The sequence below is a fragment of the Moschus berezovskii genome, chromosome 7 (genome assembly GCF_049115385.1).
Source record: "Moschus berezovskii isolate FMDL1 chromosome 7, NW_MosBer_1.0, whole genome shotgun sequence".
NCBI classification, from domain to species: domain Eukaryota; kingdom Metazoa; phylum Chordata; class Mammalia; order Artiodactyla; family Moschidae; genus Moschus; species Moschus berezovskii.
In genome coordinates this window covers 4510287-4573175 of record NC_142466.1, presented here as the reverse complement: position 1 = coordinate 4573175, position 62889 = coordinate 4510287, and the positions used below count along the sequence as shown (strand labels likewise).

General features: G+C 38.7%; 2 protein-coding genes and 3 pseudogenes across 2 annotated transcripts; all 5 read left to right on the top strand.

The window, feature by feature from the left end:
* The first annotated feature begins 2189 nt into the window (after positions 1 to 2189).
* On the top strand, positions 2190 to 3041 carry LOC129557458 (olfactory receptor 4C3D-like; annotated as a pseudogene).
* Positions 3042 to 18434: 15393 nt separating this feature from the next.
* On the top strand, positions 18435 to 19358 carry LOC129557455 (olfactory receptor 4C3D-like; annotated as a pseudogene).
* A 19407-nt stretch (positions 19359 to 38765) lies between these two features.
* LOC129557409 (olfactory receptor 4C12-like) lies at positions 38766 to 41072 on the top strand (annotated as a pseudogene).
* Positions 41073 to 47842: 6770 nt separating this feature from the next.
* Positions 47843 to 48766, top strand: LOC129557454 (olfactory receptor 4C3D-like). The gene has a single exon (XM_055427979.2). It carries the CDS (start codon positions 47843 to 47845, stop codon positions 48764 to 48766), a length of 924 nt encoding a protein of 307 aa, XP_055283954.2.
* A 12359-nt stretch (positions 48767 to 61125) lies between these two features.
* LOC148777243 (olfactory receptor 4C13-like) lies at positions 61126 to 61662 on the top strand. Its single transcript, XM_088838341.1, has one exon. It carries the CDS (start codon positions 61126 to 61128, stop codon positions 61660 to 61662), a length of 537 nt encoding a protein of 178 aa, XP_088694467.1.
* Positions 61663 to 62889: the final 1227 nt, after the last annotated feature.

The following is a 62889-nucleotide window of genomic DNA, read 5'->3' as shown; positions in this document are numbered from 1 at the left end:
AATTCCATATATATGTGTTAGTATACACATATGTGTTAGTTTTTTTTTCTGGCTTACGTCATTCTGTATAATAGGCTCCAGTTTCATCCACCTCATTAGAACTGATTCAAATGTATTATTTTTAATGACTGAGTAATACTCCATTGTGTAAATGTACCACAGCTTTCTTATACATTCGTCTGCTGATGGACATCTAGGTTGCTTCCATGTCCTGGCTATTATAAACAGCTGTGATGAACATTGGGGTACATGTGTCTCTTTCAAATATGTGTGTATGCACAGAAGTGGGATTGCTGGGTCATATGGAAGTTCTATTTTCAGTTTTTTTAAAGGAAAGCCATATTTTGCCAGAACACATGTTATTGTATTTATGCTTAGTGTTCCATTTTTTGGGGGAAATTTATGTCCCCAAATTTCTCATTCTCTTCGTAATTCAGTCACCTTGTAACCATGAATTATGGAAGATGAATGCTATGGGAAAAGTGGAGAAGGCTTGAGAATGCATGCAGCAGACACATGAAAGAGTGAAAAGATTCCTTCATGGATGGGTGCCTTGCTGCTGTTTAGGAATGAACTTTCAGTTCTTAAGGGTATTTAACAAGGGCACTCTTCCTGACTTGTATACACAGATACACATTCATATGTAGGGTAAGTGTCCAATAAATATTTTTGAATGAGTAAAGTTGTAATAGGTAACTAACAACAATAGATTCTATATGTGCTTGTGTTAGTCTGTGTACATATGTATAAATGTATAGTTATCTATCTCTGTACATTACCTTAAAGACTTTTTCTGTTCTCCACATTAACTTTTGTTTTTAGAACTTTGAAAATAAAGATTTCCTCTACTTTAAAGATCTTTGTTTACTGAAAAACTGTGCCAGTTATTTTTTATCCAATTTTCTGGAAGCTGTATATTAATTGAATACATCTATGTTGAATTCAGTGTGAAACATAATTTTGAATAGTAAAAAATATCAATTAACAAACACTATAATTATCTTGAAAGTAAAAATACCCAGTAACATACTTTTTCCTAAAGGCATTTAAATATTTTCATAATTACCCAGTTAGATCCATGAGAAACTGTTAAACTTTCCAACTTCCCTTTCAAATGTTTATTTTGTCTCTTATAGAGTAGAGAGCAATAATAAACAGAGCAGAAGAAATAGAATACATGAACTCCTCCTAGGTTTATGGTCTGGGGAATCAGGCATATTGTTACTCATGCTGCTGCTGCTGAGTCACTTCAGTCGTGTCCGACTCTGTGTGACCCCTTAGACGGAAGCCCACCAGGCTCCCCCGTCCCTGGGATTCTCCAGGCAAGAACACTGGAGTGGGTTGCCATTTCCTTCTCCAATGTGTGAAAGTGAAAAGTGAAAGTGAAGTCGCTCAGTCGTGTCCGACCCCTAGCGACCCCATGGACTGCAGCCTACCAGGCTCCTCCATCCATGGGATTTTCTAGGCAAGAGTACTGGAGTGGCTTGCCAATTCACCAAGCTTTCACTCATCATCTAATAGATTTCAGACACTGCAGACATCATGTCAGGCATCATGGTTAGTGAGAAAACACAGTTGAACCGTTTATGTATTTTGGTTGCTACCAGGTGGAGTGTGTCACCAGTGAATTCTGCGTATTTCCTGAAACCCTCTGCTTATGATAAACGTTATTGACCATGTATTTCTTTCCAGTTAGAGCTGAGGGTTCAAATGTAAATTCTCACAAAAAAAGGAGTAACTCTTACCTGTGTGTGGCACGTGTCACCTTACAAGATACAAGATGCACACCTAAGAATTAAATACAACCTGTAACCTGACAGAGGAGGGCTTAGAAACACGGGGCACTGAGATACTAAGCAGAGGCACATGGAGCTGGAACCAGAATGAGAATCCAGGTCTCATGGAGATATCCCAGTGTTTTCACAGTAAAGTACAGATCATGTGTTGCCGTATAGGTAATTTACAGGTTACAAGTTCAAGGTTTCTGAAGAGATGAAAAGCATCATGGAGAAAATAAGACAGGCATGAAACAAGTACTGGGTCAAAGTGCCAAGGACATTCTCCAGAGTTACAGTGACTGCTCTGTTTTTGTTCTAAGAAATTCAGACTATCATGCTATCATGATTAATAGGTACAATTTCCGATTCCTTTGTAGGTAATTTAGGACCCAAGAACATATTGCTTCTTAAATGGAGCTCCTCACATCTCCCAACAGCATGACTTAATTTCTTCTCTTGGGACTCACACAGAATCCACAACTGCAGAAAATACTCTTTGTTGTCCTTTTGCTCATGTTCCTATTCACTGTGCTCGCCAACCTGTACATCGTCCTCACCATCTCCCTCAGCCCCACACTTTCTGCTCCCATGTACTTCTTTCTCACTCACTTGTCCTTCATAGATGCCTGCTGCCTGACTCAGGTCTTTGTGGAGCACTCCCTGGGAGCATCAGAGGTCTTCGTCCTCACTGTCATGGCCTGTGATTGCCACGTAGCCATCTGCAAGCCTCTGCACCACATGCCCATCATGCAACAGGGGCTCTGCCAGCTCCTGGTGGTGGCCTGGACCAGAGGGACCCTGCACGCGGCTGTGCAGATTCTCATTATCGTCAGCTTGACCTTCTGTGGTCCCAGTGTCATTGACAACTTCATGTGTGATTTCTTCTCATTATTAAAACTTGCCTGCAGCGACACCTACAGGCTTGGAATGGTGGTGGCAGCCAACAGTGGGGCCCTGTGCTGGCTCATCTTTTTCCTGCTCCTCGTCTCCTACACTGTCATCCTGAGCTCCCTGAAGTCCCGCGGCTCTGAAGGACGGCGCAAGGCCCTCTCTACCTGTGGCGCCCGCTTTGCAGTAGTGGCGCTCTTTTTTGTCCCTTGTATATTCACCCACCTGCGTCCTGTGGCCACCTATCCTGTGGACAAGTGGGTGACTGTGTTCTATCCAATCCTATGTCCCATGTTAAATCCTATCATTTATGCAGTGAGAAATGCAGAGGTGAAAGTTGCCATGAGGAATTTGCTAAAGAGGAGAGTCACTTAGGATGTACATGATGCCAAGAAATTGATGATTTACATTCATAGATAGTATTGCTGCTATAGTAAATTTTGTTAGAATGTAAGAAATTTTTCAGATCATTGACATAAACAGAAAAGCTCAGAACCATTATTATTTAGCTAATTATTTAGCATTGACATATTTTAGACATTTTGATAACTTTTAATATACTTTCTAGAGAATTCAATGTTCATGTTCATAGCTTTCGATTAGGCAAAGGAAAGAATAACTATAAACCTCTGGTTTGATCATTGTAAAGTATTTTTTCTCCAGAGTCTTACATTTTATTTACTTAAATTTTCATATATGTTACTTGCATGACATTCCCCCCCCACCACCTTAGGACACCAATCTCAAATTCTTTTTTTTCCCCAGCTTGTGATAAAGCCAAAAGAGATTGAAATTCTTAGGCAGTCTCACAGGGAAGGGAGATTTGAGTGAAGGAATCATAGCTGAAACAGTGTTTTTGTACTATGAATTTACCAAAAGCCAAAAGAGAGGCACCCACAAAAGGAAGAAAGAATAATTCACAATGTAATCATTTCTTTGATGTGAAAAATAAACCAGAAATGTTGAAGTTAGTCTTTATTTGCTCTTTTGTTAAAATATCCTTAATTGCTTGTGATATGTTTAGGTGTATAGATAAGAAAATTATCTGCAGTCTTAACAATTCAGTTTATCTTTCCAGGAGATGGTGTTAGTATGCGGTAGCATTGTCTCACATGTAGGAATATATTTTAGCATGGCAAGCTTTTTCTTTTTGTAAGTTCAAGTATGCTAGTCCTCTTGCATTAAAGCCCAACTTTAGTATGTCAACATAATTTTTTTTAAAGCAAAACCCCTCTTCAGAGTTCTTTCCCATTAGTGAAAACAAGTATCAATATTGGTCTTTATAAAAGTGAAGTGGCTAATGTAAACTTTCAGGAAAGTTGTTGATACAGGACATAGGTCATCTTACATTATTACATCACTAGTAATTAGAGTTTCTGAAGTACAGCACTCCAACTCATGGTTTCTTCTCACAAATGTCAATTTGTCAAGCTCAGTGGTCAATTGGAGCTATTTCTTCTGTAATTTGACCACATAGCAATATGGCACTGGGGTGACTGTCTTTACTAAGCTGTGCAAGGCTATTTCAGGAGGCAAAAATACACAATGGAAAAAAAACAAAAAGTGCCTCTTCAACCACATTCCCTTACACCATGTACAAAAATGCACCCTAAATGGATATAAAGATGTAAATGTAAGACCAAACGTTATAAATCCCTAGTGGAAAACACGGGTAGAACACTCTTTAACATAAATAACAGAATATGCTTTTGAACTTTTTGATCTTTTAGATTAAGAAAATAAAAGAGTAAAAAGATCTTTGTGGTCTCAAATGAAACCCTGGCTGTTTTCAAATTCCTCTTGTTCTCTGTAGAACTTGAATCCCATTTATTGTCCCATTTGTGGGAACTTGCACACAGTCTTTTCAGTCTTTCTTGTGTGATTATTAGAATTAATCCATATCTTTAGTGAAAAGAGCATCTAACATGTTGTGTTTAGCTCCTGGCTTCCTCTCTTTTCGAATATTGACACTACACAACATTTACCCCTTGTTAGTTCTCTAATATTCGAAAAGAGAGGAAGCCAGGAGCTAAACACAAGGAGTCCAAACTGAAAAAGAAGCAAAACTCTCACTATTTGCAGATGACATGATACCATACATAAAAATCCTTAAAGATGCTACTGGAGCTCACCAATGAATTTGGTAAAATTGCAGGATACAAAATTAATACATATGAATTACATGCATTCCTTTATACTAACAACAAAAGATCAGAAAGAGATATTAAGGAAACAATCCCATTTACCATTGCAACAAAATGAAAACAGTGCCTAGGAAAAACCTACCTAAGGAAGTAAAATACATGTGCTCAGAAGTCTATAGGATACTGATGAAAGAAATAAAAGATTACACAAACAGATGGAGATATATACCATGATCTTAGATTAGAGGAGTCAGTACTTTGAAAATGACTATACTACTCAAAACAACCTACAGATGCAATGCGATCCCTATCAAATTATCATTGAATTGTTGCTCACAGAATTAGAACAAAAGATTCTACAGTATGTATGGAAACATGAGAGACAGGAACAGCCAAAGAAATTCTGAGAAAGAAAAAAAGAGACAGAAGAATCAGGCTCCTTGACTTCAGACTACACTATAAAGCTACAGTAATCACAATATTATGATATTGGCACAAAACATAAATATAGATCAATAGAACAGGAAAGAAAGCCCAGAGGCAAACCTTTGTCACCTAATCTATGACAAAGGAGGCAAGGAAAAAAATAAAGAATAAAGAATGGAAAGAAGACAGTCTCTTCAATAAAAGGTGTTGGGAAAGCTGGGAAACTTTATTAGAACACTCCTTAACAACAGACACAAAAATAAGCTCAAAAGGGGTTAAAGGTCTATATTTAAGGCTGGACAGTATAAAACTCTTGGAGAAAAACATAGGCAGAACACTCTTTGGCATAAATTGCAAGATATTTTTTGACCCACCTCCTAAACTAACGAAAATAATAACCAAAATAAACAAATGAGATCTAATTAAACTTGAAAGCTTTTGCACAGCAAAATAAAAAGAAAACTTTCAGAATGGGACAAAATATTTGCAAACAAAACAACCAACAAGATATTATCTCCAAAATATACAAATAGTTCATGTAGCTCAATATTTAAAAAAAAGAATCAAAAATGGTAGAAACTATGAATAAATATTTCTCCAAGAATACATCCAGATGGTCAAAAAGCCATGAAAAGGCACTTATTAGAGAAATATAAATCAAAACTATAATGCAGTATCACTTCAGATGGGTCAGAATGGCTCCCATCAAAGAAATCTACAAACAATAAATGTTTGAGGGTGTGGAGAAAGAGAAACCTCTTATGCTGTTGATGGGAATGTAAATTGCTGCACCCATTATGAAGAACAGTATGAAGTTTCCTGAAAACAAAAAACTGAAAACAGAACTACCATCAGTTCAGTTCAGTTCATTTCAGTCACTCGGTTGTGTCTGACGCTTTGTGACCCCATGAATCACAGCACACCAGGCCTCCCTGCCCATCACCAACTCTCGGAGTTCACCCAAACTCATGTCCATCAAGTCGGTGATGCCCTCCAGCCATCTCATCCTCTGCCATCCCCTTCTCCTACTGCCCCCAATCCCTTCCAGCATCAGGGTATTTTCCAATGAGTCAACTTTTCGCATGAGGTGGCCAAAGTATTGGAGTTTCAGCTTTAGCATCAGTCGTTCCAATGAACACCCAGGACTGAACTCCTTTAGGATGGACTGCCATAGGAACCAACAATTCTACTCCTGGGCATATACCCTGAGAAAATCATCAAACAAAAAGATCTATGTACCCCAATGTTCATTGCAGCACTATTTAAAATAGCCAGGATGTGTTAGCAACCTGAATGCCCATCAACACTGGAATGAATAAAGAAGATGTGGTACATATACATTCAATATATTCAATGAAATATAAAAGAATGAAATAATGTTATTTACAACAACAGGGATGGCCTAGAAATTGCCATACTGAGAAGTAAGTCAGACAGAGAAAGAGAAATATCATATTGGTATCACTTATATGTGGCATCTTAAAAGGGGGTATAAATGAACTTATCCACAAAGTATAAACAGTGTCACAGAGGTAGAAAACAAACTTATGGTTACCAAGGGATAAAGTAGTGGGGATGAACTGGACGATTGTGATTAACATATACACACTGTTGTATATAAAATAGAACAGCTAATAAGGACCTAGGGTATAACACAAGGAATACTACTCAATACTCCCTAATATCCTATATGGGGAAAAAAATCTAAAAGAGAATGTATATATGTATAACTAATTCACTTTACTGTACACCTGAAACTAGACAGCATTGTAAATCAACTCTATTCAGATTAAAAAAAAAAAGATACGGGCAGGATTGATTTTGTGTTATTAACTAACCAACAAAATAAAATACCTGTAGTATTCTAAATCTTCCTAAGAGAGGAGATTCTCAGAGGGAGAAGTTGACATTGTTTAAATTCCCAAGTGTATTTCAAATCCATATTCTAATGCCTTTACAAATTAGGATGAGAAAAAATCTTCTGAAAGCCTATGTGACAGATGGATGCTAAAGAAGACTCTTGCTAGCTATTTGGTGAGTTTTTACATGGGAGGTAATGTGGGGTTAAGAAAAGATCAAAACTTGAGGTCAGACAGCCTTGAAATGTATCTTCAGGTCTGCTTCTCATAAACTGTATGTCCTGGGGTACAAGACTGAAGTTACTTGAATTGGGATTTCTCTTTGAAAACTGCTTTAGAAGATTATTTATAAGGGACATACACATTAAAAAACAAATGGAATCATACTCTACCGACCAAGGAAGGAACTTCTTGGCTGAACCATTTGCTGCTGCTTCTGCTGCTGCTGCTAAGTCGCTTCAGTCGTGTCCGACTCTGTGTGACCCCATAGACGTCAGCCCACTAGGATCTGCCATCCCTGGGATTCTCCAGGCAAGAACACTGGAGTGGGTTACCATTTCCTTCTCCAATGCATTAAAGTGAAAAGTGAAAGTGAAGTCGCTCAGCCGTGTCTGACTCTTAGCGATCCCATGGACTGCAGCCTACCAGGCTCCTCCGTCCATGGGATTTTCCAGGTAAGAGTACTGGAGTCGGGTGCCATTGAACCATCTACCTAATTTATAAAACCTTGATGTAAATTAAGTTTGACTCTTCAAAATGAGGTCTGTTATCAAAACACAAAATATAAATGTGTGTATATGTCATAGATATGTTTATAGTCTCCCCTTTGACAGAAAGATTCAGGCTTCTACTATGAGGATCTCATGTTTTACTGAAGAAGTCAATGGACATCATGATGTAACAATATTTAGCAAACATCTTATGGTAAGGAAAACACGATGGAAATTAAGACAACTAGCTTCAGAATCAGGAGACATGAGTTTTATATCACACTGTGCCAGCATCTTCTATAACTTAAAAAGTTTTCCCTATTTCTACAAGTAGTTCACTTAAGTAAATTGCAATGTGTTTCCAAGTTGGTTGATTCTGCCCAAGTCAATGTGTTTATTGCCATAAAAATTGTTATATTTGCTTCCAGTTCAATTTGTGGGCTTCCCTGGTGGCTCAGCAGTTAAGAATTCACCTGCAATGCAGGAGGTAAAGTTTTGATCCCTGGATCAGGAATCTCCTGGAGAAGGGCAGAGCAACCCATTCTATTATTCTTGCCTGGAGAATCCCACAGACAGAGGAGCCTGGTGGCTACAGTCCATAGGGTTGCAAAGAGTCAGACACAACTGAAGCAATTTAGCACACGTGCACTTCAATTAGTAGTAAAACTCAAAGACTTATGAGAACACAGTACACCTCACAAAACCTGTCCATTCCTGATGAACAGCATAAGAGATGTCCTTCTGGGGTGAAAGTCTTTGGATTGGACTAAAACAATAACTCCACTCTTGATTCGTTGTTACTTTGAGAACATGTTGCTCTCAGTTCAGTCACTCTCAGTTCAGTCGCTCAGTCATGTCCGACTCCTTGAGACCCCATGGACTGCAGCATGCCAGGCCTCCCTTTCCATCATCAACTCCTAGAGTTTACTCAAACTCATTTCCATTGAGTCAGTGATGTCAACCAACCATCTCATTCTGTCATTCCCTTCTCCTCCTGCCTTCAAACTTTCCCAGCTCTTCACATCAGGTGGCCAAAGCATTGGGGTTTCGGCTTCAGCATCAGTCCTTCCAATGAATATTTAGGACTGATTTCCTTTAGGAAGGACTGGTTGGATCTCCTTGCTGTCCAAGGGACTCTCAAGAGTCTTCTCCAACACCACAGTTCAAAAGCATCAATTCTTTAGCGCTCAGCTTTCTTTATAGTTCAACTATCATATCCATACATGACTACTGGAAAAACCATAGCTTTGACTAAATGGACCTTTACTGGCAAAGTAATGTCTCTGCTTTTTAATATGCTGTCTAGGTTATTTCTGTACCTATTGATGTTTCTCTACCTATTCTGATGTTTGTCTACCTAATGAAATACAAGATACTGCCATAAGAACACTTTGGAAGGTACCTGGTTTCTGGGAAATTAGTCCCTGAAACTATCAAAGGTCAAATCACACCTCAATTAGTTTCTGATCAACTGTGATAAGATCCATATATAATTCCACTTTCTCTCATTCTGGTTTATCCTTCCAGTTTGGGAATCTGTGTTGTTGACTCTTCAGGGTCTGTCCTTGGATTTATATTCTGAAAACAGACTTTCTCCTTGCATTGTTCTAGGAACTCTTTTTTTAAAGAAATTATTTTCATGAACAACTTTTATTTATTTATTTTTTATTTTTTAAATTTATTTTATTGGAGGCAAATTACCTTACATTAATATATTGGTTGGTTTTGCCATACATTGACATGAATCCCCCCCAGGTGTACATGTGTTCTCTTTCTTGAACCCCCCTCCCACCTCCCTCTTCCCCATATCCTCCTTCCATATCATCCCCGTGCACCAGCCCCAAGCATCCTGTATCATGCATCGAACCTGGACTGGTCACTTATGATAATATACATGCTATTTTCATGAACAACTTTTAATGTTTTAGACCCAACCCTGTTCTATTTCCATATTGAGCTACTCTGCATTCTGGGGAATTAGACTAGACTGGTATAGGTTTTCAGAAACAATCTTTCTACCCAGCACTGTAGTTATTTAAATAAAGACTGGATGATCATTCAGTATGTCTGGCTTTCATTCTAGAGTTGAAAAAAGAGTTCAAGAGATTTTCATGGTTACACTTCAGCAAAATCCACATTTTGTATTTTTCTTAGTAAGTAGTAGTAGTAAAGTCGCTCAGGCGTGTCCGACTCTTTGCGACCACGTGGACGGTAGCCTACCAGGCTTCTCCGTCCATGGGATTCTCCAGGCAAGAATACTGGAGTGGGTTACCATTTCCTTCTCCAGGGGATCTTCCCGACTCAGGGATCAAACCCGGGTCTCCCGCATTGGAGGCAGATGCTTTAACCTCTGAGCCACCAGGGTTAGGTAGTTTCAAATCTTCATTTAAACTACCTGTGTCATCTATCACAAATATCAGTTCAGAAGTATAATATTGGAGTGTGCATTCAATCCAGGTTTAATCATGAGATTTCAGTTTTCTTAATGATTTTCCTTCATTACATGTGCTCCTTATAATAAACGTATTCTCTGAGATCAAGCCAGATTTGGTCCAATTTATTCTTCTTTGTTTTAATGCAAGCATATTTGAACACAGTGTGTGAGTGTGGTACTATATAGGAGTATTTCTGAATTGAATTACCTTTTTTTATGAAATAATTTTATATATCAGCATTTATTTTATTTAGTACATAATTGTACTGGACCTTAGAGTTGGTGTCAACAAAATGCGTCAAGGCAATTCAGTTACAAGCAATAATTAAAGAAAAAATCATGACCCAGAATTTAGTGGCTTAGCTTATTTCCCCTGATCAAATGGCATTTTTATGCTCTGTCTTATATTTACTTGTTATAAATTGTTAATATTATTGTCTATTGTTCTATTCCACATGTATATTATACAATTAAATTTAGATAATTGAAATAAATTTACTTAACATCTCTAAGCAAAATTATATAATGTAATTATTTTCATCACTATCAGTTCAGTTAAGTCACTCAGTCGTGTCTGACTCTTTGCGACCCCATGACTCACAGCACGCCAGGCCTCCCTGTCCATCACCAACTCCCGGAGTTCACTCAAACTCATGTCCATAGAGTCGGTGATGCTATCCAGCCATCTCATTCTCTGTTGTCCCCTTCTCCTCCCGCCCCCAATCCCTTCCAGCATCTGAGGTTTTTCCAGTGAGTCAAGTCTTCGCATGAAGTGGCCAAAGTATTGGAGTTTCAACTTTAGCATCAGTCCTTCCAATGAACACCCAGGACTGATCTCCTTTAGAATGGACTGATTGAATCTCCTTGCAGTCCAAGGGATTCTCAAGAGTCTCCTCCAACACCACAGTTCAAAAACATCAATTCTTCGGTGATCAGTTTTCTTCACAGTCCAACTCTCACATTCATACATGACCACTGGAAAAACCATAGCCTTGACAAGGTGGACCTTTGTTGGAAAAGTAAGGTCTTTGCTTTTTAATATGCTATCTAGGTTGGTCATAACTTTCTTTCCAAGGAGTAACTGTCTTTTAATTTCATGGCTGAAATCAGCATCTGCAGTGATTTTTGAGCCCCCAAAAATAAAGTCTGACACTGTTTCCACTGTTTCCCCATCTATTTCCCATGAAATGATGGGACCAGATGCCATGATCTTAGTTTTCTCAATGTTGAGCTTTAAGCCAACTTTTTCACTCTCCTCTTTCACTTTCATCAAGAGGCTTTGTAATTCCTCTTCACTTTCTGCCATAATGGTGGTGTCATCTGCATATCTGAAGTTATTGATATTTCTCCCAGTAATCTTGATTCCAGCTTGTGCTTCCTCCAGCCCAGTGTTTCTCATGATGTACTCTGCATATAAGTTAAATAAGCAAGGTGACAATATACAGCATTGATGTACTCCTTTTCCTATTTGGAACCAGCCTGTTGTTCCACGTCCAGTTGCAACTGTTGCTTCCAGACTTGCATACAGGTTTCTCAAGAGGCAGGTCAGGTGGTCTGGTATTCCTATCTCTTTCAGAATTTTCCACAGTTTCTTGTGATCCACACAGTCAAAGGCTTTGGCATAGTCAATAATGCAGAAATAGATGTTTTTCGGGAACTCTCTTGCTTTTTCCATGATCCAGCGGATGTTGGCAATTTGATCCTCTGGTGCCTCTGCCTTTTCTAAAACCAGGTTGAACATCTGGAAATTCATGGTTCACGTATTGGTGAAGTCTGGGTTGGAGAATTTTGAGCATGACTTTACTAGCATGTGAGATGAGTGCAACTGTGCGGTAGTTTGAGCAATCTTTGGCATTGCCTTTCTTTGGGATTGGAATGAAGACTGACCTTTTCCAGTACTGTGGCCACTGCTGAGTTTTCCAAATTTGCTGGCATATTGAGTGCAGCACTTTTACAGTCACATTAATCTAATTCCAGAATTGGCATTAGAAACAACTACTTCGAAGAATTACTGTGAACTTCACCTGGTGTGAAGTGCTAATATTATAAGAGCATTCATAATTATCACTTAATGTATATCGGTTTCAAGACCGTATTTTCAAATTATGAGTTGCAGAAACAGTAGAGAAATATATTATTATAATAAAAATTTAAATACCAAATGGATACTCACCAAAATATTTTATTTACATAATGCTAAATATTCAGACTCCATAATAAGCTCACGTTTCAAATATCTAAATGCACAAAGTTGCATCCAAAATTATCCTCACTCTATACTACAGCTTAAGAATGTTTAAATGATATTGCAAAATAATTAAAAACATCTTTAAATCTAGACATTATTCAAAGAGACACATTATATTTCAAATGTCCATTTTTCCAATGTTAAACATTTCATATTGTTTCCAAATTTTCCACAGATGTTTAATTACTGTGTTGGGCATATTTGTAAATGATTTTTCTCCGTTAAAAGTATTTTTCATTATGGTTTAATCATAGAAAGAGCAGTCTGGAGTCAAAGAAAAACTGAATTCTTACTTTATGCACACTAAACCCTTTTCTGATATATTGGGGATACCCCCTCAGAATAAGGAAATGCAATGAAACGGATGCATTTTTTTTCCTCATATAATATATAATTTTATTTTTAATATATTATGAGAAGCATTCATTTTATAATTATTTCTATTGGAGTAGAGTTGATTGACAATTATGTGTTCATTTAGAATAATTAAAAAAAAAATAAAGCTCTTTATTGCATTATCTTTGAGAGAAGAAAACATCTTTGTGGAATGCAGGTTACTGTATTATGATTTCCCTTCTCTTTTCTTTGGCAAATTGATGTCCCTCAAATTTCTCATTCTATTAGTAACATAGTATCCTGGAACTGGAAGATGAATGGTATGGGAAGATGGCAGAAGAAGGCAAGAGAATGAATGTAGCAGAAACATTAAGGAGTGGCAAGATAATTCCTATCATAGAAGGATAAGCTAATGCTGTTTTGGTAATAAAATTTCAATTATTAAGAGCATTTTACTATAAGACTCTTCATAAGTTTGTGTGAACAGATATACATTCATATACATAATAAAAAAAAAAAGAAAAAAAGAAAAGAAAGTCGCTCAATCGTGTCTGACTCTGCGACCCCATGGACTGTAGCCTACCATGCTCCTCCATCCATGGGATTTCCCAATCAAGAGTACTGGAGTGTGTTGCCATTTCCTTCTCCAGGGGATCTTCCCAATCCAGGAATTGAACCCGGGTCTTCCTTATTGTAGGCAGACGCTTTACCGTCTGAACTACCAGGGAAGTCCATATACATAGTAAATGTCTAATAAATTTTTGTTGAATGAGTGAACATGTAACAGGTATTTATCTTATGGTGGCTCAGATGATAAAGAATCTGCCTGCAATGCAGGAGACCTGGGCTCTATCTCTGGGCTCTATCAGGAAGATCCCCTGAAGGAGGGCATGGCAACCCATTACAGTATTCTTGTCTGAGACTCCCATGCAGAGAGGAGCCTGGTGAACTACAGTCCATGCAGTAGAAAAGAGTTGGGCTTGTCTGAACAACTTACACTTTCAATAATCACACCTGTTTGGGGGGACTTCCATTGTAGCTCGGTTAGTAAAGAACCTGCCTGCAATGCAGGAGATCCAGGTTTGATTTTTGGGTCGGGAAGACCCCCTGGTGAAGGAAATGGCAACCCACTCCAGTATTCTTGCCTGGAGCATCCCATGGACAGAGGAACCTGGCAGGCTACAGTCCATGGGGTCACAAGAGTTGGACACAACTTAGCGACTAAACCACCACCACCAACACATTTTACCTGTGTCTGTATTATTTTGTGTACATATGTATGAATACATAGTGCATTATCTCTCTATCTTAACTAGAAGACTATTTGTTTCTATTTTCCATAGCAAAGTTTTATATTTAGAACTTTGAAAATAAGGAATTCATCTACTTGAAATATCCTGAAAACCTGTGTAAAAAAGTTTGCTTTTGCTATTTTTTTTTTAACCCAGGTCTCTGAAGCTGTAAATTTACTGAGTATTAGTATGTTATATTGTACATGAAGCAGAATTTTGAAGAACAAAATTGTCCGTTCAGTTCAGTTCAGTTCAGTTCAGTCGCTCAGTCGTGTCCGACTCTCCGCGACCCCATGAATCACAGCACGCCAGGCCTCCCTGTCCATCACCAACTCCCGGAGTACACTCAAACTCATGTCCACAGAGTCGGTGATGCCATCCAGCCATCTCATTCTCCGTCGTCCCCTTCTCCTCCCGCCCCCAACCTTTCCCAGCATCAGAGTCTTTTCCAGTGAGTCAGCTCGTCGCATGAGGTGGCCAAAGTATTGCAGTTTCAGCTTTAGCATCAGTCCTTCCAATGAACATCCAGGATTGATCTCCTCTAAAATGGACTGGTTGGATCTCCTTGCAGTATAAGGGACTCTTAAGAGTCTTCTCCAACACCATAGTTCAAAAGCATCGATTCTTCGGCGGTCAGCCTTCTCCACAGTCCAACTCTCACATCCATACATGACCACGGGAAAAACCATAGCCTTGATTAGACGGACCTTGGTTGGCAAAGTAATGTCTCTGCTTTTTAATATACTATCAAGGTTGGTCACCACTTTCCTTCCAAGGAGCAAGCGTCTTTTAATTTCATGGCTGCAATCAGCATCTGCAGTGATTTTGGAGCCCAAAAAAACAAAGTCTGACACTGTTTCCACTGTTTTTCCATCTATTTCCCATGAAGTGATGGGACCAGATGCCATGATCTTCGTTTTCTGAATGTTGAGCTTCAAGCCAACCTTTTCACTCTCCTCTTTCACTTTCATCAAGAGGCTTTTGAGTTCCTCTTCACTTTCTGCCATAAGGGTAGTGTCATCTGCATATCTGAGGTTATTGATATTTCTCCCGGCAATCTTGATTCCAGCTTGTGCTTCTTCCAGCCCAGCGTTCCTCATGATGTACTCTGCATATAAGTTAAATAAGCAAGGTGACAATATACAACCTTGACGTACACCTTTTCCTATTTGGAACCAGTCTGTTGTTCCATGTTCAGTTCTAACAGTTGCTTCCTGACCTGCATACAGGTTTCTCAAGAGGCAGGTCAGGTGGTCTGGGATTCCCATCTCTTTCAGAATGTTCCACAGTTTATTGTGATCCACACAGTCAAAGGCTTTGGCATAGTCAATAAAGCAGAAATAGATGTTTTTCTGAAACTCTCTTGCTTTCTCCATGATCCAGCGGATGTTGGCAATTTGATCTCTGGTGCCTCTGCCTTTTCTAAAACCTGCTTGAACATCTGGGAGTTCACGGTTTACATACTGCTGAAGCCTGGCTTGGAGAATTTTGAGCATGACTTTACTAGCGTGTGAGATGAGTGCAATTGTGCGGTAGTTTGAGCATTCTTTGGCATTGCCTTTCTTTGGGATTGGAATGAAGACTGACCTCTTCCAGTCCTGTGGCCACTGCTGAGTTTTCCAAATCTGCTGGCATATTGAGTGCAGCACTTTCACAGCATCATCTTTCAAGACTTGAAATAGCTCAACTGGAATTCCATCACCTCCACTAGCTTTGTTCGTAGTGATGCTTTCTAAGGCCCACTTGACTTCACATTCCAAGATGTCTGGCTCTAGGTCAGTGATCACGTTATCGTGACTATCTTGGTCGTGAAGATCTTTTTTGTACAGTTCTTCTGTGTATTCCTGCCACCTCTTCTTAATATCTTCTGCTTCTGTTAGGTCCATACCATTTCTGTCCTTTATCGAGCCCATCTTTGCATGAAATGTTCCCTTGGAATCTCTAATTTTCTTGAAGAGGTCTCTTGTTTTTCCTATTCTGTTGTTTTCCTCTATTTCTTTGCATTGATCACTGAGGAAGTCTTTCTTATCTCTCCTTGCTATTCTTTGGAACTCTGCATTCAGATGCTTATATCTTTCCTTTTCTCCTTTGCTTTTCGCCTCTCTTCTTTTCACAGCTATTTGTAAGGCCTCCTCAGACAGCCATTTCGCTCTTTTGCATTTCTTTTCCATGGGGATGGTCTTGGTCCCTGTCTCCTGTACAATGTCACGAACCTCCGTCCAGAGTTCATCAGGCACTCTATCAATCAGATCTAGTCCCTTAAATCTATTTCTCACTTCCACTGTATAATCATAAGGGATTTGATTGAGGTCATATCTGAATGGTCTAGTGGTTTTCCCTACTTTCTTCAATTTAAGTCTGAACTTCGCAATAAGGAGTTCATGATCTGAGCCACAGTCAGCTCCTGGTCTTGTTTTTGCTAACTGTATACAGCTTCTCCATCTTTGGTTGCAAAGAATATAATCAATCTGATTTCGGTGTTGACCATCTAGTGATGTCCATGTGTAGAGTCTTCTCTTGTGCTGTTGGAAGAGGGTGTTTGCTATGACCAGTGCATTCTCTTGACAAAACTCTATTAGCCTTTGCCCTGCTTCATTCCGTGCTCCAAGGCCAAATTTGCCAGTTACTCCAGGTGTTTCTTGACTTCCTACTTTTGCATTCCAGTCCCCTATAATGAAAAGGACATCTTTTTTGGGTGTTAGTTCTAAAAGGTCTTGTAGGTCTTCATAGAACCGATTAACTTCGGCTTCTTCAGCATTACTCGTTGGGGCATAGGCTTGGATTACTGTAATATTGAATGGTTTTCCTTGGAAACGAACAGAAATCATCCTGTCATTTTTAAGATTGCATCCAAGTACTGCATTTCGGACTCTTTTGTTGACCATGATGGCTACTCCATTTCTTCTAAGGGATTCCTGCCCACAGTAGTAGATATAATGGTCGTCTGAGTTAAATTCACCCATTCCAGTCCATTTTAATTCACTGATTCCTAGAATGTCAACGTTCACTCTTGCCATCTCCTGTTTGACCACTTCCAATTTGCCTTGATTCATGGACCTAACATTCCAGGTTCCTATGCAATACTGCTCTTTACAGCACCGGACCTTGCTTCTATCACTGGTCACATCCACAACTGGGTATTGGTTTTGCTTTTGCTCCATCCCTTTATTCCTTCTATAGTTATTTCTCCACTGAGCTCCAGTAGCATACTGGGCACCTACTGACCTGGGGAATTCCTCATTCAGTATCCTATCATTTTGCCCTTTGTTACTGTTCATGGGGTTCTCAAGGCAAATATACTGAAGTGGTTTGCCATTCCCTTCTCCAGTGGACCACATTCGGCTGTGGTCCATGTGATCAGATTGGTCCATGTGATCATATTGTACATGAAGCAGAATTTTGAAGAACAAAATTGTCCGTTAATATAGTATAATTATCTTGAACCCAATAACATATTTTTTTCTAGAGGCAATTAAATATTTTCACTCTTACCCCATAAATTGTGTCAGAAACTGTTAATCTGGAATTCAGCTTCCTTTCAAATGTTTGTTTCTCATATAGTAGAGTGTAGTAATAAACAGAGTAGGAGAAAAAAGAACACTTGAATTTCTCCTAGATATATGGTCCGGATATGAAGCATGTACTTACCCATGGAGAATGGCAATTCATCAAGCATCTACTCGTCACCTAGTAGGTCTTAGACACTGCAGACACCATGCCAGGCACTACGGTAAGTGAGGAAATACAGCTGAATAGCTTATGTATTCTGCTCAGTACCAGGTACAGTGTGTCACCTCTGATTTATGCATATTTCCCTAACCTCCCTATTTATTATATGTACTCATTGTCATTGTCTTTCTTTACACATGTAGAGCTGAAGGTTCAAATGGAAATTGTCAAGGGAAAAGGGAATCATTCTTCCCTCTTGAAGATAATTCTAAACTTATGAGATATATCTATGAATTATAATTTGTAACCTTACAGACACAAAGGAAGTCTTAAAAGCACGGGATGTCAAGATGAATTTGCAGTCACGTGGAGTTGGAACCAGAATGGAAATCCAGATCTCATGTAGATAGTTCAGGATATTTTACAGGTGACATGTGCTGGATTTCTGAAGTGGTAGAAAAACTAATGAAGAAAATAAGAAAGACTTGAAAGAAGTACTGGAGCAAAGTACCAAGGACATCCTCCATAGTTACAGTGGCTGAACTATTTTTTTTTTTTCTAAGAAATTCAGGCTAAATGCTTTCATAATTAAATATCATTCTTTCCTCCTTTGTAGGTAATTCAGGACCAAGGAAGATATCAGTTCCTAAATGGATAGCCTCACACATCCCAATAATGTGACTAAATTTCTTTTCTTGGGACTCACACAGAATCCACAACTGCAGAAAATACTCTTTGTTGTCCTTTTGCCCATGTTCCTATTCATTGTGCTCGCCAACCTGCTCATCGTCCTCACCATCTCCCTCAGCCCCACACTTTCTGCTCCCATGTACTCCTTTCTCAGTCACTTGTCCTTCATAGATGCCTTCTTCACCTCTGTCACCACCCCCAGAATGATCACTGACCTGCTGCACTGGACGAGAGCCATCTCCTAGGGTGGCTGCCTGACTCAGGTCTTTGTGGAGCACTTCCTGGGAGCATCAGAGACCTTTGTCCTCACTGCCATGGCCTGTGACCGCCACGTGGCCATCTGCAAGCCTCTGCACCACACGCCCATCACGCAACAGGGGCTCTGCCAGCTCCTGGTGGTGGCCTGGGCTGGGGGAACCCTGCATACTGCCGTGCAGATTCTCATTATCGTCAGCTTGACCTTCTGTGGTCCCAGTGTCATTGACCACTTCATGTGTGATTTCTTCTCAGTGTTGGAACTTGCCTGCAGCGACACCTACAGGCTTGGAATCGTGGTGGCGGCTAACATAGGGGCCACGTGCTTGCTCATTTTTTTCCTGTTCCTTATCTCCTGCATAGTCATCCTGAGCTCCCTGAAATCCCACGGCTCTGAAGGACGGTGCAAGGCCCTCTCTACCTGTGGCTCCCACTTCACAGTAGTGGAGCTCTTTTTCGTCCCTTGTATTTTCACCCACACGCGTCCTGTGGCCACCTATCCTATGGACAAGTGGGCGGCTGTTTTCTTTGCAATCCTCACTCCCATGCTGAATCCTATCATTTACACAGTGAGAAGCACAGAGGTAAAAAATGCCATGAGAAATTTGTTAAAGAGGAGAGTAACTTAGGTTGTATATGAAGCCAAGAAAGAAATGACTTGTATTCATAGGGAGGGTTGTACCAGTTGTGAGTTATTATAGAAAATAAGAAATTTTGCTGATTATTGACAGAGAAAAAGGCCCAGAAACTATATGTTGATTATTTAACCCTGCTACTGCTGCTAAGTCACTTCAGTCGTGTCCGACTCTGTGTGACCCCATAGACGGAAGCCCACCAGGCTCCCCCTTCCCTAGGATTCTCCAGGCAAGAACTAGAGAGGCACAATTTAGGCATTTTGTTAACTTTTAATGTACTATTCGAAAACTTCAATATTCATGTTTATAACTTCAGATTGGGCAATGGAAACAACTGTAAATTCTCGGTTTGATGATTGTAGAGTATGTTTTTCTTCACTGTCCTACATCTGTTTCACTAAATTCTCATATATGTCTTTTGGATGAAATTGGCTTTTCTTTAAGACATTGATCTAAGACCTTTGCCTACTTTTGTTTGAAGTAAATTAGGAATAGAAGTTCTTTGCCAGATATGCTGGAAAAGGGTAGTTAAGCGAAAGAATCAGAGCTAATTTTGTTTTTTGGTACTATGAATAATCATAAAAGCAAAAGAGTCAACTGCTTAGACAGGAAAGAATAATTCACAATCTGAATGTTTTCTTGGCACAAGGAATAAGTCAGAGATCTTGAAATTATTTTCATTTCCTCCATTTTCTAGATATCCTTATGGATTATCTACTTTTTTTTAATATATGAAAAATCTTCCATAGCAAGAATTGAGAGTCATTTGATACAAGGGTTAACATCTTTTATTATGTCTCAACAAAATCATATGATTATGTTTCAAAGTTATTGCTCTGTTAGAACTTTGAAAATAAGGAATTTGCCTACTTGAAATATCCTTGTGTACTGAAAACCTGTGTAAAAAGTTTATTTGTGTGTTTTTGTTTTTTAACCCAGGTCTCTGAAACTGTTACATAAATTTACATTAAATTAGCACTTCATTATCTGCAGCATATTCACTTCAGTTGATTTATCCATTTACTAAACTGCTAACTTCACTAACCGTTATACAGATTTTATTGTCATTGTTTAGTCCCTAAGTTGTGTCGGGCTCTTTGCAAATCATCTGTCATGGGATTTTTAGGCAAGAATACTGGAGTGGGTTGCCATTTCTTTCTCCAGGTGATCTTCCTGACCCATGAATTGATCCCACGTCTCCAGCATTGGCAGGTGTTTATTGTTTGTTTGTTTTTAGCTCACCAAGAGGCAATACTGCTTTTACAAAGAAGCAAATTAAAGCCAAAGTGCATTACTAATTTACTTGCCTTGCCCGATACATGTTTCCTCCATTAGTGTGTCAGGAACTATTACTGAAATGCAGCTCTCTTTAAAAATTTTCAGCTAGAAACTTGCCATTCAAGTCTTAAAACTCAGTTTTACTTTCTTTCAAGTAAACAGAGTTGTCTGTGGTATGTGTAGGTGTAGAAAATCATCTACTGTCTTGATTCACTTTATCCTTCAAGAAAATGGTGTCAATATTCTATAGCCTTGTCTCAATTGTTGGAATACATTTCAGCACTACAAGATTCTTCTTTTTGAAAGTTCAATTTACTTCAATTTTAAAAATGTCTTACATTTAGATCTTTAATCCATTTTGAGTTTATTTTTGTGGATGGTGTTAGGAAGTGTTCTAGTTTCATTCTTTTACAAGTGGCTGACCAGTTTTCCCAGTACCACTTGTTAAAGACACTGTCTTTTCTCCATTTTATATTCTTGCCTCCTTTGTCAAAGATAAAGTGTCCATAGGTGTGTGGATTTATCTCTGGGCTTTCTATTTTGTTCCATTAATCTATAGTTCTTTCTTTATGCCAGTACCATACTGTCTTGATGACTGTGGCTTTGTAGTAGAGCCTGAAGTCCGGCAGGTTGATTCCTCCAGTTCCATTCTTCTTCCTCAAGATTGCTTTGGCTATTCGAGGTTTTTTGTATTTCCATACAAATTGTGAGATTATTTGTTCTAGCTCTGTGAAAAATATCGTTGCTTGCTGGATAGGGATTGCATTGAATGTATAAATTACTTTGGGTAGTATACTAATTTCCACAATATTTATTCTTACAATCCACGAACACGGTATGTTTTTCCATCTATTATTGTCCTCTTTGATTACTTTCACCAGTGTTTTATAGTTTTCTATATACAGGTCTTTTGTTTCTTTAGGTAGATATATGATCCAGCAATCGCACTCCTGGGCATACACACCGAGGAAACAAGAATTGAAAGAGACACATGTACTCCAATGTTCATCGCAGCACTGTTTATAATAACCAGGACATGAAAGCAACCTAGATGCCCATCTGCAGATCAATGGATAAGAAAGCTTTGGTACATATACACAATGGAGTATTTTTCAGCCATTAAAAATAAGACATTTGAATCAGTTCTAATGAGGTGGATGAAACTGGAGCCTATTATACAGACTGAAGTAAGCCAGAAAGAAAAACACCAATACAGTATATTAACATATATATATGGAATTTAGAAAGATGGTAACGATAACCCTGTATAGGAGACAGCAAAAGAGACACAGGTGTATAAAACAATCTTTGGGACTCTGTGGGAGAGGGTGAGGGTGGGATGATTTGGGAGAATGGCATTGAAACATGTATATTATCATATGTGAAACGAATCACCAGTCCAGATTCGACGCATGATACAGGATGCTTGGGGCTGGTGCACGGGGATGACCCAAAGGGAGGATAAAGGGAGGAGGGAGGTGGGAGGGGGGTTCAAGAAGGGGAACACATGTACACCCGGGGCGGATTCACGTCAATGTATGGCAAAACCAACCAACATAATATTGTAAAGTAATTCCGTTCCGTTCCGTCGCTCAGTCGTGTCCGACTCTTTGCGACCCCGTGGACTGTAGCCTACCAGGCTTCTCGGTCCATGGGATTCTCCAGGCAAGAATACTGGAGTGGGTTACCGTTTCCTTCTCCAGGGGATCTTCCCGACCCAGGGATCGAACCCAGGTCTCCCACACTGGAGGCAGACGCTTTAACCTCTGAGCCACCAGGGAAGTAATTAGCTTCCAATAAAAAAATAAAAATAATAAATAAATAAAAAATGTCCAACATTAGTGTGGTAATGGAATTTTTTTTTAAAGCAAAAGTCTTCACATTTCTTTTCTGTTAATGAAAACAAATACTAACATTGGTCTTCACAAAAGCAAAGAGTGTAAGGTGAATTTTCAAAAACGAGGGGATACCTATAATGATTCTTTTTACCCATGGAAAATACCAAGTCATCCTACTTACTACAACACTGTTGATAAATCAGAGCTTCTCTGAATAAGATACTCCAACTCATGGTTTCTCCTCACAAATGTCATCTTCTCAGACTCAGTGGTCAACTGGAGCTATTTCTTTCATAATTTGACCACACAGCAATGTGCAAGCTTGGTACTAGTGTGGCCGTGTTTACTAAATTGTGCAAGGCTATCTCCACGAGGTGAGAATACACCATGAGCATCTCTTAAGCAGCATCTCTTACACCATATACAAAAATAAACTCTAAATGGATTAAAGACCTAAATGTAAGAGTGGATACGGTAAAACTCCTGGAGGAAAACTCAGGTAGAATACTCTGACACAAACAGCAGCAACACATTTTTGGAACCATCTCTTAAATCTGACTTTGTTTTATGGCTATAAAGAGTAGAAAGCTTTTTGTAATCTCAAATGAAAGCCTGGTTGTTTCCAAAGTTCTCTTCTTTTTGGTAGGATTTGAATCCCATTTATTGTCCCAAGAGAAAAGCATTTTTAGGAACTTCCACTAAGTCTTTTCAGTCTTTCCTGTGTGGTTTTTAGAATTGACCCGCAGGTTTAGTGAAAAGAACACCAAAATTCAGGGTTTAGTTCCTGGCTTTCCAAATATTGGTTCCACAAAACACTGAGCATTTGGTATTTCTCTAATGCTTTAAAACACATACATTTTATATCTTCTTTGCTCTTCTGGTGGATCGTGTTGAAATACTTATTGCAAAACCACCATTCTTTCTTCTCTAGGTCACAAATACTATCACTTCATTTCAAGTTTGAGAATAGTTGTGGCTTATAACAAAGATCATGGTATCTGGTCCAAACACTTCATGGGAAATAGATGGAAAAACAGTGGAAACAGTGTCAGACTTTATTTTTGGGGGCTCCAAAATTACTGCAGATGCTGATTGCAGCCAGGAAATTAAAAGACGATTGCTCCTTGGAAGGAAATTTATAACCAACCTTGATAATATATTAAAAAGGAGAGAAATTACTTTGTCAACAAAGGTCTGTCTAGTCAAGGCTATGGTTTTTTCCGTGGTCATGTATGGATGTGAGAGTTGGACTGTGAAGAAAGCTGATCACCAAAGAATTGATGTTTTTGAATTGTGGTGCTGGAGAAGACTCTTGAGAGTCCCTTGGAATACAAGGAGATCCAACCAGTCCATTCTAAAGGAGATCAATCCTGGGTGTTCATTAAAAGAACTGATGCTAAAGCTGAAACTGCAATACTTTGGCGACGAGTTGACTCACTGGAAAAGACTCTGATGCTAGGAAAAGTTGGGGGCGGGAGGAGAAGGGGACGACCGAGAATAAGATGGCTGGATGGCATCACCGACTCTGTGGACATGAGTTTGAGTGAACTCCGGGAGTTGGTGATGGATAGGGAGGCCTGGCGTGCTGTGATTCATGGGGTCGCGGAGAGTCGGACACGACTGAGCGACTGAACTGAAAGGAACTATATGGAATTACTATGAATTATTACATATTTTTAGGCCCTATGTCAGCTATTTATTGAAAACATATTGGAACATATACATTTTGTTCCTGGATTTTTGAAGATACTGCGAATCTAGTGACTTATTTTACTTCATTCAGATAAGCAGAAAAAAATGAGTTGTTCCTTGCATTCAGCTGGAAGGGTTATAGAGACTTTTACCTATAAGCATTTTAGTTCTCTATCGATGAGTCATAATTTATTGCACAGAACAGAGATTAGGTCAAGATTGTGGAACAGAGGATGTGAGTTCACCCTTTCTCATGTAAACACTAAAATCACAGCCAGCAGGTAAACAACCATATATCAAAAAAAAAAAAAAAAAAATGCTGTAACCTACCAAAATATATACCCTACATCCAAAGGCAAAGAAGCAGCAGAAATAAGATTGTAGGAGAAGCACAGTCATGATTAAATCAAATTATATACCCATCTGGTGGGTAACCCACAAATTGGAAAGCAATTTTGCTATGGAGTTTCTGCCACAGGAGTGAAAGTCTTGAGCACTCTGTCAGGCTCACCAGGCTGGATATCCAGCACACGACTAGGAGCCCCTAGAGGATCTGGCTTTGAAGCCAAGCAGTGTTGAATCATAGAAATCCCACAATGATGAAGGTAGCAGAAACTATACTCTTGGAGGATACACACACAGTTGTGTATATATTAGGATTTGGGGAGAAAAAGAAACAATGACATCCCAAGAGACGGGGCCAGGCCTACTTTCTAGTATTGGAGACTGCAGAAGCGTGGTATGTCTTCGACTCATGGTAGGGACAAAGACGACATCAGTGACAAATCTGGAGACCACTCATTGGTATGAGCCTTTCTGGAAGCCATCATTAGACCCACTATCCACCTATAGGCTCCTTTGCTGGATACCTCAAGGAAGCAACCAATAGGATGGGAATACAGATCCGCCCAACATCAGACAAGCTTCTCATAGAAGTCCAGAGGACAACCCTGCCCACCAGAGTGATAAGACCCAACTCACCCATCAGTATGTAAGAACCACTCCCTCCCATCAGGAAGCCTACATAAGCCACTTAAGACAGCCTCATCCACCCAAAGGCAGACAGCAGAAATAAGAACTACAGTTTGCAGCCTGTGGAACTGAAACCAAACTCACAGAAAGTTAGAAAATATGAGGGCATATGGCCAGGATAAAGGGACAAGATAAAACCCCAGAATAACAGCTAGTTAAGTTCATGTCTGACCCTATGTGACCCCATGAACAGGCTTCCCTGTTCATCACCAACTCCCGAGGTCAACCAAACCCATGTCCATTGAGTCAGTGATGCTATCCAACCATCTCATCCTCTGTCATCCCCTTCTCCTTCTGCCCTCAATCTTTCCCAGCATAAAGGTGTTTTCAAATGAGTCAGCACTTCTCATCAGGTGGCCAAAGTATTGCAGTTTCAGCTTCAACATCAGTCCTTCCAAGAAGCACCCAGGACTGATCTCCTTTAAGATGGACTGGTTGGATCTCCTTGCAGTCCAAGGGGCTCTCAAAGGTCTTCTGCAACACCACAGTTCAAAAGCATCAATTCTTCGGTGCTCAGCTTTCTTTGGAGTTCAACTGTCACATCCATACATGACTACAGGGAAAACCATAGCCTTGCCTATATGGATCTTTGTTGACAAAGTAATGTCTCTGCTTTTTAATATACTGTCTAGGTTGGTCATAACTTTCCTTCCAAGGAGTAAGCATCTTTTAATTTCATGGCTGCAGTCACCTTCTGCAGTGATTTTGGAGCCCCCGCAAAAATAAAGTCAGCCACTATTTCCACTGTTTACCCATCTATTTCCCATGAAGTGATGGGACCAGATGCCATGATCTTAGTTTTCTCAATGTTGAGCTTTAAGCCAACTTTTTCACTCTCCTCTTTCAGTTTCATCAAGAGGCTCTTTAGTTCCCCTTCACTTTCTGCCATAAGGGTGGTGTCATCTGCATATCTGAGGTTATTGATATTTCTCCCAGTAATCTTGATTCCAGCTTGTGCTTCCTCCAGCCCAGTGTTTCTCATGATGTACTCTACATAGAAGTTAAATAAGCAGGGTGAGAATATACAGCCTTGACATACTCCTTTTCCTATTTGGAACCAGTCTGTTGTTCCATGTCCAGTTCTAACTGTTGCTTCCTGACCTTCATACATGTTTCTCAAGAGTCAGCTCAGGTGGTCTGGTATTCCCATCTCTTTCAGAATTTTCCACAGTTTCTTGTGATCCACACAGTCAAAGGCTTTGGCAATGTCAATAAAGCAGAAATAGATGTTTTTCTGGAACTCTCTTGCTTTCTCCATGATCCAGCGGGAGTTGATCTCTGGTTCCTCTACTTTTTCTAAAATCAGCTTGAATATCTAGAAGTTCCTGGTTCACCTATTGCTGAAGTCTGGCTTGGAGAATTTTTAGCATTACTTTGCTAATGTGTGAGATGAGTGCAATTGTGCGGTAGCTTGAGCATTCTTTGGCATTGCCTTCCTTTGGGTTTGGAATGAAAATGGACCTTTACCAGTCTGGTGACCACTGCTGAGTTTTCCAAATTTGCTTATATATTGAGTGCAGCACTTTCACAGCATCATCTTTCAGGATTTGAAATAGCTCAACTGGAATTCCATCACCTCCGCTAGCTTTTTTCATAGTGGTGCTTCCTAAGGCCCATTTGACTTCATATTCCTGGGTATCTGGCTCTAGGTGAGTGTGAGTGATCACACCATCGTGATTATCTGAGTCATTAAGATATTTTTTGTACAGTTCTTCTGTGTATTCTTGCTATCTATTCTTAATATTGTCTGCATCTCTTTGGTCCATAAAATTTCTGTCCTTTATTGATTGAGCCCATCTTTGCATGAAATGTTCCCTTGGTATCTCTAATTTTCTTGAAGAGATAACTACTCTTTCCCATTCCATTTTATTCCTCTATTTCTTAGCATTGTTCACTGAGGAAGGCTTTGTTATCTTTCCTTGCTATGTTTTCGAACTCTGTATTCAAACTGGTATATCTTTCCTTTTCTCCTTTGCTTTTCACAGCTATTTGTAATTCCTCCTCAGACAGCCATTTTGCCACTAAGTGCAATGGAAATAGGCAACTTACTGAAAAAATGAATCGTAGTAATGGTAGTGAATGTGATCCAAGGTCTCAGAAAAAGAATGGAGGCAAGATTTGAGAAGCTGCAAGAAATATTTAATAAAGACATACAAGAACTAAAGAACAAACAAACAGAGATGAACAATAACTGAAATGGCAAATATCTTAGAAGGAAGCAATATCAGAATAATTGAGGCAGAAGAATAGATAAAAAACCTGGAAGATAGAATAGTGGAAATCAGTGCCATGAAATAAAGAAAAAAGACTGAAAAGAAACGAAGACAATCCAAGGAACATCTGGCACAACATTAAATGCACCAACATTTGCATTATAATAGTCTCAGAAGAAGATAAAGAGAGTAAAAACCTGAGAAAATATTTGGAGAGATAATAACAACAATCTTTCTGAACATGTGAAAGAAATTTGGGTTGTTTTCACCCATTGGCTGTTGTGAATAATGCTGCTATTAACTCCAATACTTTGGCCACCTCATATGACGAGCTGACTCACTGGAAAAGACTCTGATGCTGGGAAAGGTTGGGGGCGGGAGGAGAAGGGGATGACAGAGAATGAGATGGCTGGATGGCATCACCGACTCTATGGACATGAGTTTGATTGAACACTGGGAGTTGGTGATGGACAGGGAGGCCTGGCGTGCTGTGATTCATGGGGTTGCAAAGAGTCGGACACGACTGAGCGACTAAACTGAACTGAACTGTACTGAACCCTGGTATATAAATATCTGTTAGAGATCTCTGCTTCTATTCTTTTGTGTATAAAATACCAAGAGCATACTTATATTTAACTAACATCTCCTTTTTACAAAGGGCATTTCAAAAGTTACAATAATTATTATTCAATATGTCTATTGTTCTGACAGACCCAAAAGATAGCAATGAAAATAGTGTAAAGCCAGCTGTAAACACCTAAGTGTTGTAAGTGGTCAACAGATCAAAAGGTTGAACCCTTTATACTGTACGTTATCTCTTGAATGTTCAGGCAACAACTATGAACTGTGATTATTTATTTCTCATTACAAATACACATGTGTCTTCCTTATTGTGAGTGCAGATATTTAATTATACTTATATGCAATTTTAAGCAGCTCTTTATAGGAAACTCTTATCAGCAGGAAGACTTTTCCTTGTCACTTTATCAAAGTTACAGCATAAGTAACCTTTAACCAGACACCCCGTGCTCTACTCATTTTCAGCCCAAGCACACCTTTCAAATATTTTAGCTTATAACAACAGCTTGCCTAACTGGTTGGTTCTTTTTGTAGATCAAAAAAGTTAGAAATGTAAAATAAGTAACAGATGATCAGATTTCTTTCCTAGGTTCTCTTTCATTAATTTCACAGTCAAACTGTGTGACCAAACTGTGTGAACAAGGTAACATCTACAAGTCAACAAGCCTGCATGCAGTGGGCGGTGTCGAGGAATCTGACTGTCTACCTCAATGATTAACTGAGACTTCTTCCCTTCTTTCATTTAAAATGTTCATGGCTGAGCAGAATCTTTGGAGGTGGTTTTTGCCAACACTAAATCCATCATTTCTTTAGATTGTTGGCATTGTTGTTTAAGGCAGCTCTCCTATTTACCAAGTTTTGTGTGTATTGATATTTTTTCAAGTGACAAACAGCTTGATCTGACTCGGGAATGATATTTTGTTTCTGACTGCCCTTCTATATAACTATGATAATGTTAATATATAAAATCTATTCATATACTATTTTATTTCTTAGCTGTTTATTTTGTTCAATTGACATATTTATCCATGAACCAATAGTATAGTGTTAAAATTATTGCAGTGTTTCAGATACCATTGCCATATATATATGAAAAAAAAAATCACCCCCAAATTTAGTGGTTTAAAAAACTGACTCTCACTTTACTATTTCAGGTAATTATAGTAGATCAAGAATTTGATTAGTTCAATTGCGTACTTTAAGTTCAACATCTGTCATAAGCTTGCAGTCAGAAACTGGCTGAGGCTGCAGTCATGCAATCAGTTTCCTCACTCATCTACCATATATTCTGGGAAGCCTTGAGAAGTGGCTATTGAAACAGGCGGTACTCCATGAGATCATAGGGTGAAGCTTCATCCAATAGAACTGGTGTCCTAATGAGAAATGGAACGTAAACCAGAGTCCACGTGTTTGCTCAGAGGAAAGGCCCTGAGAGAACAGAGTGAGAAGGAGGCCGTCTGTAAGCAGGAAGAGAGGCCTCACCAGAAACCCATCGTGCTGTTACTTTAATCTTGGACATCCAGCCTCCAGAACTCTGAAAAAAAATGAATGACTTGTATTTAAGCTATGAAATCTGCATTATTTTGTTATGGAAGCCCAGGTCAAATAATATACAGTGGTATTGATAATGGATGGTGATGATAATAAAATACAGGTTGACTTTGCTCAATTGAGGTCTGAATTGAATGACCAAGTTTCAATTCAGAAAAGAAAAAACATATTTTCTCATCCAATTGCCAGAAATAGATAATTTCCAAATCCAGAGATTCTTTGACTAAAGAAGATATCAGATATTTTTGAGTTATAGCTGTCAGCACTAATAAGTGGTATAAATCTTCAACCGAATCTTTCTCTGAGAGATCTGTGACCATTTACTAAGGTAACTGCACTCTAGCAAATGTAAATGCTCAAATCTTTCTGGAGACTACCTGAAATAGATTCTAAACCTCAGTCCAGGGTGGCATATTGCCACATTCTTCACTGGTCAGAAAGCTGATTGACAGGTGTTGACCTGAAGCATATAGGATGCCAAATATTTCTCCAGCAAGCGTGAGTTATTTGGGGATCAGCAAGAATTGCAGTTTAGGACCTGTAAGCATGATGAACCATGTGCAATTCCCCCACAAGGCAAGGAAAGGTAAATCCTCTTACAGAAGGGAAAAGAAAGTTGAGGGGGCACTAGTAAATGAAGAGCACATGACTTTTCATTGGCTGAGAAGTTACCAGAAAGAAAAAGAGTCTCTTTTTCTTCCTGTTGGGCTCTACTATACTGCAGGGAAAAAGAGTTCCACCTTCTGGTCTCCCAACTCTATTTCACTGGGTTTCTGTTTATTGATTTCTACAAGGTGAGAGGATATTTATTCAGTGCTCTCCTAGTGGGCCAGTTCTACATATCTAGTGAACTATGTGTATTCTACAGAGAGCATAACTTTCCATATCAGGTCCCTGATAAGGTGCAAAGTACTGAATCATAGTATTTGAAATGAAACTGTCTTTCCAAAATAATGAGCAAAAAGCACCACATTTTTGTGCTACCAAGGATATTTGACAGATGCAGGAAGTTCTCTAGTTTTACTATTACAAGAGACACCGGCTAAACCAGTCTGGAAAATGAAAGCTTAAAAAAAATCCTGTATAATACTTCGTGTATTTTTTGTTTACATAAGAAAATCCTATAGGACTGAGTCAAAGGATGTATTTGGTTATGAGCACTCAACATTCTTATTTCCCTAGGCAAGTCACACTTGGGAAACAATGAAGCTCATTGAAACAATTACATGAACAATCACACGAACAAAACATTGCCTTTTGTTGAAATTACCTTAATTCAAGTGAGAATAGTGGCTAACCCACTTAGGGAAAAAATAAAACAAGTTGGAATTTCAGTTCAGTTCAGTCGCTCAGTCGTGTCCGACTCTCCGCGACCCCATAAATCACAGCACGCCAGGCCTCCCTGTCCATCACCAACTCCCGGAGCTCACTCAAACTCATGTCCAGAGTCGGTGATGCCATCCAGCCATCTCATTCTTGGTCGTCCCCTTCTTCTCCTGCCCCCAACCTTTCCCAGCATCAGAGTCTTTTCCAGTGAGTCAACTCGTCTCATGAGGTGGCCAAAGTATTGCAGTTTCAGCTTCAGCATCAGTCCCTCCAATGAACACCCAGGATCAATCTCCTTTAGAATGGACTGGTTGGATCTCCTTGCAGTCCAAGGGACTCTCAAGAGTCTTCTCCAACACCACACTTCAAAAGCATCAATTCTTCGGCGATCAGCTTTCTTCACAGTCCAACTCTCACATCCATACATGACCACGGGAAAAAGCATAGCCTTGACTAGACGGACCTTGGTTGGCAAAGTAATGTCTCTGCTTTTTAATATATTATCAAGGTTGGTCATAACTTTCCTTCGAAGGAGTAAGCGTCTTTTAATTTCATGGCTGCAATCAGCATCCGCAGTGATTTTGGAGCCCAAAAAAATAAAGTCTGACACTGTTTCCACTGTTTTTCCATCTATTTCCCATGAAATGATGGGACCAGGTGCCATGATCTTTGTTTTCTGAATGTTGAGCTTCAAGCCAACCTTTTCACTCTGCTCTTTCACTTTCATCAAGAGACTTTTGAGTTCCTCTTCACTTTCTGCCATAAGGGTAGTGTCATCTGCATATATGAGATTATTGATATTTCTCCCAGCAATCTGGATTCCAGCTTGTGCTTCTTCCAGCCCAGCGTTCCTCATGATTTACTCTGCATATAAGTTAAATAAGCAAGGTGACAATATACAGCCTTGACACACTCCTTTTCCTATTTGGAACCAGTCTGTTGTTAGAGGTACAGTTCTGACTGTTGCTTCCTGACCTGCATACAGGTTTCTCAAGAGGCAGGTCAGGTGGTCTGGTATTCCCATCTTTTTCAGAATGTTCCACAGTTTATTGTGGTCCACACAGTCAAAGGCTTTGACATAGTCAATGAAGCAAAAATAGATGCTCTTCTGGAACTCTCTTGCTTTCTCCATGATCCAGTGGATGTTGGCTATTTGATCTCTGGTGCCTCTGCCTTTTCTAAAACCTGCTTGAACATCTGGGAGTTCACGGTTCACATATTGCTGAAGCCTGACTTAGAGAATTTTGAGCATGACTTTACTAGCGTGTGAGATGAGTGCAATTGTGCGGTAGTTTGAGCATTCTTTGGCATTGCCTTTCTTTGGGATTGGAATGAAGACTGACCTTTTCCAGTCCTGTGGCCACTGCTGAGTTTTCACCTAAATTATTTTCTTTAATCTGACAGTATCCAAATATACAATTTTAGAAAGATTTTTCTACCGTGGGTTTCAGATTCTTTGTAAGCACAGTAAAAAGAATGAATTATAAACCACTAATTCTCACTGCCTAAGATTGTATTCGGAGAAGGCAATGCCTAGCCACTCAAGTACTCTTGCCTAGAAAATCCCATGGATGGAGGAGCCTGGTAGGCTGCAGTCCATGGGGTCGCTAAGGGTCGGACCCGACTGAGCGACTTCACTTTCACTTTTCACTTTCACACATTGGAGAAGGAAATGGCAGCCCACTCCGGTGTTCTTGCCTGGAGAATCCCGGTGATGGGGGAGCCTGGTGGGCTTCTGTCTATGGTGTCACACAGAGTCAGACACGACTGAAGTGACTTAGCAGCAGCAGCAGCAGCAAGATTGTATTAATTGCTTGTTTACTTGTGGATCTAATGTTGGCCCTTATGCACTTAAATTCTCAAAAGCCTAATTTATAATATAATGTGAAATACAAGATAATTATTCAGTTTATGGTGAAACATATCCAACATTTCCCAGAAACTTCTGATTTTGGAGAGCTCTTAAATTCAGCTTGAAACTGAAACAGCAGAAGCAGGCTTTTAATTCTATTACTTACTGATTGCCTCATCCTAGACAAGTGAAATAAATATTCTAATTCTCAACTTTTCTATCTATGAGTTAGGAATTGTGTATTTACCTCATTGAATTATTTTCAAATTAAGTACTAATGATGATTACAAAAAATAAATGTTCAATGTAGGATAATTTTCTAAATAAGAAATTTAAGGCAGATGATATTTGGGCAGGGTTGATTACATGTTAGTTAACTGACTAAATAAATAAATAAAATGCCTGTATAATTAGAAATTTTCCTGAGAGAGGAGATGGACAATTCTCAGTGGAAGAATCTGACATCTTTGAAATTCCCAAGGGTGTTTTGAATCAATTTTTCAATGCTTCCACAAATTAGGCTGAGAAATAGTCTTCTAAAAGCCTTTGTTGAAAGATGGATGTTAAAGAAGTCTACTGCTAAATATTTGGTGAGTTCTTACATGGGGAGTAATATGGGCTCAGGATCAAGATCAAGACTTGAGATCAGAGAGTTTTGAAATATATTTTCAGGGCTGCTCCTCAGTAATTACATGTCCTAGGGTACAAGGCTGAACTTCTCCATGTTTCAATTTTTCTATCTTCCAACCACACATAATGTTCTCAAAAAAATTGTAAATAGGATAATTTATAAAATTCTTCACACAATGCCTAGCATAAATGAAGCAATATTAGGTTTTGATCATTATTTATATTAATAATAACCTTCAGGAAGAACTTTGTAATTTACCCAGTGATAACATCTCTCAAGAGGAAAATAGGCTTCATTTCTTTAGTCCTTTATTATCGGGAACCAGCCTCGATATGGCCCAGGGTATCCTCGGGATGAACGGCGTCGGCGTCAGAGAGAGAGAGAGAGAAAGAGAGAGACAGGGGCTGATGATTCCTTGGTTTACGCTGGAAACCAATAAAACCCCAGCACGGGGTTTGCTCTGTTTACGTAGGCAGCAGGCGCCCTGTCGAATCACTGGAGGCACCCCACCAGGGCACCCCCTCGAGTGGGTCTTAGAAGCCCAGGCAGCTAAGTAAACTCAGAGGGCCCAGCGCTCCAAGGATCTCAACCAGAAAAAGGAGAATAGAGAAAAGGACGGAAAAAGAGAAAGAACGACACCGGGAGACCAAGCTTCAGTGAGCAAGGCCCAAAACTTTATTTTCTAGTGCTGCTTTTATACCCTAAGTTATGCGCATAAGAAACAGAGAAAGGGAGGTATAGAGTCACGCCAAAATCACGTGGGGTCAGCAGTCTTGACCTTTATCAGGATCAGGGCTTATTTTTGTGTGTCTCGTGATAAAAGTTTTAGGTGGTTTACATCATCTTCTGGCCAGGGGGCCTGCTAACAGTTTATGACCCTCTCTCCTAACAATAGGTTAGTTAGCTAGTAAAAGGCTTATATTCTTTTAAGGTGACTTTCCTAAAGTCAGGTGCTAGACACATAACAAAGTTACATTCCTATAAGGCACCGGTGTAGTGAGCTACAAGAAAGGAATTTATTAACTTAAGATCTGATGTGGTTAAATCAAAGGCTACTACTTATATTCTCTATATGTGATTAATATATTTTCAAGGATACGATAGAGGAAACTTTGCAGCAAGCATTGATTCAACAAGGAAATCTTTTTTAGTACTATTCTAATGATTTTAACTTCTTCAACAGATTTCTGTATTTTAGAATATTAGGCTTTCTGTCCTTGCATGGCTGGGAGGCTATAAACAGTCACATTCGTAGTTGTAAGAGCCCGGACAAACTTGTCATGCAGGTTAGAAAGCTATCAGAGGGGCTTGGATTGGAACACTCCTATTAAGCCGAGGAGAACTTTTAAACTACAGCTCTGAATTAATGTTTTCAGAGAAAGGTGGTTGGGGTAAGCCCCCGTAAGTATTAGAGGACTTGATAAGAGGCGTAAGATAGTAAAGCAGTCAGACTCCGGTTTTCTTTGGGGTAGATGCTCAGGTAAGTCCAGGGGGTTCCTCGAGTCCTGATTAGCCTTTGCCCGTCAGGCCTCTTCCCCAATTGACCTTTGCCACGGGTAGGATTCCCTCGCTGGCTCCCAGCAATTTATCATCTCAGAACTTGTAATATTTTGAACACCACAGAAATATACAGAGATGAGAAAGAGCTCTTGGACCATTTCACTTCAAAGCAAGTTTTGAAGGAGATTTCTACAAACTGTCTATATAGAAATGAATCAAAAAGAAAATAAACCAGGAAATATATGATGAAATAACCCACAAGGTAAAAATGCATAGAGTTTTATGAGTATTTTAGCTTATTTCTCTAAAATGTCATTTTTATTGTTGAAAAAATTTGCATGTATGTGTTGCTAGCTAAATGAGGACTGCAGCCCAGGAGACAATGTTTTAGAGAGCTCTGGGAAACTGCTCTAGGAAGCAAGGGGAGGAGCTAGGCTCTATAGGAGCTTTGCAACAAAGGGCAAGTAGTTGGGATCATGAAAATATTACTGTTATTTAAAGAAACCAGATACGTTAAGGAATTTACCACTGTCCTATTTATGGGAAGATGCAAGAGTCTGGATTCACTGAAATCTCTTGTTCCATATGGACCTCAGCTATCTGGGTCCAGTAATCTGTGTTTTCACATCATGAACTTCCTTTACCTTAGGGAGTGGCTGTCCTCTGATGATCCTAAAAAGGTAGGTTTTCTTTTCTTCCAGAATGTCCTCACGGCTCACGAGCTCACATTTTCATTGTTCCGCCTCTAAGTCCTGTCTGATTCTTTGTGACCCTGCTGACTACAGCATGCCTGGCTTCCCTGTCCTTCACTATCTCCTGGTGTTTGCTCAGACTCATATCCACTGAGCTGGCGATGCCATCCAACCATCTCATTCTCTATCATCCCCTTCTCCTTCTGCCTTCAATATTTCCCAGAATCAGGGTCTTTTCCAATGAAGGATTTTGAACATTACCTTGCTAGCATGTGAAATGAGGGCAACTGTATAGTAGTTTGAACACTATTTGCCATTGCCTTTCTTTGGGATTGGAATGAAAACTGGCATTTTCCATCTCACATTAGTGAAGTCGCTCAGTCATGTATGACTCTTTGGGACCCCATGGACTATAGTCTACCAGCTCCTAAGTCCATGGGATTTTCCAGGCAAGAATACTGGTGTGGGTTGCATTTCCTTCTAGAGGGGATCTTCGCAACCCAGGGATTGAACCCGGGTCTCCCGCATTGTAGGCAGACGCTTTACCATCTGAGCTACCATCTGGTCCCATTGGAGGACTGCAATTGCTGATGGCTCTGATATCCTTGTTTCCTGAATGGCAGAAAATTTTCCCTTTCTCATTATAATATCCAGAGAAAAAAAGGCTTAAAAAGTGAAATCAGAATTTCATAAAACATGAAAAGAACACATGAAAAAGATTTTATTTAGCTCATTGATTAATGAGAAAATTAGTAGGATATATTATTGGAGAAGGAAATGGCAACCCACTCCAGTGTTCTTGCCTGGAGAATCCCAGGGACGGGGGAGCCTGGTGGGCTTCCGTCTATGGGGTCACACAGAGTCGGACACGACTGAAGTGACTTAGCAGCAGCAGCAGCAGCAGCAGCATGACACCTTATGGCAGAAAGTGAAGAGGAACTCAAAGGCCTATTGATGAAAGTGAAAGAGGAGAGTGAAAAGGTTGGCATGAAGCTCAACATTCAGAAAACAAAGATCATGGCATCTGGTCCCATCACTTCATGGGAAATAGATTGGGAAACAGTGGAAACAGTGTCAGACTTTATTTTGTTGGGCTCCAAAATCACTGCGGATGCTGATTGCAGCCATGAAATTAAAAGACACTTACTCCTTGGAAGGAAAGTTATGACCAACCTAGATAGTATGTTAAAAAGCAGAGACATTACTTTGCCAACCAAGGTCCGTCTAGTCAAGGCTATGCTTTTTCCCGTGGTCATGTATGGATGTGAGAGTTGGACTGTGAAGAAAGCTGATCACCGAAGAATTGATGCTTTTGAACTGTGGTGCTGGAGAAGACTCTTGAGAGTCCCTTGGACTGCAAGGAGATCCAACCAGTCCATTCTAAAGGAGATCAATCCTGGGTGTTCATTGGAAGGACTGATGCTGAAGCTGAAACTGCAATACCTTGGCCACCTCATGCAACGAGTTGACTCACTGGAAAAGAGTCTGATGCTGGGAGGGATTGGGGGTGGGAGGAGACGGGGACAACAGAGAATGAGATGGCTGGATGGCATCACTGACTCATGGACATGAGTTTGAGTGAACTCTGGGAGTTGGTGATGGACAGGGAGGCCTGGCGTGCTGTGATTCATGGGGTAGCAAACAGTAAGACACGACTGAGCGACTGAACTGAACTGAACTAAATCAGTCAAAAGGAAATTCAGAGTAACATTTTTAACATTGTTCAGCCAGAGATATGTAATGACTTTATAAATAAATGCAAAATTTGCTTTATCTCTAATGATCAGGGAAATCAGTCAAACTTGCATCTGAAAATATTTGTATTTCTATGGAAAATAATTGCTTCCATTCTTGTCAGTTGTCTATTACCTCAATAACTGTAAGGTAGGTTACAGTCAGTAAAATATATAATCCCATAGAATTATGACTCCAAAGGGAATGCTACTGATAACACACACATCTTTATTTTTGTTCCGTATTAGTCTTTCACAATATATTTTTCTGAAAAAGTTGAATTTATTTATCAGATATACATAAAAGAGGGACTGATGCCTTATGAATAAAATATATTTACACAGAGAAAAGTGTTTTCATATTCACACTATTTTTACAAGTGCAAAAAACATAAAATTTCCACATCTTTTGAAGTTTAACAAGAAACAACATGCATAAAATGTGAGATCAAAACAAGTTGAATATATTGACCTTTCAAGGTATGGAGGGAGTTGAAAATTAATGAGATGATGAAGTACCACCTGGACTCATAAGAGCAGGAAGCATCACCATAATAGGACCTGGAGAGCATGGAAGACAGAGATCTCAGGAACCTAGAAGGTCCATCCATATGCATGCAGCCTCAGTTAAAGTCACCCAGCCATTGACAGGCCACAACTGGGAACCCGGACAGTGAGCACCATGACATTTTTTCTTTTATTCTCCCCTGCACTCCTTGGCCAGAAGGTAGGGGAGATGGTTGGTGCAAACAAGGGAAGAAAACCACTCAGGGTGGATAGAGTGAGAGATCTCACTGGGTGAAACGAGTTTATCTAATTAGCATTTCAACTGTTTTTCAGTTTTGTTTTTTTGTTAAGACAGTAAGTACTATTTTTGCAGTTGGCTTGAACAAAAGAAAACACAGCAGGATGACAGTTTTCCAATGCATTTATTCACTTAATTTTGTGGAACACCAGTATGTCAAACACTGAACCAAGTAATGACGGTAAAGAAGAGAAGAAGACAGACATTTTAAGTGGTTTTAAAATGAAACAAGGGGGTAGATTAGATTTAATCTATGTATCATCAGTGTGCAGAACCAGAACCAATAATTGTACAAGTATATTTTTAATGTTTAATAATATATTTTACTTTTCTTTTTGGATGAGAAGCAATAAGATTTAATGCCTGGTGAGCTCCCTGTGCCTGGATGTCCTCCAACAAAGACTCAGGGACCACTTGTCCGAAGGTGTGCAAGAAGGTTTTGAGCATCCTTTTAATGAAGTGAATTATAGAGCCTCAAAATTCCACTTTCTTTAGAAAATTGAAACTGTAGCATGCTTCTTCTCCTTTTGCACTATGGGAAAAAAGATAGCTTCTATTATTGAAATGCTTCAGACTTACCTGAAAACCGAAAACGCTAACTTCTCATCACATTGCTATGGACAATGTTTTTGCAGGTTAATTTTCCATTTCTGAATTCATCTTCAGAATTAAAGTGAAAGAAGACAAGATGAATGTGGCTGAATTCATTCTAATGGGACTTACACAGAATCCTCAGATGCAGAGAGTTCTATTTTGGGGGTTACTTATCATTTACATTGTCACTGTCACTGGCAACCTGTTCATTGTGGTTAATATAATCTGCAGCCAGACTTTGGACTCCCCGATATATTTCTTCCTGGCCTTCTTGTCCTTCATAGATGCCTGGTATTCCCCTTCCATAATCCCTAAAATGCTAGCTGATTTACTCTCTGAATCAAAGTCTATCTCCTTCAGTGCCTGCATGATACAGTTCTTCAATGAACATTTCTTGGGAGCTATAGAGATTGTCCTCCTTGTGGTCATGGCCTTTGACCACTATGTGGCCATATACAGACCTCTGAACTATGTGACCATCATGGACCACCACATATGCTGCCTCCTGGTGGAGGTGTGATGGGCAGTGGGTTTTCTCCACTCAATTGGACAGACCTTAGTCACTTTCTGTGGTCCCAACATAATGGATCACTTCATGTGTGATATATTCCCCTTGATACAACTTGCCTGCACTGACACTTTCCTTGCTGGTCTCCTGGTTGCTGTCAATGGTGGGGTAATCCCTGTGATCACTTTTGTAGTGTTGCTGGTATCCTATGTGTTCATCATTTGCTCCATGAGGACTCATAGCTCTGCAGGGAGGAAAAGGACCCTGTCTACCTGTAGCTCCCACATCACAGTTGTTGTCTTCTTCTTTGTGCCCTGTATATTTATGTATCTGCGACCAGTAGCTAATTTTCCCATAGATAAATCCATAACATTATTCTATACTCTTATTCAGTTCAGTTCAGTTCAGTTCAGTCGCTCAGTCGTGTCTGACTCTTTGCGACCCCATGAATCACAGCACGCCAGGCCTCCTTGTCCATCACCAACACCTGGAGTTCACTCAAACTCATGTCCATCGAATCGGTTATGCCATCCAGCCATTTCATTCTCTGTTGTCCCCTTCTCCTCCCACTCCCAATCCTTCCCAGCATCAGAGTTTTTTCCAGTGAGTCAACTCATCGCATGAGGTGGCCAAAGTATTGGAATTTCATCAGTCCTTCCAATGAACACCCAGGACTGATATCTGCTTTAGAATGGACTGGTTGGATCTCCTTGCAGTCCAAGGGACTCTCAAGAGTCTTCTCCAACACCACAGTTCAAAAGCATCAATTCTTTGGCGATCAGCTTTCTTCACAGTCCAATTCTCACATCCATACATGACCATGGGAAAAAACATAGCCTTGACTAGACGGACCTTGTTGGTAAAGTAGTGTCTCTGCTTTTTAATATACTATCTAGGCCGGTCATAACTTTCCTTCCAAGGAGTAAGCGTCTTTTAATTTCATGGCTGCAATCAGCATCCGCAGTGATTTTGGAGCCCAACAAAATAAAGTCTGACACTGTTTCCACTGTTTCCCCATCTATTTCCCATGAAGTGATGGGACCAGATGCCATGATCTTTGTTTTCTGAATGTTGAGCTTCAAGCCAACCTTTTCACTCTGCTCTTTCACTTTCATCAAGAGGCTTTTGAGTTCCTCTTCACTTTCTGCCATAAGGGTGGTGTCATCTGCATATCTGAGGTTATTGATATTTCTCCCAGCAATCTTGATTCCAGCTTGTGCTTCTTCCAGCCCATCGTTCCTCATGATGTACTCTGCATATAAGTTAAATAAGCAAGGTGACAATATACAGCCTTGACGTACTCCTTTTCCTAATTGGAACCAGTCTGTTGTTCCATGTACAGTTCTGACTGTTGCTTCCTGACCTGCATACAGGTTTCTCAAGAGGCAGGTCAGGTGGCCTGGTATTCCCATGTCTTTCAGAATGTTCCACAGTTTATTGTGATCCACACAGTCAAAGGCTTTGGCATAGTCAATGAAACAGAAATAGATGTTTTTCTGGAACTCTCTTGCTTTCTCCATGATCCAGCGGATGTTGACAATTTGATTTCTGGTGCCTCTGCCTTTTCTGAAACCTGCTTGAACATCTGGGAGTTCACAGTTCACATATTGCTGAAGCCTGACTTGGAGAATTTTGAGCATGACTTTACTCGCGTGTGATATGAGTGCAATTGTGCGGTAGTTTGAGCAATCTTTGGCATTGCCTTTCTTTGGGATTGGAATGAAGACTGACCTTTTCCAGTCCTGTGGCCACTGCTGAGTTTACCCCCATGTTATCTACACAGCAAGGAATACAGAGGTCAAAAATGTCATTAGAATGCTATTAGGCAGGAATACAATTTCAGAAAATAAATGGCTCAACATGAATATTTTATTTCTATCTTGACTTTTACATTTTCATATATTATTACTATAAAGCCCTTCCCATACCTCTAACCTGACACTTATATACCTGTGCAAGTTATTATTACAATTATTCCCATTTCACAGATAAAGAGCAATGAACTTGAAGAAAGTTAAATTAACCAACCAGTATCAGAGACAGAACTAGTATTAAGACCTGAATACTTCTAAATTAAAATTTGATAGTATTTCAACTATTTCAAAAGGTATCAGAGAAAAGACAGCATTTCATCAGAACCAAGTCTCTTGATTTGTAGTGATTGAAAAATTCTCTTTCTAATTACACTCATATAATCCACCTGCACGCATAAGTGATTGGTACTCAGAAAACTCTTTGGCCTACTGGTATCTAGAATAGTATAGAATATAAAAAAGAAAGATGATACTTGCCAAAGCTCCTTTGGCACGCAATATATCTAATATTTAAAATTATATTTGATTTCTTGTTTGTTGAGTAAAAGTTTTCAGTGATTATAAAAATTTAATTTAGTATCTAAACTAATGTGAAAATTTTAAACTGTTCTCAAATGGTCTCAACAGAAATATAAAATTGAAGTTTAGTGCTCTCATTTGAAGAAAAAAATTTAAGGCTCTGAAAGCTTGAATCATTAGATCAAAGAATATATAAATTAGTTCTTAATCCAAATACTTTCACTCCACATCCTGTGATCTTTACATTACACAGGATTCCTTAGGGCTAATATTTGATTACAGTATGATATATAAAAACAGTTGTGATTGTCTGCCACAGAAACTGAAGCATTCTTATGTTGACAATTACTAGTAACAACTAAATGCAGGTTTGTTTGTTTTTTCTTTTTCAAAAGCACACCGTAAAACATATTTATAAAACAACTCCCCTACTACAAAGTTGGCTTTATACTTAATTTCCTTGAATCTGGAATCCTCTTTGAAAACTGGTTTAGTAGATCATTAATAAGGGATATATAGAAACAAAGCCAAAGTCATTATTTCAAAGTTGATCAAAGTATTTCTCACCTAAGAAACTTACCTCACTTGTAAGATTGCTGTCAATTAATTTTGGCTCTCTTAAAAAATGAAATCTTCTATCAAAATACAAATGTGTCTATATGACATAGATGAGTTTGTCTTTCCCTCTCTTGAAAGAGCCAACTTCCCACTTCAGGGGTACCATATGTTGGCCTATTGAATAAAACAATGGACTTTGTGATGTAAAAATATTTAGAAAGCATATTATGGTAAGGAAAACATGATAGAAAGTAAAAATACTAGCTTAAGGATCAGGAGATATGATTTTTTAAAAAAAATTTTGGGGCTTTTTAGGTTTGATTCTTCAGATATTATTTGTTTATGTTATTGTAATATAGTTGATTCACAATGTCACGTCAGTTTCAGAGGTACAGCAAAGTACACACACACACACATCCTTTTCTAGATTTTTTTCCCTTATAAGTTATTATAATATATTGAGTATAGATCTCTGTGTTATATAGAAGGTCCTTCAGGTATTGTTATTTTTTTTAACTTGGTAGATAATTGTTTTACAATGTTACATTGGTTTCTACTGTACAATAATGTGAATCAACCATAAATAAATATATATTGCCTCCCTCTTGAGCCTCCCTCATGCTTTACCCCATCTCATCCGTCTAAGTCATCATAGAGTACCAGGCTGAACTCTCTGTGTTATATACAGCAACTTCCTACTAGCTATCTATTCTACACATGGTAACATATATATTTCAATACTATTCTCTCAATCCTTCTGCCCTCTCCTTCCCCCAGAGTGTCCACAATTCTCTTCTTTATGTCTGTGAGGAGACATTATTTTCATTCCACAACATGCCATCATCTTCTTTTATAACCTTAAACAGTTTCCCCTACTTCTACAAGTAGTTCACTTAGGCAAATTGGAAGATGTTTCCAAGTTCTGAGATTCTGGCTCAATATAAAACGTTTATTGCCTTAAATATTATTAGATTTGCTTCTACTTCTGTCAGAAGTAAAATTGGAAGAACTATGAAAACACAGCCCCCTTCCTAGAACTTTTCCATATCTGGTAAACAACTTAAGAGATGTATTCCGGGATGAATGTTTCCTTGGATCGGACTAAGACAATATGTGTGCTTGAGTGCTTTGTTATCTTGAGAATATGTCCTTCTATCTATTGAAGCTCACGAAGCTGCCATGAGAACACTTTGACAGTACCAGATTTTGTGAAATCAGTCCCTGAAACTGTCGTAGGTCAAACCACACCTCAACTATTGAATAATTCCTGATTGACTATGAAAAGATCCATATATAATGTCTCCTGTTTTCATTCAGATTTACTGTTCAAGTTTGAGATTCTGTGCTGCTGTCCTTCCAGGGTTTTAAACTATCTGTCCATGGATTGGTATCATGGATACAGGCTTTCCTGGAAATGGACTTTCCTATAACTTCAGGAACTCTTTTGAAAAGTTATTTTCATGATAACATTCACTTATTTAGATCTAAGTTTATTCTCTTCCCCTTTGGTGCTACTCTAGGGATTTGGGTGATATACTAGACAGGTGTATAGATTCTAAAGTAATCTCTCTATCCAGCATGATAACTATTTACTTAGAGTCTTTATGAGCCATTTTGAATGGATTTCAATCTTTTATGAGGTTTAGAATCATGACTTTGCCAATACATGATGATTCTCTGATCTGACTCTGCCTTTCATTCCAGAGTTGAAAAAAAACGTTTAAAGACATTTTCATGATTACACTCCAACAACATCCCTTATAGTTCTTTACAGAGTTCAAATCCTCATTCAGACTGTCTTTGGCATCTGTCATCACAATAACTGCTCTATGTGTCGAGTCAAACTAGGTTCAGTCATGTGGTTTCAGTTTCTTTAAATCTTTTCTTTCATGACACATCATGCTCACAGTGACACATTCTCTGGAGATAATCCAGAATTATGTACAAATTTTTTATTAATGCAACCATATTTGTACATGTTGAGTGAGTGTGGTTCTACATTCCTGAATTGAATTGAAGGAAATTGATTTACAGTATAATTTCAAATAATGGTATGTATTTCTTTTAGTAGACAACTGCAATAGGTTTTTAGAGCTGGTGGTAACATAAGAGTATCATTACATATTAGTTATAAATAATAATTTGGAGATCAGAGTCTTGGTCCCGGATTTAGTGACCTAGCTTCATATTTTCCCTTGGTAAATGACATTTTTATTTCCTGTCATAGTCTCTTGTTGTTAACTGTGAATATTATTGCCTACTATTTTATTCAATAGAGATTAATTAAAAATGGCAAATAAATGCATTTTTCCATCTTTGAATATAACTGAAGAGTGGAATTATTTTCATGTTTTTTTTATGTTAAATCCAGAATTGACACAAGTTATAGCTACTTCGAAAAACTACTGTAAACTTTATTAGGTGTAAAGTGCCAATATTAGTAATATACAGGGTTCATAATATCACTTAATGTACATATGAAAATAATATTTAAGAAATATTAGAGCAAATGATAGATAAATTTAAAATAAAATACAATAAAATAATCAGTTACCCACCAAAATGTTTAAGATAAATAATAATCAATATTTATACTCCATATTTCACTGAGTTTTAAATTAAATTTCTGAATTCTGAAGTGCTCTACTTAGCATTTTGTCTTTATGTAAACCTAAGGAGGAGATCAAAATTAAAGATGAGTGCTATAAAAGTTATCTTCTGAAGTTCAGTTAAGTGAAATAATTGGGTTGCTGGCAAAATTTGTTAATGATGGTGAAATACCCTTGGGGTCCAATTAGCCACAGTTAAGAAACGTTACAGATTTTGCCTACAAACAGGATACCTGTGGCACCTTTAAGACTCAAGAGGAAGATCTTATGCAAAGATACCATTTATAAATCAACAGAGACATTTTCTGTAGCCGAGCTAGTTGACATTTTAACTTTACAACTTACCTCATTTTTGGTGAACTAACAGTTGCATGAAGCCCTGGTCATGGACCTATATCAGTCACGTTCATAGGTGAGATTTATTTTTTCAATGAAATCATATAATCATAGACCCTCAGGTTTAAAAATGATCTTACAAATTATATAATCACCCTTCATCCTCACTGATGTGAGATTTAAAACCTTTCTTCAGTAAACATCCGGAATGTTAGGCTCAACTACAATGCTACCAACTTAGAAGTACAAATGTGTATTTATTCTCAGTGATATTTATTTATATTACTTAAAATAATAATTTGTTAGAATAATTTTATATTTCAACTTTGCATCCGAAATTTCCCCACTTAATGATACATTAGAATTTTCCAAATATATTGCACGACTTTTTAAAACACCATTTCTCTAATGATAATCATTCCATTAACAGCTAAATTTTTCTCCAATGATAATCATTCCATTAACACAGCTAAATTTTTCACAGCTCTTAATACTTTTAAATAATGAATTTTCCCTTTCAAAAATATTTTCCATTAGAATTTATTCTTAAGGAGAATATTGTGGAGTCAAACAAAAATGGAAAAGTAATTTATATTTCCTCAGAGTTATCCCTAAAACACTTAATTAGACATAACTATGTCTAATTCTGCTTTATGTATTGATACACTATTATCTTTTCTCATCATTTCTGTGATCCCAATTCAAAATAAGGAAATATATTGAAGCTTCAGCACTTTGTTTCCGCTTAAGTAAAAAATTTTCATTTTGGATAATTTAAAAATAAAATTCTTTATCCTTGAAAGGGAAATAAATTTTTTCAGAATACATTGTATTATATTTATGGTTTCTCTTCTCATTTCTTTGTATATCCCCAATTTTTCATTCTGTTAGTAATGCAGTATCCTCGAACCAGGAATGATAGCTAGTATGGAAAGACTGGAGAATAAGTCATAGGAATACATTTAGCAAAAACATAAAGGAGTGGGAAGGTCATTCCTCTCATGGTGGAATGAGATGCTGTTGTTTGGTAATAAAATATCAAGCATTATGGGCAATTAACAAGGATTCTTTTTATCACTCTGTGTAAACATACATACATTAAAATACAGATTAAGTATCCCATAAATATCTGTTGGGGGCTTCCTTAGTAGCTCAGATGTTTGTTATTTGTTGAATGAATTAACTTGCAATAAGTATTTATCAGTGTGCAACAAACTTGATATATTTGTGTTAGTCTGTGTATATATGTAAAGTGCATTATCTATCTCTTTAACTTACAGGGCAAGCTATTTCAGTTAGTTCTCCACATTGAAATATTCATTTTAAAACTTTGAAAATAAGGATTTATTTTCCCTAACAGATCCTTATGTATTGAACACCTATGCAACAGTTTTTTATCCATGTTTACTGAACCTGTAATTTACTTTATACTTTTACAACATGTAAGTATAAAGTAAATTACAGATTCAGTAAACATGGATAAAAAACTCTTGCATATTTGTTAAATACATAAGGATATATAGAACAGTCTTTGGGACTCTGTGGGAGAGGGTGAAGGTGGGATGATTGGGGAGAACAGCATTGTAGCATGTATATTATCATATGTGAAATGAATTACCAATCCAGGTTCGATGCATGATACAGGATGCTTGGAGCTGGTGCACGAGGGTGACCTGGAGGTAGGATATGGGGAAGACGGAGGTGGGAGGGGGGTTCAAGAAAGGGAACACATGTACACCCGGGGCAGATTCATGTCAATATATGGAAAACCAACCAATATGTTAATGTAAGGTAATTTGCCTCCAATAAAATAAATTTTAAAAAATAAAAAATTAAAAAAATAAATAAATTGTATGTGGATCAATGCTTTAAAGAATAAAAAATCAATTAATAAATGCCATAATCATCTTGAAGGTAAAATGACTCAGTAAGATTCTCTTTCTTAGAGGCAAGAATATTTTCACATCCACCCCAGAAAGAGTATGAGAAATTATTAAATTGGAATGCAGCTTCCTTTCAAAAGCTTGTTTCTCATCAAGTAATGATAAACAGAGCAGGAGAATGAGAACACTTAAATTTCTCTTAAGTTTATGGTTAGGACAAGGAGTTGTATACCTATCCATGGAAAATGGTAATTCACCAAGCATTTAGTCATCATCTAATAGGTTTCAAGGACTACAGATATTATGCCAGGTACTATGATAAGTGAGGAAACACAATTGAATGCTCTATGTGTTCTGATAGGTACCAGAGAGGATGTGTTGTGAAAGATTTTTATATATGTGCCTTAACATGCCTGCTTATGATAGATATTTATTGATGATGTCTTTCCACAGTAAGAGCTGAGGGTTCAGATGAAAATTCTTATGGAAGAGGGAATAACTCTTACATTTGAGGGGTAACTCCAGGTTTACAGGATTAATCTGAGGATCACAATTTGTAAATTGACTAGAAGGAAGGCTCAGAAGTACAGAGCACTAAGATTACTTGTCAGACTCACGTGGAATTGGAGCCAGGAGAAAAATCCAGATCCCATGTAGATTGCCCAATGTATTTTTGGTAATTAAAAGTTGACCTATAGGTGTTTACAGGTGAGAGAGACTAGATGTCTGAAGAGGTAGAAAGCATCATAGAGGAAGTATTAAAAAAAATAAGATTAAAGCAACTATAGGGCAAAAATACCAAGGACATGCTCCACAGTCACCGTAACTGCTCTGTTTTTGTTCTAAGACATTCAGACAATAACCCTTCCTGATTAACAAGTATCATTCTTTATCTTTGTAGGCGATTCAGGCCCCAGGAAGGTGGGCGTTTATAAATGAATCTCATGGCTCCCAACAATGTGACTGAATTTGTTCTCTTGGGACTCACACAGAATCCACACTTGAAGAAAATACTCTTTGTTGTCTTTTTGTTCATTTTCTTGTTCACTGTGCTGGCCAATCTGTTCATTATCATCACCATCTCCCTCAGCCCCACACTTTCTGCCCCCATGTACTTCTTTCTCACTCACTTATCCTTCATAGATGGCATCTTCAGCTCCGTCACCACCCCGAAAATGATCATTGACCTACTGCACCAGAGGACAACCATCTCCTGGGGTGGCTGCCTGACTCAGCTCTTTGTGGAGCACTTCCTGGCAGCATCAGAGGTCATAGTCCTCACTGCCATGGCCTATGACCGCTACGTGGCCATCTGCAAGCCTCTACACTACACGACCATCGTCCGACAGGGGCTCTGCCAGCTCCTGATGGTGGTGGCCTGGATCGGGGGGATCCTGCACGCCACCGTGCAGATGTTATTCACTGTGGACCTGACCTTCTGTGGCCCCAATATCATTAACCACTTCATGTGTGATTTCTTTTCACTGTTGGAAATTGCCTGCAGCAACACTTACAGGCTGGGAATGGTGGTGGCCACTAACAGTGGGGGCATGTGCTTACTTATTTTTTTCCTGCTCCTCGTCTCCTACACAGTCATCCTGAGCTCCCTGAAGTCCCGTGGCTCTGAAGGACGGCGCAAGGCCCTCTCTACCTGTGGTGCCCACTTTGCAGTAGTGGTGCTCTATTTTATCCCTTGTATTTTCACCTATACCCGTCCGGTGATCAGTTATCCCGAAGACAAGTTGGTGAGTGTGTTCTTTGCAATCCTCACTCCCATGTTAAATCCTATCATTTACACAGTGAGAAACAAAGAGGTGAAAAATGCTGTGAGGAGTTTGTTGAAGAGGAGAGTAATGTAGCTGTTCATGATGCCAATTAGAGGACGATTAATATGCATTGATAACATTTAACCTATTGTAAATTATGATAGAAACTAAAATATTTTGCAGAACATTGACAGAAAAAAAAGGCTCTGAAACTAATATTTGTTGATAACTTAGTATTGGCTAGACATATCTTAGGCATTTTATAAGTTTTAATGTACTTTCTAGAGACCAACACACACATAGACTTCAATATTAATGTTCATAGCCACAAGAAAAATAATAAAGAAAATGTAAGCCATTAGCTTGATTATTGTAGAGTTTATGATTCTCAACTGTAACTGCTACTTTACTAAATTTTCTGTATATCCTACTTGGATTAAATTGACTTTTTTATGGACCTTTGATCTCTGAACTTCTTTATTTTTGCTTAGCTTGTGGTAAAGCAAATAAGGGATAAAAATTGTTTGAAAGATAACAAGGGAATGGGCAGTTGAATGAGGGAATCACAGCTGAATATTTTTCTACACTATGAAATCATCAAAATCAAAAGAGAGACACTCACAGTGGGAGGAATGAATAATTCACGATCTATCTACAATTATTTTTTGGCACAAACATTATACAGAAAGCTTTAAATTAACCTTAATTGTCTCTTATTTTCTTAAATATCCTCATGGTTCACATTTTTCTTGAATATAATAAAAATGTTTTCATCTCCATAGCAAGATTTAAGGAACCATTTGAAACAAGAAGAGCAAACACTTTATAAATTGCAACAAAAAAAGCACATGGTTAGGTTCCAAAGAATTCCAGTAAAACACCTACTCTTGCTTCATTGACTACCCTAAAGCCTTTGACTGTGTGGATCACAATAAACTGTGGAAAATTCTTAAAGAAATGGAAATACCAAACCAACTTACCTGCTTCCTTAGAAATCTGTGTGCAGTTAAGAAGTCACAGTTAGAATTGGACATGGAACAATGGACTGGTTCCAAATTGGGAAGGAGTACGTCAAGGCTGTATATTGTCACCCTGCTTATTTAACTTATATGCAGAGTACATCATGCCAAATGCTGGGCTGGATGAAGCACAAGCTGGAATCAAGATTTCTGGGAGAAGTATCAATAACCATAGATATGCAGATGATGCCACCCTTATGGCAGAAAGTGAAGAAGAACTAAAGAGTCTCTTTTTTCTTTAATTTTAATTGGAGGCTAATTACTTTACAATATTATATTGGTTTTGCCATACGTTGATATGAATCTGCCCCTGGTGTACATGTGTTCCCCATCTTGAACCCCGCTCCCACCTCCCTCCCCATATCATCCCTCTGGGTCATCCCAGTGCACCAGCCCTGAGCATCCTGTATCATGCATCGAACCTGGACTGGCGATTCATTTCACATATGATAATATACATGCTTCAATGCCATTCGCCCAAATCATTCCACCCTCGCCCTCTCCTACAGAGTCCAAAAGACTGTTCTATACATCTGTGTCTCTTTTGTTGTCTCATATACAGGGTTATCGTTATCATCTTTCTAAATTCCATATATATGCGTTAGTATACTGTATTGGTGTTTTTCTTTCTTGCTTACTTCACTCCATATAATAGGCTCCAGTTTCTTCCACCTCATTAAAACAGATTCAAATGTATTCTTTTTATGAAAATGAAAGAGGAGAGTGAAAAAGTTGGCTTAAAACTCAACATTAAAAAACTAAGATCACATTAATTCATCTGCAGTCCTTGTGGTTGCAAAGAGTCAGACACGACTGAATGACTGAACTGAACTGAACAGGAATATAGAATACTGCTGTGGTTTTGTCTGTGGGAAAAGTAGCTCCAAGTCACAGATACATAACAATATATGGCACAGAGAACAAGATAACAACCGTGATGTGGAAACTACAGGTAGACAGGGCTTTCTTCATCTTACCCGTTGCTAACAAGATCATGCTTTACATTTATTTATTTACTTGATTGTTACCCACCTACTCCCCTACCCTAGAATTTTAGTCCCACATAGACACAATCCATGTTAGTATTATTCAACCTTATATACTCAGTTTCCATAACTCTCTAACCCACTGTAGACACTGAACAGAACTTTCTGGATAAATTATATAAGTCTAAATTTCCTAAGGTGAATTAACCACAGAGCCTTTTTTTTTTTTTTTCCAATAGTAGATGGTAACTCTATAGGATAACAATGGGAAAAGCCCTGTGGAAATAAAACCTGTTTAGCTCCTCAAGGTGTTGTGTTTGTGTGTGTTAGTTGCTCAGTCATATCCAACTCTTTGTTACTTCATGGGCTATAGACCACCAATCTCCTCTGTACATGGAATTCTCCAAAAAAGAATACTGGAGTGGGTTGTCATTCCTTTCTCCAGGGGAACTTCTCAATCCAGGAATGGAACCCGCATTTCCTGTGTTTCCTACATTGCAGACAGATTATTTACCAATGAGCCATTGGTGAAGTGCAGTGAAGTGAAAGTCACTCAGTTGTGTCCAACTCTTTGTGATCCCATGTGAGCCCTGCATAAACTATTTGTATATTTTGGAGATAAGTCCCTTGTCATTCACTTCAATTGCAAGTGTTTTCTCCCATTCTGTAGATTGTCTTTTTGTTTTGTTTATGGTTTCTTCTGTTGTGCCAAATCTTCTTAAGTATAATTAGGTCCCATTTGTTAATTTCTCTTTCCCTAGAAGGAAAGTTATGACCAACCTAGATAGCATATTTAAAAGCAGAGACATTACTTTACCAACAAAGGTCCGTCTAGTCAAGGCTATGGTTTTTCCAGTAGTCATGTATGGATGTGACAGTTGGATGGTGAAGAAAGCTGAGCCCCGAAGAATTGATGCTTTTCAACTCTGGCATTGGAGAAGATTCTTGAGAGTCCCTTGGACTGCAAGGAGATCCAACCAGTTCATGCTAAAGGTGATCAATCCTGGGTGTTCATTGGGAGGACTGATGTTGAAGCTGAAACTCAAATACTTAGCCACCTCATGCGAAGAACTGACTCATTGGAAAAGACCCTAATGCTAGGAAGGATTGGGCCGGGAGGAGGAGAGGAAAACAGAGGATGAGATGGCTGGATGGCATCACCGACTCGATGGACATGGGTTTGTGTGGACTCTGGGAGTTGGTGATGGACAGGGAGGCCTAGTGTGTTACGATTCATTGGGTTGCAAAGAGTCGGACACGACTGAGCGACTGAACTGAACTTTTTCTAGAAGATGAATCCCAGAAAATGCTGCAATTTATGTCAAAGAATATTCTGCCTATGTTTTGCTCTGGGAGTTGTAGAGTTTGGTATAATATTCAGGTCTTTAATTCATTTTAAGTTGGTTTATGTGTATGGTGTTAAAGGATTTCTAATTTCATTCTTTGCATGTAGCTGTCCATTTTTCCCAGAACCACTTACTGAACAGATATTCTTTTCTCCATTGTATATTCTTGCCTCCTAGAGGCAGCCTTGCAAAACTTAGTAAACAGAATCACCCTAGTACCATGCTCAGGCATTACTGTGTGGCCAAATTATGGAAAAAATAACTCCAGTTGGCCACTGTGTTTGACAAAGAGATATTTGTGAGGAGTAACAAGAGTTGCAGTATTGGAACCAGAGAAGCTTTTGCTTATAAAGAGTTATATAATAATGTAGGATGGCATGATATTCTCTACCTGCACTGAGGTACGTTGCAGGTATCCCCAACTTTCTGAAAGTTCATCTTAGTCACTTCACTTTTATAATGACCTACATTAGTACTTAATTTCACTTACAGGAAACGTGAAGAGGATTTTTGCTTTTACAAAGGACACATGTCAAAATGTATTCCTCACAGTTTACCTTCAACAGTTTAAATCAAATTATTTTTACACAACAGATTCAAACATTTTGTATCTCATTGACTTTTAGGAGAAGCATATCTATTTCCCTATATTTTTAATAAGAATCATAAATAATCAGAAGACAGTTGGTCCTCAGGAGAGATTTATAATGATGAGTGTGAAGGAGCAACTGAAAAAGGTTTAAACTCACAAACCAGCAAGACTCTACCCACTGAGAATGTCATACAGACTGAGAATACATACATTCCTTCTTCGGTTTTGATACCTTCTGAGTTTTATGCTGACAGTTTATAATGTGTACTGCATTAATCTTCTCATGCCTCCAATAAGCCTCAAGTATAGCCCCAAAGACACAACCATTGACCTCAGTTTCCCTCTTCAAATATTCCCTTTGGTCTTAGAATAGAAGCAACACTTAATGAAGACTTCCCCCATCCTTACCCCTGGATTATTTTCATATTCTCTCTAACAGTCACAAAGAAAGGAAACACGTATAATTTAGACCAAGTATTTTTAAAATGTTTTATTCTCACCAGCAATTGCAAACTTGACCATTCTAATGAGTTAAGTGCTGATAATATCATCTTTTAGGCCTAGACCATGTGTGAAGAGGTTCTGTTTCTTTTGAATTTGAGACAGTCATGTAAAGGTTATTAAAAATTCGGTCACCTCAGTACCATCTTCAGAATATATGTTCAAATTATAGAAGAAATAGCTCCAGTTGATCATTGAGTTTTAGAAAGTGACTTTTGTGAGAAGTACAATGCGTTGGAGTGTTGTAGTCGGAAAAGTTTTGATGTATGAGTTATTAACAATGTAGGTTGACCTGGTATTCTCCATGTGCATGGAGAAATATTGCAGGTATTTCCCACTCTCTGAAAATTTATCTTAGTTAAATTGATTTCACTTAATTTCACTAATGGAAAGAAATCTCAAGTATAGTTGCTTTTACCCTCTTTCCCCTAAAAAATCCATGAATCCATTATCATGTAAATGCTAATGGATTTTTGCATTGTTTTTCCATTTTGTATTGAATTACATCAATTTACAATTTGTGTTAGTTCAACTGTAAAACAAAGTGATTCTGGCTCAGTAATAAAGAATCTGCCTGTAACAGGAGAAGGGGGTTCAATTCTTCAGTTGGGAAGATCCTCTGAAGAAGAAAATGTCAACCTTCTCCAGTAACCTTGCCTGGGAAATCCCATGAACAGAGGAAACTCACAGGCTACAATCCAATGGGTCCCAAAGGAGTCAGACATGACTTAGTGACTAAAAAACAACAAACTGTATGTATATATATATGTATATATAGTATATATATAATATAACATTATATAATATTATATAATATATATAATTTTTTCGATGTTTTCCATTATAGGTATCTATTACAATGCTAATGTTGGTCTTTTGTAAAAATGTAGTGACATAACTTGAACCTTCAAAAAGGCAATAAGGATCAGACTTGCGCTGCTCAAATATATTACTGCCATATAGAAGATTACAACACACTGACAAGACAAGAGACAATGTGATACAAGATTACAAAACACTGACACAATCTCTTTGAAGGACAAAGTGAGTCATTAAGACTGCAGATAATTTCCTCATCTATAGACTAAAACATATCACAGACACTTCTGTTTCATTTGAAAGAAAGTAAGACTGAATTTTAAAGACCTGGATTGGAAGTTTGTTGGTGAAACTTTTGAAAGAAAGTTGTATTCCAGTGTAATAGTTTCTGACACGTTTTGTGGGGGAAGCATGTTTGATGTGACACAAGTAAATTAGTAAACCTCTCTTGGCCTTAATTTGCTTCTCTGTAAAAAGGGGGCAGTGACAACAGAACAACTAGTTTAATAAGGCGGATAAATCAACAGAAGTTGATGTGCCTGATAGATAATAGGGGGTTCATGTGATGTGAATCTATGTATTAGACCTAAAGAGCAACAGTTTTGGAACCTAGTAGTAGTAGCTCAGTTGCTCCATTGCTCAGTTTTGTCTGACTCTTTGTGACCCCATGGACTGCAGCACGTCAGGCTTCCCTGTCCATCACCATCCCCTGGAGCTTGCTCAATCTCATGTCCATCGAGTTGATGATACCATCCAACCATCTCATCCTCTGTTGTCCCGTTCTCCTCTTTCTCTCAATCTTTCCCAACATCAAGGTCTTTTCAAATGAGTCAGTTCTTCACATCAGGTGGCCAAAGTATTGGAGTTGCAGCTGCAGCATCAGTCCTTCCAATGAATATTCAGGACTGATTTCCTTCAGAATGGACTGGTTGCATCTTCTTGCAGTTCATGAGAACTAAAAGAAACTTCTCCAACACCACAGTTCAAAAGCATCAATTCTTTGGTGCTCAGCTTTCTTTATGGTCCAACTCTCATGTCAATACATGACTAGTGGAAAAATCGTAGCTTTTCCTAGATGGAACTTTGTTGGAAACGCAATGTCTCTGCTTTTTAATATTCTGTCTAGATTTGTCATAGTTTTTCTTCCAAGGAATAAACATCTTTTAATTTCATGGCAGCAGTCACCATCTGCATTGATTTTTGGAGCCCAAGAAAATAAAGTCTGTCACTGTTTCCATTGTTTCCTCATCTATTTGCCACGAAGTATAAGGAAGCCAGAGGGCAATCATGCCATTATAATATTATTAAGCAGGAATGCAATTTCAGATAAGAAATGACCAATTATGAATATTTCATTTCTATCATGGTCTTTACATTTTTCTATATTTTTAGTAGAAAGTTCATCCCATACCTCTCTCCTGACACTAGCAGCAACTAAGTAAGTTAAGAGTTACTATGATTATTCCCATTTCACAGATGAAAAACAATGAATTTTGAAGAAATTCAAAGACCTTCTTGATATAAGAGATACAGTTAATAATAAGATCTGAATTATTCTAAATCCAAACATGATGCTCTTTCAACCATTTCAAAGAATATCAGAGAAAAAGCATTTCATCAGAACCTCTCCTGTTTTGTAGTAATTTAAATTTTTCCTTGTAATTACACATTTTTATAATGTGCTTGTGTATGTAGGCAGTTGTTTCTAAGAAAACTTCATGGCCTACTGGAATCTAGGATGATGTAGAACATAACATAGAAAAAAATTGTTTTCCATTTCTCTCTTTGCACATATCTGATATATCTAACACAAGAGAAGACTCTACACATGGACATCACCAGATGGTCAACACCGAAATCAGATTGATAATATTCTTTGCAACCAAAGATGGAGAAACTGTATACAATTAGCGAAAACAAGACCAGGACCTGACTGTGGCTCAGATCATGAACTCCTTATTGCCAAATTCAGACTTAAATTGAAGAAAGTAGGGAAAACCACTAGACCATTCAGATATGACCTCAATCAAATCCCTTATGATTATACAGTGGAAGTGAGAAATAGATTTAAGGGACTAGATCTTATTGATAGAGTGCCTGATGAACTCTGGACGGAGGTTCGTGACATTGTACAGGAGACAGGGACCAAGACCATGCCCATGGAAAAGAAATGCAAAAAAGCAAAGTGACTGTCTGGGGAGGCCTTACAAATAGCTGTGAAAAGAAGAGAAGCGAAAAGCAAAGAAGAAAAGGAAAGATATAAGCATCTGAATGCAGAGTTCCAAAGAATAGCAAGGAGAGATAAGAAAGCCTTCCTCAAAGATCAATGCAAATAGAGGAAAACAACAGAATAGGAGAGACAAGAGATCTCTTCAAGAAAATTAGAGATATCAAGGGAACATTTCATGCAAAGATGGGCTCGATAAAGGACAGAAATGGTATGGACCTAACAGAAGCAGAAGATATTAAGAAGAGGTGGCAAGAATACACAGAAGAACTGTACAAAAAAGATTTTCACAACGAAGATAATCACGATGCTGTGATTATTGACCTAGAGCCAGACATCTTGGAATGTGAAGTCAAGTGGTCCTTAGAAAGCTTCACTACGAACAAAGCTAGTGGAGGTGATGGAATTCCAGTTGAGCTATTTCAAATCCTGAAAGATGATGCTGTGAAAGTGCTGCACTCAATATGCCAGCAGATTTGGAAACCTAGCAGTGGCCACAGGACTGGAAAAGGTCAGTCTTCATTCCAGTCCCAAAGAAAGGCAGTGCCAAAGAGTGCTCAAACTACCGCACAATTGCACTCATCTCACACGCTAGTAAAGTCATGCTCAAAATTCTCCAAGTCAGGCTTCAGCAGTATGTAAACCGTGAACTCCCAGATGTTCAAGCAGGTTTTAGAAAAGGCAGAGACACCAGAGATCAAATTGCCAACATTCCCTGGATCATGGAGAAAGCAAGAGAGTTCCAGAAAAACATCTATTTCTGCTTCAATGACTATGCCAAAACCTTTGACTGTGTCAATTACAATAAACTGAGGAACATTCTGAAAATGTGGTTATCCAGACCACTTGACCTGCCTCTTGAGAAACCTGTATGCAGGTCAGGAAGCAACAATTAGAACTGGACATGGAAAAACAGACTGGTTCAAAATAGGAAAAGGAGTACGTCAAGGCTGTATATTGTCACCTTGCTTATTTAACTTATATGCAGAGTACATCATGAGGAACGATGGGCTGGAAGAAGCACAAGCTGGAATCAAGATTTCTGGGAGAAATATCAATAACCTCAGATATGCAGATGACACTACCCTTATGCCAGAAAGTGAAGAGGAACTCTAAAGCCTCTTGATGAAAGTGAAAGAAGAGAGTGAAAATGTTGGCTTGAAGCTCAACAATCAGAAAACAAAGATCATGGCATCTGGTCCCATCACTTCATGGGAAATAGATGGAAAAACAGTGGAAACAGTGTCAGACTTTATTTTTTTGGGCTCCAAAATCACTGCAGATGCTGATTGCAGCCATGAAATTAAAAGACTCTTGCTCCTTGGAAGGAAAGTTATGACTAACCTTGATAGTATATTAAAAAGCAAAGACATTACTTTGCCAACAAAGGTCCGTCTAGTCAAGGTTATGGTTTTTCCCGTGGTCATGTATGGATGTGAGAGTTGGACTGTGAAGAAGGCTGATCGCCGAAGAATTGATGCTTTTGAAGTGTGGTGTTGGAGAAGACTCTTGAGAGTCCCTTATACTGCAAGGAGATTCAACCAATCCATTCTAAAGGAGATCAATCCTGGATGTTCATTGGAGGGACTGATGCTAAAGCTGAAGCTGCAATACTTTGGCCACCTCATGCGACGAGTTGACTCACTGGAAACGACTCTGATGCTGGGAAAGGTTGGGGGCGGGAGGAGAAGGGGAAGACAGAGAATGAGATGGCTGGATGGCATCACCGACTCTGTGGACATGAGTTTGAGTGAACTCCGGGAGTTGGTGATGGACAGGGAGGCCTGGCGTGCTGTGATTCATGGGGTCGCGGAGAGTCGGACACGACTGAGCGACTGAACTGAACTGAACTGATATATCTGATATATTAAAAATAATATTGTATTTCTTGATCTCTTGGGTGAAAAGTGTCAGTAATCAGAAAAATTAGTTATACGATATTTAAAGTGACTTAGCAGCAACCGCAAAAGCTTTAAAGGATTTTCAAGTAGTTAGAACAATACTAAATATAAAATTTGGTATTCTTATTTTACTGAATAAATGAAAGATCTTAAAGGTTAAATAATTAGATCATAGAACATGTGAGTCAGCTTTTAACCCAAATATTCTTATTCCACAACCTGTGTTATTCACATCATATAGAATTCCTTGGGGTTGTATTTCATTATAATCTGCTATATAAAATGTGTTTTGATTATATGCCATAGGGGATGATACTTTATTAGATGAAGAATTATTAGTCTGTGTAAATGCAAATTTTTTCAAAGTACACAGTAAAGTAAATTTATAAAACAATTTTACTATTAGAAATTTGGCCCTATACTTAGTTCCTTGAATCTGGAATCCTCTTTGAAAAAGTGCTTTAGGAGATTATACATATGTATATAAGCCATTCGGTGCCTCAGATGGTAAAGAATACACTTGCAATTCAGGAGACCAGGGTAAGTCTCTGGGTTGGGGAGATTCCCTGCGGAAGGGAATGGCTACCCACTCTAGTATGCTTGCCTGCAGAATTCCATGGACAGAGGAGCCTTGTGGTTTATACTCCATGGGATCGCGAAAGAGTCAGGCATGACTTAGCAGCTAACATGTTCACTTTTCACTTCATATATATATATAAAGATATATATCATATATATACACATATATACTTATCACTTCATATATTTTTATCACTTCATATATATATACACATACATACATATTTATATATATTTATATTCATATGTTGAAATGGAAATGTTACTCACTCAGTCACGTCTGAACCTTTGTGACCCCACGGACTGCAAGCCTGCCAGGCTCTTCTATCCATGTAATTCTCCAGGCAAGAACATTGGAGTGGATTACCATTCCCTTCTCCAGGGAATCTTCCCAACCCAGGGATCGAACCTGGGTCTCTAGCATTGTAGGCAGATTCTTTACCATCTGAGCCATAGGTGGTGTAAGTTATCATTACTCCATAGTTGACTGAAAAAATATATATATTTCTCAGCTAAACAAGTATCTAACTTATGAAAATTTTCTGTGAATTAATTTTGGCTCTTTTTATAAGTGAAGTCTGCTATCAAAATACAAATGTGTATATATGTCATAAAAATGTTTATAGCTTCTTCTTATGACATACTGTTCCAGCCTCCCACTTACTGGGTACCATGTGCTTTACTGAAGATATCAATGGACTCTATGATGTGACAATATTTAGCAAACAAATTATTGTTATGAAAACATGGAGAGTGAGACCACTAATTTTAGGATCAGGAGATAGGAGTTGTCTTTCACACTATGCCATCGTCCTCTGTGACCTTCACCAACTACTCCATTTTTTAGTTCAGTTCAGTTCATTTCAGTTCATTCACTCAGTCGTGTCCGACTCTCCGCGACACCATGAATCACAGCACGCCAGGCCTCCCTGTCCATCACCAAATCCCGGAGTTCACTCAAACTCATGTCCACAGAGTCGGTGATGCCATCCAGCCATCTCACTCTCGGTCGTCCCCTTCTCCTTCCGCCCCCAACCTTTCCCAGCATCAGACTCTTTTCCAGTGAGTCAACTCATCGCATAAGGTGGCCAAAGTATTGCAGCTTCAGCTTTAGCATCAGTCCTTCCAATGAACACCAAGCATTGATCTCCCTTAGAATGGACTGGTTGGATCTCCTGGCATTTTTACAAGTATTTTATTTTGGTAAATTGAAAGGTGTTTCCAAGTTCTGTGATTCTTAGAAATACGTTTATTGCCATGAATATTGTTGCATTTGTTTCTACCTCAGCTAGAAGAAAAATTGGAGGCATTACAAGATGACTTTTTAAATAAATTTTTATTTATATTTCTCATCTACTACAAAGTAATGATAAACATGTCAGGAGAAGATGAGCACTTGAATTCCTCCTAGGTTTACGGTCTAGGGAAACAGTCATATTTTACCCATGGCAAATGGCAATTCACCAAGAATTTAATCATCATCAGATAGGTTTCGGACCCTGCAGGTATCATGCCGAGCTCTATTGTGAGGAAGGACATATAGTTGAATTGCTTATGTGTTCTGGTTAGTACCAGTTATAAAGTGGACTCAATGACATATGAAGTATGAAAGTGAAAGTCGGTCAGTCCTGTCTGACTCTTTGCAACTCACAGACTATAGCCCACCAGGCCCCTCTGTCCATAGGCAATATTCTCCAGGCAAGCATATTGGAGTGTGTTGCCATTCCCTTCTCCAGGGGATTTTCCGAACCCAGGGATTGAACCACGGTCTCCTGTATGATAGGAGCTCACTTACCATGCGAGCTACCAGGGAAGCCCTTCAATGTAGTATATATTTACCTAAACTTCCTGGTTATAATATATATTTTTAATGGTATATTTCTTTCTCTGTCAGAGTTGAGGGGTCATGTGAAAATTCTCATGGAGGAGAAAATAACTCTTACCTATGTGCAATACTTCTCAGCTTACAAAATACATCTGAGAATTATAATTAGTAAGCTGACAGACAGAGGAGTCCTCAGAAGAATGGTCATTGAAATGACTTTGAAGAATCACTTGGAGGCGGAACAAGTAGAAGAATTCAGATCTCAAATAGATATCCCAACTCAGTCAACTGCACATCAAATGTTGTCCTATAGGTGTTTCACAGGTGACTGGCACTAGGTGTCTGAAGAGACTGAGAGCAACTTGGAAAAATAAGAACGACTTGAAACAAGTAATGGGCCAAAAGTGCCAAGGACGTGCTCGACAGTCCAAGTCATTCTATTTTTGTTCTAAGAATTCAGACCAAAAGTTTTATGCTTAATCAGTATCATTTTTCACTTCTTTGTAGATAATTCAAGACCCAAGCAGGTGTTACCTTCTAAATGGATGTGTGCAAGACTCCCAACAACGTGATTGAATCTATTCTCTTGGGACTCACACAGAATCCACTCTTGCAGAAAATACACTTAATAGTCTTTTTGTTCAATTTCTTTTTACAATGCTGGCCAATCTGCTAACTGTCATTACTCTTACCCTCAGTCCCACACTTTCTACTCCCATGTACTTCTTTCTCATTCACTGGTCCTTAATAGATGTCTCTTTGACCTCAGTCACCACCTCCAAATTAATTACTGACCTGCTGTACCAGAGAAGAATCATATCCTGGGGTGGCTGCCTGACTCAGATCTTTTTGGAACACTTCCTGGGACGATCAGAGATTGTCTTCATCATCATCATGGCCTATGAGCACTATGTCACCGTCTGCAAGCCTCTGCACTGTAGGAACATTATGCGACAGGAGCTCTGTCAGGTCCTTGTGGTGGTGGCCTGGATCAGGGGAATCCTGCATGCCACGGTGCAGATTCTTTTCGTTCTCACCTTAACCTTCTGTGGTTCCAATGACATTGACCACTTCATGTGTGATTTCTTCTCATGGTTGAAACTGGCCTGCAGGGACACATACAGTCTTGGGACTGTGGTGGCAGCTAACACTGGGGCCATGTGCAAGCTTATTTTTTCCATGCTCCTCATCTGAGCTCAGTCATCCTGAGCTCCCTGAAGTCCATGGCTCTAAAGGACGGCGCAAAGCCCTCTCTACATGTGGCTCCCACTTTATGTAGCAGTGCCCTTTTTAAGTCCCTGTGTATTCACCTACATGAGTCCTATGACCACTTACTCTGTGGACAAGTTGTGGTTATGTTCTTTGCAATCCTCACTCCCATGTTAAATCCTATCATTTAAACAGTGAGAAACACAGAGGTAAAAAGTGCCATGAGGAGTTTGTTGAAGAGACAAGTGACTTAGGCTGTTTACAGTGCAAAGAAAGTATTTATATTCAAGAGAGGATTATATCTGTAGTAAAATGTGAAAGATCAAAACAAAACAAAAAAAAACTGCAGATCATTTTCGAAAAAGAAAAACATAGTACTAGCATTTGTTGGTTATTGAATGTGGGTAGGCATTTTTAAGGCATTATGATAAATTTAAAGGTTTTTGCTAAGGTCTCTATGTTTATGTAAATGCAAAGAACAACTATAAACCCTTAGTTTGATATTTGTAGAGTAAGTTTTTCACCAGAATCTTACTATTATTTTTTTCAGATATTTTCATATGTATTACTTTGATGAAATTTCCATAGGACCTTGATCTCAGAACTTTTCCCACTTTTGCTTTCAGTTCAGTTCAGTCACTCAGTCGTATCCGACTCTTTGCGATCCCATGAATCACAGCACGCCAGGCCTCCCTGTCCATCACCAACTCCAGGAGTTGACTCAAGATCATGTACATCGAATCGGTGATGCCATCCAGCCATCTCATTCTCTGTTGTCCCCTTCTCCTCCTGCCCCAAATGCCTCACAGCATCAGAGTCTTTTCCAATGAGTCAACACTTTGCATGAGGTGGCCAAAGTTTTGGAGTTTCAGCTTTAGCATCAGTCCTTCCAATGAACACCCAGGATTGATCCCCTTTAGAATGGATTAGTTGGATCTCCTTGCAGTCCAAGGGACTCTCAAGAGTCTTCTCGAACACCACAGTTCAAAGGCATCGATTCTTTGCCGATCAGCTTTATTCATAGTCCAATTCTCACATCCATACATGACCACGGGAAAAACCATAGCTTTGACTAGACGGACCTTGGTTGGCAAAGTAAAGTCTCTGATTTTTAATATGCTATCTAGGTTGGTCATAGCTTTCCTTCCAAGGAGTAAGCATCTTTTAATTTCATGGCTGCAATCAGCATCTGCAGTGATTTTGGAGCCCAAA

Excerpts from the sequence above, each read along its gene's own strand:
- LOC129557454 (XM_055427979.2), top strand. The coding sequence starts at position 47,843 with ATGAATCTCATGGCTCCCAACAATGTGACTGAATTTGTTCTCTTGGGA.
- LOC148777243 (XM_088838341.1), top strand. The coding sequence starts at position 61,126 with ATGCTGGCCAATCTGCTAACTGTCATTACTCTTACCCTCAGTCCCACA.